This window comes from Silene latifolia, chromosome 10 (assembly GCF_048544455.1).
Source record: "Silene latifolia isolate original U9 population chromosome 10, ASM4854445v1, whole genome shotgun sequence".
NCBI classification, from domain to species: domain Eukaryota; kingdom Viridiplantae; phylum Streptophyta; class Magnoliopsida; order Caryophyllales; family Caryophyllaceae; genus Silene; species Silene latifolia.
The window spans coordinates 94,745,641-94,817,729 of NC_133535.1; the positions used below are offsets into that span (position 1 = coordinate 94,745,641).

At 40.7% G+C, this 72,089-nt stretch overlaps 3 protein-coding genes and 1 non-coding gene across 5 annotated transcripts; 3 read left to right on the forward strand and 1 right to left on the reverse strand.

Moving 5' to 3' along the window:
- Nucleotides 1–16,502: 16,502 nt before the first annotated feature.
- On the forward strand, nucleotides 16,503–17,696 carry LOC141607912 (uncharacterized). Its single transcript, XM_074427261.1, has one exon. It carries the CDS (start codon nucleotides 16,503–16,505, stop codon nucleotides 17,694–17,696), a length of 1,194 nt encoding a protein of 397 aa, XP_074283362.1.
- Nucleotides 17,697–21,862: 4,166 nt separating this feature from the next.
- Nucleotides 21,863–24,090, forward strand: LOC141605760 (large ribosomal subunit protein eL20z-like). 2 transcript variants are annotated; one of them, XM_074424646.1, is made up of 5 exons: nucleotides 21,863–22,146; nucleotides 22,590–22,691; nucleotides 23,195–23,321; nucleotides 23,502–23,619; nucleotides 23,724–24,090. In XM_074424646.1, exons 2-5 carry the CDS (start codon nucleotides 22,682–22,684, stop codon nucleotides 23,775–23,777), a joined length of 309 nt encoding a protein of 102 aa, XP_074280747.1. In that variant the 5' UTR covers nucleotides 21,863–22,146; nucleotides 22,590–22,681; the 3' UTR covers nucleotides 23,778–24,090. The 2 variants fall into 2 exon arrangements, with proteins under 2 accessions (XP_074280747.1, XP_074280748.1); XM_074424647.1 differs by having other exon boundaries at nucleotides 21,865–22,146; nucleotides 22,604–22,691.
- Nucleotides 24,091–24,459: 369 nt separating this feature from the next.
- On the reverse strand, nucleotides 24,460–28,029 carry LOC141605759 (uncharacterized). The gene is made up of 6 exons (XM_074424644.1): nucleotides 27,837–28,029; nucleotides 27,657–27,731; nucleotides 26,775–26,902; nucleotides 25,757–26,240; nucleotides 24,834–24,947; nucleotides 24,460–24,761 (listed from the first exon to the last, which is right to left on the reverse strand). Exons 1-6 carry the CDS (start codon nucleotides 27,921–27,923, stop codon nucleotides 24,705–24,707), a joined length of 945 nt encoding a protein of 314 aa, XP_074280745.1. The 5' UTR covers nucleotides 27,924–28,029; the 3' UTR covers nucleotides 24,460–24,704.
- A 49-nt stretch (nucleotides 28,030–28,078) lies between these two features.
- Nucleotides 28,079–28,150, forward strand: TRNAP-UGG (transfer RNA proline (anticodon UGG)). Its single transcript has one exon. It is a non-coding gene; the product is annotated as a tRNA-Pro (tRNA).
- Nucleotides 28,151–72,089: the final 43,939 nt, after the last annotated feature.

The window sequence follows — 72,089 nt, forward strand, 5'->3', positions numbered from 1 at the left end:
TTTTGACGGAGCATCAAACTTAAGAGGATTCGGAATAGGAGTGTTTCTCATTTCTCCTGAAGGTGAGCATACACCGATTGCTGTCAAACTCGACTTCGAGGTGACAAACAACGCCGCAGAATACGAAGCTTGTCTCATTGGGCTACAAGCGGCGGTAAGCTTAGGTATCAAAAACCTCCGAGTACATGGGGATTCATCACTGATCATCAACCAAGTTACAGGATCCTGGAAAATCCGAAGTGAAAGCCTCGCACCCTATCAGGCTAGGATAGACCAAGTCGCTCAATTCTTTGATCACGTAACATACCTACACCTACCTCGGGAGGAAAATCAATTTGCAGACGCTCTTGCGAAACTTGCATCTCTAATAAATATGCCGGATCACATGATAGAAATGCCTTTGTGTATCGAACGACGGTCAGAGCCGGCTTATGTCCATCAAATCACCGATGAAGAGGAAATCGCACAGGAACCCTGGTTACAAGCAATCCTGAATTTCAAGCTTAATGGTACCTATCCGCCGGATATGGACAAAAGGGGACAACGCGCTATACGCCTATTAGCTTCCCAATACATTCTGATGCAAGGAGAATTATACAAAAGAACACCTCTTGGTGTAGTCCTACGTTGCCTCGATCATTCGCAGGCACGAAAAGTGATGGAAGAAGTCCACGACGGAGAATGCGGTCCCCACATGAGTGGGCCCATGATGGCAAAGAAAATCACACGTTTAGGGTATTATTGGACCACAATGGAATCCGATTGCATCAAATACGTGAGACATTGCCACAATTGCCAAATCTTCGGGAATGTACAACATGTCCCTCCTTCATTGCTATACACGATGACATCTCCTTGGCCATTCTCTGCATTGGGAATCGACATAATCGGGAAAATAACCCCAGCCGGAACAGGAGGTCACTGTTTCATCCTAGTGGCAATTGACTATTTCACCAAGTGGGTAGAAGCGGCTTCCTACACTGGTCTTACGGCTAAAAATGTGGCTAAATTCATACAAAACAACATCATCTGTCGATATGGTTGCCCACATGAGATCATTAGCGATAATGGGTCACATTTCCAAGCCGAAACAGAGCAATTGCTAGCCAAATACAAGATTAAGCATCACCACTCCTCGCCCTATAGACCACAGACTAACGGCGCGGTAGAGGCGGCAAACAAGAATGTTGTCACAATTCTCAAGAAAATGACTGACAACTACAGAGATTGGCCAAGCAAGATACCTTTCGCCCTATGGGGGTACCGTACATCTGTTAGAACGCCCACTGGGGCTACTCCTTTCTATTTGACCTACGGCATGGAAGCCGTACAACCAGTGGAGCTAGAAATACCATCCTTGCGTATTCTACTAAAAAGTCAAATCCCAGAAGCCGATTGGAAGAAGGATAGGTATGAAGAACTCATCCTCCTGGATGAACGTAGGCTACGCGCCTTACATAATGTCCAAACATATCAAGCCCGTATCAAACGAGCTTTCAACAAAAGGGTTAAACCAAGAAACATCAAAGAAGGAGACTTAGTACTCAAATCGGTTAGAGCTCTTTTACCCGTCGACCCACGGGGAAAATTCAAACCCAATTGGGCCGGACCATATCTAATCAAATCCATACTCCCAGGGGGTGCGGTTAGAATCACAGACCTAGATGGGAATGAGTTTTCAAACCCTACAAACCTTGACCAACTGAAACGATACTATGCCTAGAATAGGACCACACACGCGCCTCGCGTAAACCCATGTGTCGCTCTTGTGGCACTAAATAAACGGCCCCTAGCCCAGCTGAAATAAGCTAAATGTCACCATGCCCTTGCATTTTGACAAGTTTGTCATCCTCATATCATCAAATAAACTAAATTCGCACCTTCAGAGTAAGCAAAAGCTCATGCTTATTTTCTATGTTCAGTACAAGCTCTTGCTTCGAACAATTATTCTTTTACATTTACTCGAACTACGCGCAAGGGTTTGATTTCGCTTTTTTAAAGTGAATACGTAGGCAATCCTTCACAGGATTCAACCCATTATATCTAAAATGTAAATAGAAGGACATTTGCATTGCATTTGAAATTCGACAAGAATAATAAAAGAAAATCACAACGGTTTCATAACCATTTAACCTTTTTTATTTTCATTCAATTTCTAATAATAATAATACGACAAATAATAAAAATATACTAGGCTAGGATTCTAAAAATCCCTCCTTTTTTATTACAACAATAATAATAATAGTCAAATAATAAATAAAGACTCGGGCTATTCTTCCATCTTCCCCTTGCCCTTGTCACTCTTGTCATATTTCCCGTCACGACCCCGAGCTGGGCGCTCGTGCACCACTTCAGACCTAATCACCAACGGTCTTTATCGAGGCCTGACTCTTCCATTTTTGCCAACCACCATCTCTGCAACAGGAGTAGTCTTTGATTTCTTTGAAGGATGAATGACCTGAAACCCGGCTTCTTCTTCTCCTTCTGTCAGATGCTTCTCCTTCTCTTTCTCTCCCTCGCGCACCTTGTAATCAATCGGCTCACGTTTCCTCAATCTCTCGCGCTCTTCCGGAGTTGCAGCCTTTCTCCACCTCAGATAGGAATCCGACACCCACAAAGCATTGGCGGAGAAGCTCAAGAACCACATGTTTCTTTGGGCCCATTTGATAGCCCACTCTCTTCGGCTCTCTGTAGTAAGCGCCACAGCAGTCTACGGAACGGCATCAAGCCTAGGGATCGTCTGCTTCAACCCGACTTGCCTCATCAACCTTTCCGGAAAGATGCATACCATGAACTCCAATCCCGGAATGCGCACAGACCTAGTGGGATCCAGAGAAGACACTCCAGTGACAGACTTGAGGTGCCACCATGGTACGACCCACCTAATCAACGGACCATCATCATTCTTCAGCTTGTTCTTCCAATAGTCACAGACCCGGGTGAAGTCCACCATGTACAACCGCGTCCTCATCGCAATCATACGGGAATGATAGAAAAGTGCATGAACTGGGGGCTCGATCAGTCGGAGCCGTTCCATAAGCCAAACCTACAGAAAGCAGGTATTAGACATTAAAAAAAAAACGAAAACAAAAAAAAAAAAAAAAAAAAAAAAAAAAAAAAAAAAAAAAAAAAAAGATGATGTCTTTTACCTGTAGGATGACGGGACTCCCCAGAAATGGCAGATCACGGTTGGATTTCTTATTATCCAAACCCAAGATAATCTCCCCTAAGCACAAGCAAGTCTGGGCTCTGCGCGACTCCATTTGCTCAATAAGACCCAAAAGACGGGGATCACCTCGCAAATCTTCATCAACGTGTCCTTGGAAGACATACACGTGCAAAGAAACAAAAGCCAAATGCCCTCCTCCCGGCAACATGGGAAACAGTAGGGTCGGCCCCGTTAATGAATCGGTCCACAAAGTCCAAAGATTCTCACGCCTTTCGGGGTAACTAAACGATCCACCTCAAGTCTGGTCAGTCCAAGCAAGTCTCTGAATTTGCTCTTATACCCTTGTGAAGTGGAAGGAATGGCAGGCAAATGTTCGGGTCCCACCCACCAATGGCGGCAATTTCTTCAGAAACGGGCAAATATCACCTCCCGGGAACGCGAAAACATGATAATTCGGGTCCCAATAGTCAAGGCAAGCATCCAAGAACGGTGTTACTATCTTAATGAGTTTCAAACTCAATAAAGACCCAAGGTTATAAGCACCCATGTTGTGCTTCTCAATATTCGAGAATTCATTAGTCCATTCCTTCAAACGGATCTCCAAAGTATTCATGATGACTAATTTCTCTTAAAGATTTATTTTTGAGAGTTTTATATGAATAGACGAGGAAGAGACGGAAGAATTATATGATTTAAAGCTTCGTCGACGCTTCTATTTATACTAATTGCTGTTTCCAAAAATCCGCCAGCATAGACCGGCTTGGAGAACAGTAGGCAATACGCTTTGCGCCTATTCCAAGGGACGCACTCATCTTTGCGCGCTCTTCCCCAGGCTCAATTTCTGTGATTTCCGCGTTTGGATCTTTCCTAATTCTATAACGAATAATTTCCTATTCCTACGGGATTTTATTTTGGTAAACACGAGCAGTTTACCATGTTTTAAGTTTCCTATTTTCGCGGGCACGCATTTCGAGGCAACGTCGACGCCTTCGCCATTTTCATCACACTTAATTCTTCTTTTTTATCATTATTTTAATTCATTTATTTTTAGGAAATAAATCTCACTTTCTTTTTGGGAAATAATTTTCTTTTGTTTTCATTTCTACACTTATATATTTCTTTTTTTTCTTTTTTTTTAGGGGGTAACCCTCCCTACCGTCCGGTCATTTCCGGCAAATTTTTTGCTTTTCCTTGTGCTCTTCTGAGTCTCATTTTGCGCTGATTAAAGGCCTTATGTATATAAAATGTATGTTTTGCGTAATTTCCATGTAAATTTCGGCAGCATGACGGCATAAACCGTTGTCTACCAAACCTGTTCAAGAACTAACCTGCAGGTACAAGCAACACAACCCAAAGAAAAAGGCACTCGGCCACCATATATACACCAAACGGAGCAAATGTACAAGCAAACTGGGGGCTTGCGCCCCGAACAAAGATCCAAGCAAACTGGGGGCTTGCGCCCCAAACAAAGTCCAAAAAATGTTCAAACCAGAAGTCCAAAATGTACAAGTCTACAAAACTACACAAAACTACTGCTGGGCGCCCTCCAACTCGGCAACTCTGGCCGCAAGAACGGCATTCTCGACATCTCGAAACTCGAGCTCCCTCAGCAAGCGAGCGGTCTCCTCCCGAGACTGGGCCAACTCTCGCTCCCGCTCGCGGTCACCCTGTAAACAAGAAATTGGCTCATGTCAATCAATTCAAGCAAGATCAAAAATAAAAAAAAAACCAAAAATCAAAAGAAATCAAACGAGGTTCATACCTGACGACCTCGACCACCGACGAGTGCCTCGATGGCAGTAGCTCGCAGCCAGTTGGCCACCCTCCATAGTGCCACGAACCGGGACGGCGCGACCTGCATTTTCAAAGGAAATTCTCAGCAAATTGAACAAGTTCAATCAAATGTGTTCTTACACAAAAGTTATATAAACAAGAGGCTTACCCTCCGAATCGATCTTTGCCGGTCCTCTAGGCCAGCATCCGTCACAGCTACGTCGAAGTCACGCAACTCGGAGATCGTCGTCCTCCCGGTCGCGTCAGTGTACTCGAGGGTCTCGGGGTACTCTGGGGGCTCGATGCCCGCCGCCTCAACCTCCTGCAAGGACAAATAGCTCTCGTTAATCGACGATCTTTCGTCGCAATTCTCGAAATCAAAGTCAACAAAAAAAGCAAAAGATACTCACCACTACCGGCCAGTACGCCAACCTCCCGTAGAGGAACGTCGAGTAGTCCTCGCCAGGGAGAAGAAGGTCGTCGCCGCTGGCACCAGCCAAGTCCGCCTCCCTCTCAGCCTCAGAAGGCTCCCTAAACATCGTCCTGGGAGGATCGACGGGAACCGTCAACGCGTCCCGAGAGCACTGACGAGCCAACCGCTCGCCCAGATACCACACAGGACCCATCGACGTCCACAACAGCAGCCGACTCGAGCTCCTAGGTCGAAGGACCTCAGCGACAAAAGAAGGCGCTCTAGCATACTCCGCCCAAGGTCTGGGCACCCACTGCGACAATATAAAGGCAAAGATCATTCCTATGATCAAGTAAAAGCAAAGTACGAGAAATATAAATGAATACAAATGGGATACTCACGCTGCTCAGCTGAAGAGCGTTCACGTCCCGCCAGCAGACATTGTGAGAAGAACGCTTGCTCTTCGTCCGGCACATGACCCAATCCTTCACCACGGGATAGGCCCTCTCCAACGGCTCCGTCCTCTTGGGCGCAAGACTCGGGAAGTAAGAGTACACCCACGCCTGTAAAATAGAATAATCAATAACGATCTTTCGTGATTTGGTAAAGAAAGGAATTTACTTTGGTCTAGAGGAAGGTTCATACCTCCAACAGTAGTCCAGGTCCGACAGCGCCAGGAGAAGTCCCCTTCTCCATCAACTCCGGACGAACCATGGCCCTCATGAAGCGGATGAGGACCGCAAAACCAGCAGTGACCCAGTCCCAACGCCTTAGGGAACTCAGGTCAGAAAGGAAGGGAAGGAGCTTCGTCGATAGCCTCTCGCCCTTGTCTCCGAGGTAAATCGAAGACAGAAACCACCAAAGCCACAGACGAGCCCTCTCGCTCACCAGAGTCTGAGGAGGAGGAGCTGTCTCCCTCCCATCGATCGTCACCGGCCAGGGGTCTTCCCCGCGCATAGTAGTCTCGGACGTAGGTACTGGGTACCAAACCCGATCGCAACCGCCTTCGGCGACAAGTTCCAGCCGATCAATCTCCTCGCCTCGGCCGAATCCGCCCTCATGGCGCTCCGCCACACCATCTCCTCGGTCCCCACACGGCACCCCGGAAATCATGCCGTAATCCTCCAAAGTGACTCCCACCTCACCAAAAGGTAGGTGAAACGTGGAAGTCGTATCCCAGAATCGATCCAAGAAAGCGCGGACCAGGCTAAGGTTGGCCCGCAACTTCCTCTTCACGATATCCCTCCAGACCTGAACCAGAGGACCGAACGCTCCACGCTCGATCATGGCCCTCTCCTCCGCCGACAGCCGCTCGTAGTGCTCCATCGCTGTCGTGTAACCCGAGAACGACCTGATGTTCCCGGCCTCCTATTATGATTTAAAACAAGGCTATCTTTAGTTTCGAATAAAATTTGAAAGAAGTATCGGACAAAAAGAATGAAAGAGAATAGGTAATGAGTAGTGAATTCTTATTTACCAAGCTCTTCACCGTCCTGTAGGACAGGTGACCCTCTGCAGCCCACACAAGGTGCCTACTCTCCCAGGTCTCAGCCCACGCAGGAGCTCCTCTCAGCTGTCGACCTCCTCGCCCGATGTTGGCCCGTCTCGGGGCCTCCTCCTCCTCGGCAGCCTCCTCCTCGTGAGTCTCGTCTCCAGCAGCCATCACCGCAGCAGTGAAGGCCTGCTCTAAAGCCTCCTCAACAACAGCGGCATCTATCTCCATGGGAGTCCTCCCAGAAGTAGAAGCCTCATCACCTGCAACATTAAAGTAAATTCAGGCCGCGTCACATGACGGCGAGCCTTTGTTAAGGAGTTTTCGAGCCTTCAGGGCCCTGAAATCGCCCCTTTCTGGCTATCCTTGGCCATGTTCCCGCCAACCCAATCACTCATGTGATAAATTGGGTCAAGTCAAGTCCAACTCAAAGCCTAGTTCTGGGTTCGAGTCGAAAATTCGGCAGCATTTCGTTATAACGGCGATTATGCCCTAAAAAGGTGTCCTGAAAAAGTTGTCACAAACCAAAATTCCGAGATGGTAGGAAGTTTACCCATCATCCAAGGATCCCAAATATCAAATCTCATCGCAAATGGGCAATCCTAAGGCTATTTTCGAAGCAATTTACGGTTTAGCTGTAAAACCGTCTCAAAATTCATTCAAAGGCTCAAAACTTGATGAAAATTCGAAGCAAGCACATGGTTATGTTCCTAATATCGCCTACTATCCATTTCTAGTGTCAATTTGGCAAGGCAAATCCGTTTGGGGGAAAAGCCCCAAATTTTCGATCAAAAGGGTCGAAAACCCTAATTTTCGCGGCTCAAGATTTGACAAATGCAGAAGATTAATGCAAGATTAAGACACATACCTCGATTAGTCATGTTTAAAGCAAGCTTTTAAATCCAACCTTGGCGGAAATGGTGAAGATTTGAGAGAGAAATGCAAGAATTATGTTTCGAAATAATGAAACACAATCCTTCTGAGTTCGCGTTTTTACGCAGGAAAGCCAATTTGGGGAAAAGACGCAGCTCTTGCTGCGCCTCTTCCTTTTGTTCCCTCCACACGGATTTTCAAAAATTCGTTATGAGTTCGTTATTTGTGGGCCCATCTTTGGTGCGCCTCTTCTTCGACGCTATTATATTCTTTTGGTCCGTTTCGATGATTTTCTTTCGTTCCGGCCCGCATTTTATCCAGCACAGGAGTATTTTGCAGTATTGCTCAAGATCATTATATCCAGCGCAGTAGTATTTTGCAGTATTGCTCACTCAAGATTTCTCCCATGACGATCAAGATGTTCCTAGTCGTCAGAAATATTCCCCAGCAAGAATTTGTTTGAGACCGACGCAAGCAGATTCAACCTCAAGTTTTGCCAGAAGTTCGCTTGAGACCGACGCAAGCGGATTCCCCAGCAGTTTCTACTGACATCCTGCTGCTTTCGATGTTTCTTGTTTCCCCGCAGAGTTCGACCGAAGTTCCCTGTGACCCCTAATGCCTTCAGACACCAAGTTATCTTCAGACCAAAGAGTTTTGCCGAAGCGTCTTCAGTCCCGTTTCACCCAGGGGTATCTCAGGTATGGTCTCTTCTTATGGCTGGCGAGCTTCCTTACGTAGTCTAATGGACTTTAAACGACCCTCCCCGATAAGTCGACGGACTCTAAAATGTTCCCGACGACAGGTCCTTGGTTCAGACCCCTTGAGCCGCCTCGCGTCGCCATAGTCGTCAGGTTGTAATCTTCGATTGACCTGATGGCTATACTTTGAATTTCGCCTTGTCCAAGCCTCAGTCAAAGTGGGGGCTCTGTAGATACCTCATTTCTGCACCTCCCGCAAACCACCCGGTGATGATTGGGCCGCATGTTTGATACGCGGAACGATTTGTGACAATTCGTAAGATTATCGTCAAGTGATTGCTCAAATATTAATGTCGACCTCTTAGTTGTCATCTACGTCCCGATACGGTCGTTTTGGCAGTAATTAGAGTACATTCGGAGTCCGGGTCAAAAACCGTCTCCATTTCCTGATAACTGTTAAATCCCGAGTCAGAATGTTCTGGAATGTTCCGGATATTTCTATTCCATATTTCATAAACTTTATCTTTTGGCAAATAATATCCCGTAATATTCATATAAAATATTAAGGAAATCGAATTATTTCCGTCCTACCATAACTCAAACGCGGAAATCTTTCTTGACGGAGGAAACCTCATAGGAATAGACGCGGCGGTCTTTGCGCCTCTTTCCAAGAGACGCAGATGGGCTGCCGCGCCTCTTCCCAGGCCCTTCTTTGCATGATTTACGTATCTTTTTCATATCTTTCCGAGATTCACTTCCAAAGAGTCTCCGAAACCCTATTCCTTCGCATGATTAGTATAAATAGGAGCTTTCGCTCCTCATATTTCTCACGCGAGTGTCCGCCCTTCTCTTCTCCCTTTGCATTCTAGACTTCGTTCTTACTAATTGGTGCCTACGTGCTTGGACTTTCGACCACGTAAGCTCGGATCTTTCCGGGTACCAGCCTCTCCGTTGCATGACCGACCAATTTGACCAACTACACTCAATCAACTTTAATTAATCAATCGTTTTCCTCTTACGAGGGCACTCTCTTTGCATTCGCGTCGAGCATTCACTAGTCGATACCTTAGTTCATCTCGTTCCGTCAACATGTAAGTCTGAGGGTGTATAATCCTTATTTATTGTATTTTATTTATCGTATCACCATTGTAAGATTTATGTCGAAAACACCACTAAAACCGATTTCTAAAACCGTGCTTTAAAACTCTGTTTTTGCGGATTTCCAGTAGACAGACGTCGAGAAAAGACGCAGCAACTGCTGCGCCTCTTCGAAGGAGCGCAGTTCCTGCTGCGCCTCTTCGTGAGGCTGCCGCAGTTCCTGCTTCTTTTCTTTTTCCTCGTCCTCTGTATTTCGCCTCTTTTTTTATTTGTTATTCGTTCGTCCGCTAATTCTTTGATATAATCGTCACTGATAATTCACATGTATATTGCATCATATAATTCATCATTCATTAGTATGTCTTAATCATCATAAATCCGACTTAAATCCTAAATAATCCAATATTTACGGGTTTTCGTCATTAAATTCAACCCCGAGTTGTAGAGATTCAATTTGTTCATATTGGGTTTCTAGAATTCGTCATTGATATAATTTTCATCTGCTTATTCACATATTCGTTGTATATCCGTCGTATTTAGCCTAATTGACTTATTTCAATAGAGGACTCATTCATTAACATCGTTCCTTCATGTAATTAATTCGTTTGCATCCGTCTCATTCATGCTTTACTGCTTTTATGACCATCATTCACATGTAATTAACCTATTAATCAATTTCATCCGAGTAAATATTATCAATCAATCATTAAATTTACCAATCGACCTTAACGGTTTGCAGTTCCGGCTTCACAGCCAGAACTCACCCTTGGAACAGACGCAGCGTCTGCTGCGCCTCTTCCAGAGGGCGCAGTCCTGCTGCGCCTGTTCCAGGATGAGTTATGTCCCTGAACTCCGTTTCTGCCTTGACGTAGTTTAATTAGTTTACATATTAACTAACTATTATCCGTAATATCACCTTCTGACTTGTTCGTAATTTATTTCTTTTATTCTTTTATCCTTTTTCTCAAATTATCCGTTTTAAAGGTATTTTCGACATAAATCGCCTATTCCAATGTAATTATTGTAATTTCCATTATTGTAATTTTCAATTATTGTATTTCTTTTATTGCTTGAATGTTCTCACATGTAAATGAGCATTAAATCCTACTTCGACCCAATTGTGTGCTAAATTGATTGTCAACCGACTTAGTCTAATTCTCACATGCTAGGATTAAAACTTGGATGTTGCATTGCATGCATATAACCGACGATATATCAAGTACGAATAACTTCCCTAATCATTAGTAGAGGCCGCTATCGAGGCGGGCGGGATTAGGTGTTCGATCAAAAGAGCTTCCTAATACGTAACCTCACCCCTTACTCCAGATCTCCGTGAGCACCCGTGTTCATTGGCATCCACGAGAGTCATTCTAGACATAGAATGCTAAGGGTAACGATTGCTTAGTGTTCATGTCACTACTTTGTGTCTTGACATGGCACGAGGTATTCGAACGGTTCCAATTTCCCATAAAAATTGGTGGCGACTCCATACAAAAATGCAAACGCTTGTCTTCGTTTCTCACCAAGCGCCCCCGTGGGCGGCCCGCTGTCCACAATACGACACAACATTCCTATGCATCTGTTATTATTATGCCACATTATGAATCATCCATCCTGCAACATCATCATTCATCACATATTATCGCATATGCACTACTTCCTTTTTCTACCACATCATTCATCATTCTCATATACTTTTCCTACAATTCAAGACAACGTTGTAAACCAACTATCATGCTTTCAATCAATAGCTTACGAAATCACATCATCACCATCTTTTCTACACATTCCCCATTCTCCACATACATACATCCACCGATTCATGCCACACATCACCATATAGGTACACAATTTACAAGATAAACACATAGCGATCCCGACTCATATCCCATGGTGACCGGTTCAAAATTGTAGGGCGAGTTCGCGACTTTAGGACGTCTCCCAAGCCTTTGCATTAGCTCTTACAACCTTTACCCCGGGTTCATTTTAATTGACTCCCTATATTCATTAAATTCATTGGTTACGTGTTTCGGATCGTCGCTCGATACCATTTGTAACACCCCCATACTCCAAGTGCCTTACCAGGACCACTCAGGTATAAGGATGCCACCATCTCGGTTACCCGAGGCATGATATTCATAAGACAATAACGAAACAACTTTAAAAGTAAATAAAGTTTAAAGTGATTACATAGCAATTCCAAACTGATAAAAAGAAATACAAGATTCTCAGACGGTCTACTGCTAAAACTATCAAAGCTATAAAACATCATCTGACACAGCAGAAGACTTCTAACTGCCACGTGATGACTCATCCTAGCTATCTCATACGCGTCATATCATACCTGCTCAATAACTGCTCACCACCCCCGAATGGATCACCACAGTTTTTAAAACATTTAAACGGGGTCAGTACTAATCGCACAATTTATATAATCCAACAACACAACAAACAACACAGCTCAAACGGTCACACACACACAATCACACCACTCCCATCAATCTCCGTCACCGACTGTCCACTGGACCAGCCCTGCCAGTGGGGGACCGCAGCCGTTCCCACCTAAGCCCCGCTCATCATACCGAGTGATAACCCTGTCTCATTAATGTGCACATCCCCTTCCGTGGCGGGTTCCACGAAGGGCGAAACTAGGGCGTGAAGCCACTCCCGCAAGTGACTCCAAAGACAAACAATCAGCAATCACAATACAACATCAACAACCGTCTGAATCAATCAACAATATACAATCACAACCGTCTGAATCAATCAACAATCACTAATTACATCACAATCACCACACATTATGTAATTAATACTGAGTAGGGAAACCCTACCTGGAAAGCACAACAGTCAGACGGTATCAACAGCTGTATCAAAAAGCCTCTTCTACAAAACCTCCTTCTATCATACAAACACATAAACACTACCAAATCACAATCTACACAAAACCCCCAAATCCCCATATTAGGGTTTAACCAACTTAAAGGAAAAACAGTAAAAACGGTACATAGATCTTACCCTCGACGCAAGGATCTCAACGGTATAACAAACGATGAAAACCGACCTTCCAAACTCCGGGATTTGCTAACAATACGATTAAAGGGATGAACGTACTTGCTTTCTCTCTTTGACAGTAATTTAGGTTTTGAAAAGTGTTTAGAATGATGACGAAAAAGATTATATACCTTAATCGCATAATTAACAAAACCCGAGAAATAACTCCCCGTAAACCGGCTACTCGATCGAGTAGCTAAGGTACTCGAGCGAGTGCCCCCTTACTCGATCGAGTATCCTAGTTACTCGATCGAGTACCCAACAGGTCAGAAACTAATTTAAAACGCAACTCACCCTTACTCGACAGAGTAAGGCCTACTCGATAGAGTACCCAAAGACTCATAAATACGGAGTATTACAAAGAGTCTCAAGTACATCTTCACTCAAAAGGAGTTGAACATGAGACAGAGGAGGTGGATGGAGCTGATTGGCGATTATGACATGGATATTATCTACCATGAAGGGAAAGCCAATGTTGTTGCAGATGCTTTGAGCAGGAAGAGTGTACATTCCTTGTGTACAACTCTATCTTTGATGAGGATGAGAGATGAGGTGGGGAAGTTTGGGATACATATGATGCAGAGAGGGGATGCTGTGGGAGATTTGACGGTACAACCTGATCTTTATGATGATATTCGAGGTAAACAGGCGTTGGATCCTAAGATGGTTGAGTGGGGAGCTGGAGTAGAGAAAGGGACAGTGTCTCGATTTTCTATTCATACAGATGGTAGTTTGAGGTTCGATGGGAGGTGGTGTGTCCCTAATGATGAGGAGCTGAAAAAGACTATCATGACAGAGGCATATTGTACACCATATTCAGTACATCCAGGTGGTGACAAGCTGTACAAGGACTTGAAGAACACGTTTTGGTGGCCTGGGATGAAGAAAGAAACAGCTGAGTTTGTGGCCCGTTGTTTGACATGCCGGAGAGTTAAAGGGGAACAGCGACGACCACAAGGTAAGATTCAGTCTTTAGAAGTACCTGAGTGGAAGTGGGAATCCATTTCTATGGATTTTATCGTGGGTTTGCCAAAGAGTCAACAGGGTAACAACATGATATGGGTAATAGTGGATCGACTGACCAAGTCAGCTCACTTTGTGCCAATGAAAGATACATGGACTAAAGCACAATTAGCTATGGCTTATCGGAAGAATGTGCTTAAGTTACATGGAGTCCCTAAGGACATAGTATCTGACAGAGATGCGAGGTTTATCTCAAGGTTATGGAAAGAGTTGCAGGAATCTTTGGGAACGACTTTGAAGATGAGTACAGCATTTCATCCTGCGACAGACGGTCAGACTGAGATAACGATCAAAACTCTTGAGGATATGTTACGAGCTTGTGTGATGGACTTTGGTGGTAGCTGGGAACAGAGGTTGGATTTGATAGAGTTTTCTTACAACAACAGCTATCACACTAGTATTGGCATGGCACCGTTTGAGGCTTTGTATGGGAGGAGATGTAGGAGTCCGATTTTTTGGGACGACAGTGCTGAGGCAGTAGTTCTAGGACCAGATATGGTACATGAGATGGTTGAACATATTAAGATGATCAGGGAACGGATGAGAGCAGCTCAGGATAGGCAAAAGAGTTATGCAGATCTACATCGCCGGGATATAGAGTTTGAGGCTGGGGACAAGGTTCTTCTGAAAGTGTCTCCTATGCATGGGGTTATGAGATTTGGGAAGAAAGGCAAGCTGAGTCAGAAGTTCATCGGACCTTATGAGATCTTAGAGCGGGTTGGAGAGGTTGCATATCGTCTGGATTTACCAACTGCGTTAGAGAGAGTGCATAATGTGTTTCATTTATCGCAACTGCGGAAGTATGTGAGTGACCCATCACATGTGTTAGCGGCAGAGAGCTTAGAGCTAGATGAGTCTTTATCATATCTTGAGGTACCTAAGCAGATTCTTGACCGGAAGGTTAGGAAGACTAGGAGTGGTGAGACAGTTTTGCTTAAGATCCTTTGGTCTAAACACGAGACTGAGGAAGATACATGGGAGGCAGAGGAGGCCATGAGAGAGCGTTACCCTTTCCTTTTTGATCAGGTATGTATGGTTACGGGGATGTAACCTTGTTTCTTTTAGGGGGGTAGGAGATGATCGCAAAGAGTTTTTAAAAGTTTTTATACCCTTTTTATGTTGTGTCCGTATGGTTGTTGTCGTTGAGTCGGGTTGAGTTTGGGTTAGTAACATGTTTTATACTGAGTTATGTTTTGGTTGTGGAGTTGGGAGTGTTGTAGTATGTATTTGTTTTGTTGTGGTTTGAACTTCGGGGATGAAGTTCTTTTTAAGGAGGGAAGACTGTAATACTACGGTTTTATGAGTCTCTGGGTACTCTATCGAGTAGGCCTTACTCTGTCGAGTAAGGGTGTGTTGCGTCTTATAAATAGTTTCTGACCTGTTGGGTACTCGATCGAGTAAGGGGGCACTCGATCGAGTACCTCAGCTACTCGATCGAGTAGACGGTTTACGGGGGTTGATTTGTCGGGTTTTTTTAATAATGCGATTAAGTATATAATAACTCCCGTCACTTTTCTTTAAACACTTTTAAAACCTAACTACTTTCAAAAAGAGAAATCAAACTACGTTCTTCGCATCAATCGCATTGTTGGCAAATCCCGAAGCTTGGAAGGTCGGATTTTACCTTTCTTTATACCGTTGTAATCCTTGCGTCGAGGGTAAGATCTATGTACCGTTTTTATAGCATTTCGTTAAAGTTGGTTAAACCCTAATATTGGGAATTGGGGGTTTTGTTGTATTTTGTGATTGGTAGTGATTATATGTTTTTATGTTAGGAGGAGGATTCGTAGAGGAAGCGTTTTGATATCAGCTGTGAGATCGTTTGATTGTGTTGTGCTTTCCAGGTAGGGTTTCCCTACTCAGTATTAGTCCCATGATGTGTTGATTGGCGTTTGTGATTGTTGAATATTATCATACTCGTATTGTGAGGGTTATTGGCTTTGATTGTTGGTTGTAGCTGTGATTGACTGTATCTGTCTGTGTTCTTCGGGGTGCATCCCTGGCTGAGTGGAGTCACTTGCGGGAGTGGCTTCACGCCCATGATTCGCCTTCTGTGGAACCCGCCACAGAAGGGATGTGCACATTAATGGATTTGGGTTTATCGCTCGATGGAGATGAGCGGGGCTTAGGTGGGAACGGCTGCGGTCCCCCACTGGCGGCGAGGAGTGACCTGTTGCGATGGGCACTCTGGCAGGGCTACACACTTTAGTGTGTAGTCAGGATTGTGGAGTTGGATTTGGAGTTCGGAGAATATCTGTGATGATTGAGCTGTTTGTTTTACTATGTTGTTGGTTTATATAAATTGTGTGATTAGTACTGACCCCATTTAATGTTTTAAAAATTGTGGTGATCCATTCGGAGATGGTGAGCAGTTATTGAGCAGGTATGAGTCGAGTTACTGGGATAGCTGGGATGTGCCACCGTCTGATGATAAAAGTCTTCCGCTGTAGCTTAGTAGTTTAATTAATATTTCAGTTAGTTGCTAGACAGTTGGTTTGAGAACTTGTATTCGTATTTTGGTTTTGGTTTTGGTTTTGGATTGTAACCTTTCGCTAAAGTATTACTATTTAAATGTTGTTTCGTTATTGTCTATTTGATTATCATTGCCTCGGGTAACCGAGATGGTAGCATCCTTATACCTGAGTGGTCCTGGTAAGGCACTTGGAGTATGGGGGTGTTACAGTGACTCACAGACTTAACTCTCTTTTGTCACATTTTTGGTGGGCAGGATGTAAATCTGGAAAAACAATCCACTGGTGTAGTCAAAAATTCCTTAGTCTCCCGAAATGCGAAGGTGGTCTGGGTATAAGGAACATTGAATGCTTGAATCACGCCATGCTAGCTAAACATGGATGGAGGATTGCCTCAGGGCATGACTTTTATTTTAGCCGTGTCTTCAGGAAACTGTTAATGGGAAAAGCCACCCTAGGTGATGAAGGATCTATTAGGAAAAATTCGGGCTTTTCTTGGGGATCAAGAAGTATATTACATGGTCTAAATCTAATTCAAAAACATATGGGATGGAAACCTGGATGTTCGTCAAAGTTAAATGTGCGGACTAGTAAATGGGTGGAAGGGGAGTACGCGAAGGCTGGTAATGATAATCTATCAATTGACATGGTTAACATTAGAAACCTTAATGCGAGGGATCTTTTTATTGAAGGGGAGGTGGAAGATAGGGGAGGCTGGAATGAGGACATGGTACGAGGATTATTCTCGGAGGAGACTGCAAGTAAAATCCTGGCAATGCCAGTTAATTTGTCACGACGGGAGGATTTTATCTTTTGGCCGCACAGTAGCACGGGAGAGTATAATGTGAAAAGTGGATATGGAATTGTTTTCACAAATTTTATGGAGTTTCATGGTTCGGAAAAGGATAGATCAAGAGTAGGGTGCGAGGAAAAGAATTTTTGCAGAAGTAAATTATGGAAGTTACCGGGACCGGCGACGTGGAAATTATTGATTTGGAGGATCATTACAAATACGCTCCCGGTGGGAATTAATTTTGAAAAGAGAAATATCCCGGATGAGACAGGTTGTAAATTATGTGATAATGAAGGGATGGTGACTGAGACAATGAAACACCTCTTTAGGGAATGTGAGATTTCAAAGAGATTTTGGGCCTGTAATGATCTAGGTATTCGAGTTACACATGATCGACTTATAGATATTAGGAAATGGATATTTCATTGGGTTAATTACATGAGTAAACTTGAGGATGCAAATGTTCTGTTGTTAAGATTTATGGCTACATTGTGGTGCTTATGGTGTGTAAGGAATAAAATTCTCTTCAAAAAGGAAAAATTCCACCCATCTACACTCTTAAGCACATGGGTCCTAGAGGTTGGTAAGGCGGATGAAGCATTGGTTGAATTTAATAAGGATAGAGAGATAAGAAGTAGGAATATGTCTGAAATGGAGGATGAAAGGCGGAGGTGGCTAAGGGAGAGTAAACCTTTTTATGCAGTTGGTTCAAACTACAACTGTGAGTGTATTAGAGTAATGGTTGATGCAGGATGGAAGACGCGGGAGAAGGCAAGCATAGGATGGGTAGCATACACGGAAACGGGTCAAAAAATTATTGAGAAGTGTATGGCAATTTAGGCGGTGTCAGCCCTTCAAGCGGAAGCTTTAGGACTACGTGCAGCAATCCTATGGGCTAAGGAGGCGAGATGGTGGCATGTGGAAATCTCATCTGACTATCTACCTCTTGTTGCTTTTTTTTGCAAGAATTGAGAAAGCCCATCATCTGACTAGAGAGATCCTTGATGACATCCTAGCTATTAGCAGTTCTTTCCATTGTATTTCTTTTAGTTATGTTCCAAGGTCGGCTAATAATGTTGCGCATAGCCTTGCTTGTAAGGCTATGCCTCGATAGTTAGGACTTTTTACCTTTACAACTGTCAAAAAAAAAACTTTCAACTTGAATCACCTTCATGGGAACTCTAGAACTCTAGATATGTCAGTTTGAAGTTGACCGTTATACAGACGATCACCTTTCCAACTCATTGCACATTTTTGAGCTCTACTATTAGTTTCTTCATTGTTAGCTCATAACATCTTCCCTATTAAGCTCTTCTCTTCTCTTATTACCCCTTGTCTCTTTGCACATACACATTTCGTTCCTACGGCTTATATCCTACAAAATAGGAAAACAAGGCGGGAGAAACGATACTTCAGAAAACACAATGCATTTGACAATATTAAGCACAAACGACAACATAAAATGCATTGCAACGGGTATATAAAATACACTTATCAGCGCTCGAGGGACGTAACCATCTAGTTAAGGCGTAAATGTGGGGACAATTAGCTAGTCAGAAGAGTATCCTATAACAAGGATGATCAATTTATAGCAGGACAATAACCTGAAACCATGTCAGGATAATAAGTATCCAATAACCTGAAATTTGCTCAATTTGGTAATGCTTTATCAGGTAAACCAATAACGTAAACAATTAGTCTTGCTGAAGACGGGTCGGAGCAAGTGACGGATAATGCCACTCACAAAACGGATAGGGGGGACAAGGTGGGGGCACCCCCATGTGCTTCCCTCTCTCCTCTATTTGGGTCATTTGTGAGGGAAAATGGTATCCGTCACTCCAAAGTGACGGATACGTGCCGTCACAAATGAGATTTTGTGTAACGTAAAATCTACTCAATCTCTTATACTTTAACAAGACCATTTATAAAAAAAATTGAACAAGGAGAAGAGTGTTGATTGTGGCTCTGAAAAGGAATTATAAAATCTATATATCTATATAAAAGAGAGTTTTTTCGAGCGATTCTAGGCTGTCCACATCATCACAAATTAATTTAGGAAAGTTTTATAAATAATATTTTTGATGTAAAAAATAAAGTGGTAAATCTTTTAGTTACTATAATAATATGTATTTCCTATTTTATAGTCAAGCGATGTTTCTAATTTTTATATAAAAACTTTTACATTTTATTTGGCAAAATAATGTCGGTAAAAAAATTATGAAAATAATATAATTAGATTCGTGGTAAGAAATGCTATCATTAGAGTATAGATTTCATATAATTTGCACATATTTAAGATGATGTACTTCTTAATATGTTATATGTTCTACAGTGAACTATAAATATTAGAATTCTCTCACATCGAAAGATTAACATAAGGTGAGCTGATCATATGATTATAAATAGAAGACATTTTGGAACTCAGATATCAACCCAAAATCTTTTGAGTCTCTCAAGTATTGTCTTATAGAGTTTTTAAGAGTTAAGAGTTTGTATCATTATCTCCATAATATGATATAAAAGATAATGTGGAGGATGTCTTTATTACGGAATTACTTTTTCACATACGAACTTTACGTTTTCACATACATTTTTTCATTAATTTTCCGTCTAATACCCTTCATACCTAAAATCTAATCAAATTAATTCTTACACAATCTTTCTCCTAAAACTTAATTTAATAAACCTAATTTAATTCCTCCAAGGATTTGCACAACGAATTCTAATTTTCCAATTAATGGATATACATAAAACAAGAATAGTAGAATGATTCCACAAAATGATACGGAATATTGAGTTTAATGAATTCTTTCCACGACATTCTTTGACAATCACATTACCATGTGACTAAAGTGTACTTTGAGTATGTTTAGCAAGTCAAAATGCTGATCTTTTGAAGTGAGAATCTTTTAGATTGTTCTTAGTTATAAAAAGTCAATTATCATTGATGTAAAGGGTGTAAGCCTGGATTTTTAATTTTTCATTGATGTAAATGGTGTAAGCCATTCCTTAAGCCATTTCTTAAACCTGTCTATATAAAAACTAAAAGACTCATTCTCATCCTGTGGAAACCTGATGATAAGTAGCATGAGAACGGTCTCAAGGAAATAAAAGTTCCCTGAGACAAAAGACAAACTAAGCAAAAACAAACAGAAAATAGTAGCCTCCCCGGCAACGACGCCCATTAGTATGTTATATGTCCCACATTGAACGTATAAATAATAGAACTGTACCATATCGAAAGATTAGCAAAAGGTGGGGTGAACCTATGATTATAAATAGAAGGCATCCTTTGAACTTGGATATCAAACCAAAATCTTTTAAGTCTCTCAAATATTATCTTAGAGAGTTCTTAAGAGTTTATATCATTGTCTCCATAATTTGATATTAAAAATAATGTGGATAATGTTTTAATTATTATAACACATATTTCCTATATTATACTCAAGTGATAGCTTATAATTTTTATTTAAAAGCTTTTACCTTTCATTTGACCAAAAAGTATCTTTAAAAAAACTACGAAAATGATATCATAAGATTCGATTCGTGGTAAAAATAATGTTATCATTAAAGTATAGATTTCTTGTCAGTTGCACATATTTATACATTATATATAATCTAAGTTCCATGATGACTCCTATTATAATCATAGAATCACCTCACCTTGTGTTAATCTTTCGATGCGGGAAAATTTTATTATTTATATGTAATATATTCATCACACTAGATTATGTTTCAATGTAGGACATATAACATAATAAGAAGTACACAATCTTTTATATTAAAAAAATTATATGAAATTTATACTTTAATGATAGCATTTGATACCACAAATCAAATTATATTATTTTCATAATTTGTTTAACGATATGTTTTTACCAAATGAAATGTTGGTTTTTATATAAAAATTAGAAACATCACTTAAACATAATATAATATAATAAATTATAATAATTAAAAGATTCTACACTTTAGTTTTTGCATCCAAAAATATTATTTATAATAGTTTCCTAAATTAATTTTTAGGAAACTCCACCTTGATAATCATCTGATGTGGGAGAATTCAACTACTCCCTCCCAGTCAAAATAAACTTCCCTATTTCCTTTTCCGTCTATTCACAATAACCTCCCTATTTCCTTTTTTGGTAAGTGTTTGTGTGGTCCAAATTTAATTGTATGGTGGGGTAGTGTATTTGTGTGGTTGAAATTTAATTATATGGTGGGGTAGTGTGTTTCCTTAATATTTGTGCCAAAATGAAATGGGAGGTTTATTGTGAATGGGAGGGAGTATTTATTTGTAGTATATTCATCACACCTACATTATTTTTTAATATGGGACAAATAATATACTTAGAAAAAAAACATCATATCATACATATAAGTATAGAAAAATCATAAGAACATAGCATAGTATTTTCTATTTTCTAATTTCTAATTATTAATCGGGTAGGATGTCGAACTGGGTGCGAAAAAAATAGTGTATTTCTGACAATGTTATTTGTTCCATATTGAAAAATAATGTAGGTGTTGTTAATATATAATGTATAAATAGTCGAATTGTCCCACATCGGAAAATTACTATAATGTGGGGTGAACCTATGATTATAAATAGGAGTTATCTTTGGAACTTAAATACCAACCAAATTTTTTTTGAGTCTCTTAAGTATTGTCTTATTTGAGATCTCTTATTAGAGTTTTTATTAACATCTCTTTAATAGCAAAATTTATTTATTATTTATTTTTCTCGCATAATCAATAAACGGTAGACGTGTATGTATTTATCATTTATTTTCTTTGAAAGAGATATTTGAATCATATGTAAACAAATAATTAGACGTAAAACATTAATGTTTTATAATATTTTTTTCATTATAATCAAGTTAATTAACCCGTTAACGGGCTTTCAACCTAATATTGACATTAAACGATAATATGATCACACTTTTAATTATAAAATATTAATATTTTTCATCTTTTAAGTCACTGTATAAGGGAGCCTTGGTGTCATAGACTTGAAAGAAACTTGAAAGTGGTTGTGAAAAGGAATTAAGGAAAGCAAAAAGAGAAGGAATCAAGAAAGGAGAAGAGTGTTAATTGTTTGGCTTGCAAAAATGTCAAAGTCGTAATCAGTCCAGCTTCTGGGGTGTTACTTAATGCGCATTTATGATTTCATTTCCTTCCCTCCCTTAGATTTGATTTCCTCCCAAGTCCCAAATTCATTTTCTCTTCTTACCAACCCCATTTCATCAAACTCATCTCTACACCATTTCTTCACTCTTCACTTGTTAAGGTAACTTAACTCCCCTTTTATTTCGCCTCTTTATTGTTTGATTTTTTGAATAATAAGTGAATGAGTGAATCGTACAAAACGGATCCAAATCGCAAAATTGCCTAGTTTTAAAAAGAAAAGTATTTGTGATGATAAGTTGTTAGTGGGTTTTTTGTCTGTAGAGTGTAGACTTCCGTTTTCTTGTTAAATCTTGGAAATTTGGCAAATTTTGACAATGTTCTTTGATACTTGAAATATGTTGGACCGTTAGTCATGAGTTCCCTTTATAAAGTAGTAGGTTTTACCCTTTTCATTTTGTTAGATTTGGTATGAATGACATGCGAATACATAAGGAGTACTGAATTCCTTTGAATATGGTCTTCTTTTTCTCCAATAATTTATACTCCGTAGAATATTTTAATAATTGAATACAATGGAATCATTGTTTACTGATTGATATTCAGAGTGCTCAAAACAGGATCCTCCCTGAAGAAATCAGTGTCAAATAAACATCTACATATTTTGAGGCCACCTGCTCCATACTCCATCCTATAACATGTTTAAAGGTAACCTTCTATAATTTGAGATATATTAAGTGACATACTCAGGAATGTATTGCCACTACTAGCCTATACTAGTGCCATGTAGAATCATTTTCCGTTGTCATAATATCATTAAATTCATCTCTGATTTGTGAAATGTTGTATGCATCTAAATTTTGTTTTTATTAGGAGGATTTGTATGGAAGGTATTTGAAACTGTATGGGAAGGGAAAACAGTATTTCTAACCTCTCGGTCTTTGTATGGAAGGTATTTGAAAAATTCAAGCCAATGTTCGAACACTAGTACTGTGTTCAGTGTGTTGAGATTTTTAGGCTATACTAAAGGACCAACAACAATATTCTCTCTCTAAAACTAGCTTCATCTCTAATTCATGTGACGCTGTGCTGTATACATCTAAATTTTTATTCATTGTTTTGTTCATGCTAAATAAACTATATGGGCGTGAAAAAGCGCTCATCAAATTTCAGTTTAGTTCTTTAAGAGGTGATTTTGTGGAACTTGCCAGGCCAGGGAAAGGATGTTACAGGTTATGGGAAAGACAAATACACCATTATCAAAGATCTAGAGGACTACCAACCAGGAATCTACGACAAGCCTCTTCCTTGCTTTGGTTGTGGTTTAGGGTGGTTTTCGTAAGTGTTGCTATTCTTCACTTGTTCTTTGCTACTACGGAGTACATTTCAATGATTAAAGCCTGTTCGACTTTGTTTTTTCTTCAATAGAGAAGTCAAAAAGATAAAGCCAGTGTCTTAATCAATAAAATAGAGGCATTATCAATTTGCTCAATGTTTTCATAATTCCGATCTCTACAGTTTTCTTGTAGGTTTTCTATGTCCTGTTATGTGGTATTATGCTGCATTCCTATATATGGGAAGTTATTACCGTAAAGATCCTAGAGAACGGGCTGGTCTTGCTGCTTCTGCAATTGCAGTGAGTTTTAACTCTCGTGTTCTCTTCTCAAGATTTTGCATTCTCTTATATTTTGGCTCTGAAAGTAATGTTTGTGGAACCTTATCGACTGTTGCTTGTTGCAGGCTTTGGGGTGCTCTGTTGTCATTCTAATAATAGTGTTCATTCGGCTATTCTAGTTTTGGACTTTGCTCATCAAGATTCAAGGCTGCGGTACATACTACACACATTTACCCCGGAAAAAACTTGAACAAAAGACGTGATGAAGAGAGCATAGATACATACATTTGTGTAGGGAAATAACAGATGCACGAAAATATTGTTGTACAGATTGTACATATCATACTCTTTTAGTACGTATTATGCATATTCATTCGTTGTGCAGAATCAGATTTCTCTGTTTATAAAGAGCGAATCAAATGCACTTGTGTACTCGTAGTTCCAAAAAGACGAGGAATGTTTTAATAAAATAGTTGAAGATGGGAGAACCTATTTTTGTCTCATACAAGGTAACTTGTAATCCTTCCAAGTTACCAAATTACCAGCACACAGCTCCCTGTCCCAACCTGGCTAGCAGGTGTAGTGTATTCCTCACTATTGTTTGTTCACAGAGCTTGCATTCTTTAAAAAAAAAAAAAAAAAAAAAATTATTCTGTTTGGTGACTTCATTCTTGATAGAAGATGTGCAAGTGTGTAATGGGTATGCATCGTGACCATGCTCCTACACCTGACTGTTCCACCACACGTTACTGTATCTATGAAACCTCCATATCCCCATTCGATGAAGTTTCGATGCTATTTAACATCCAAACTTTAATGAGTGCAAAACATACCTCCAATAATTGCTTAAACACAAGCTAATTTGTACGCAATTCAATGTGATTTGTATAAAATTCGGTCAAGGATTAAAATTTTAAGCCAAACCACATATTTGTCCATACACGATACTAATAACTTAAAAATTTGCTCTAACACTGTAATGTTTCATTCCGACTACAAAAAATGTTACGACTTGGAGACCTCTTCCGGTTGATTGCTGGAAAATTTAGAGCCAAACACAACCCATCCTTGTCAATTTTAACATGCGTCGGCATTTGTGACGACGATTAAGCTGCCAGCCTGACATACTTCCCATCAACTCTAAATTTTGAGCTTGAATTGACCTGCAGTTCACAATGGTTAGATTATTGACAATGGCAGGGTAGATTATATGATGCATGATTCTACAATGTTACCTTACGCTCCAGGACAGTACTCAAGTCCATATCATCGACAGCACTACCAGACTCTTGAAGACTATTAAAAACCAATTTCCATAGTTTCTTCATTTTCAGAGCTCCATCTGGTGCCTGTTTCATTACAAAGCACAAATTAGTTTAAAATCAGTTCAGTTACATAGTTACATGTATAATGAGCCACATTATCTTATTCACATATTTACAGGTTTAATATAGCGACATGCGGCGGAAAAAAAAAAAGAGCAACAGGAAACTCAGGGTCTCATATTTTTTGTTGTTGTTCATTCTCACTAAGGTACCTAAATCAGTCTATTTCCACCAGGACACCCACAAGATTCCCAAATTTGGCATAATTGTGCGAAATGACAGTGTCTCTAAAAATCCCGCCTACGCACAAGGAAGGGAAGGTCAATGTACACACGACACCAATACTCTTTGTTGCAAGCAAGGGGAGGTTGTTTCCGATGAACATAATGAGAGTTAGGAAAAAGTACTGCATGAACGAAGTGGTACTTCATACGGAAAGACACACAATCAGCTTACTTCATTCCATCGTATTCCAAAGTGAAGTGAAAGTGAGACTTCTCATTTCCAATGAAAATACACACAACTCCCTACAACAACATACCCCAATGCCTCAAGGGCTCCCACAAATTGCGGGGTAAAGGACGGTCGGATGTACACAGCCTTAATCCTATGTAAGCAACACAAAGAGCCTTACCCCTATGTTAACAACACGGAGAGTGTTTCCGAATGACACGGGATGAAAAATGCACTTAGAGTTGTAACAAATGACTGTCCAACCCCTCCGTTTTAGACAATGGGTGAGCAGTAATTTCTACTCTTTCTAGTAATAGCATTGTGAATTTGTGAGCAAATTTCTGATTTCTAGTAGAAGAGAAAGTCATTTAGATACTTACTGTTTTCAACACAGACGTAATCAGCTTCTTCCACTTTATTTTTTCTTTAGCATTTTCTTTTTCAGCCTTGCTCCCTTCAATGTTTACAGCTGGTTCAGGCTTTGCCTTCTTCAATTTCTTCAGCTTTTCCTGGACACCTGCTTGAGCAGATATCCCTTCTCCTTGTCCATTTAAGCACTTATTGGTCGACCCATCATCATCAGTATCACTCTTTCTCTTTTTCTTCGCAGAAAGATTTCCATTTTGTGCTGAAGAGTTATCTTTCCCCAAGGCTCCATCAGAAGTAATATTCTCCTTGTCTGCAATGATTTTGTCATCCAGGGCTTCAGTTTTGGCATTATCTTGAGTAGAAACATCACTCTTAGGAACTGCTTCTTGAGGTGGTGGTTGTTTTGCAGTATGAGCTCGGACCTTTGCCCTGTGCTTTTTCCCATCGCCGTGTAAAAGCAAAGCCTGCTGGCTAGTGGCTTTGGTGTTGCAAAGACTGTAGGAAAAAAAGATGCAAATGTAATTGAACCAGTATCCTTAAACAAACTAAAGTTGATTCATTAACCATAATGAAAGTGACAGATGCATACACGTAATCATGAATTCATTAGAAGAAGGGCACGTTTAACATCATTATCACTGAAAATAAAATGTAATGAGGTTTTGTTAATTAGAATTAGGAACTACCGAAAAGACAAATTTCATCTACGCAGTAATAATTGATGAAGGAAAGACGCTAATCTCAACACCACTAGCAAAGTAACACTATTGTGTAAAAACACTACAAAAATACCCATCAGATCAAACAAAAGTCAAATAGGAATGAGTCAATGAGATACTGACAACACTGAGATTGGAGACAAAGCCTATAAAGTCATAACTATGTTCATCAGCTCATAATAGATTAATAGGCACAAGCACATGTATTCATAGCTCCGCCATTATTTGTCTAAATAGGGTCTTTTGATCAAGATTGGGCCATGGAGCAAATAAGTAAAAGTGCGTATCAAAGTGAATTCTGACAACATACCTACAAAACCATGGAGGGCGAATTGATAATCCCACATTTATATCAACATCTGGTTTTGGCTTCTCCTGTTTAGGCTTTGTAGTTGTGCCATTAGCAACCGTTCCTTGGCCCTTTGGACCATATTTCTCCTGATGAGACAATAATGACAACTAGATTCAATAATGTAGTAGTTCACTGACAAGGCAACCAGCCACTAGTTCCCATCATGTTATTCATATAATCACTTCTTTTATGATAAACTAAACGTAATTTCGAACTGAAGCTGCCTAAAATAAGGATGCCATGCAAGATTCGCCCGAGTTCATTTTGCGCAACATCTTATCTTAGTTCAAAAAAGTGCACATCAAGTGCGCCTAAGCTGAGGCACTAACCAAAACGCTTTGGTGCATTTTAGGTGCGCCTTATGAATAAGGGTCACCCTATGCTGCTCAAACTCGGCTGCAAGTGTCGGACAAGCGACCAAAGTGAAGTGTGAGAGTAACATGGGGTTCACTTACCTAAGCTCGCTAGTACACACTTTCAGTATCTTTTTCCTCTAGATATTTAACTATGCTGTTTTCCCCACAACTCCCAACTTTTATTCCCGTACATGGCAGCAACTTTAAACTCGTACAGAGGGCATTGTTGGCCAAAATTTTTATTCGGAAAACACAAATTTGTTACTGAAAGTAGGGCGAATTGCGTCCAAAAGGAGCGTGCCTGGCACCTTTGCGCCTCTTGAAACTAAGCATCTTATCCACACACTCCTCTTACATGGTGATCAAACAATGTTGACGGAAACAAGACATATCATATGGAGTTCCATGGACAAATGAAGAGCATTTTCAAACAAAACCACCAAAAAGGAAGAGAGAGAGAGAGAGAAAGAAGGAAGGAACATACAGCTTCAGAAATGCACTGAGTGTGGGATTGTACGGTGTGTTTGTCGAAAGTAACTCCGCAATCTATGCATGACAACTATTCCAACCCAATAATAATAATAATAATTAAAATCAAAAAACCAAGATAAATATTCAACAAATCCAAACATTTAAAAGGAAAAAAGAAGAAAGGAAACCACACCTTGTAGGCGGAGCATTGGCGGAAGTGATTTGGGAGTTTGGGTTTCTTAAGTTCTTCCCCGCATGACTCACACTGAAACCACACCATTTTCTCGTTGTATCAACAGAGAGAGACAAGATGAACAATTGACAATGCTGATTTGGGTTTCACCTTCTTTTTAATATTTTAGGGTTTAAGACTGCCTGGTTTCACTGGTTCTTGCCTATTAATTATTAAGTTTATATTTGATTAAAAGTCAACCTGGGCGTTTGGTCTAGTGGTATGATTCTCGCTTTGGGTGCGAGAGGTCCCGAGTTCGATTCTCGGAACGCCCCCTTTTTCCAATTTACCCTTTCCATTTTTTTACGTCCTTGCTTATTATTCATGTACATTTTTACTCTTACACGGGCTTTTTGCCATAATTTTTTCATTCATTGCCCCTCTTCCAAAAAAAAAAAAAAAACCAACACCTCTTTTCTCTCTATCAAAATTAGCCAAATTCTCACCAAATTATACAAATAAAAATCTTACTTCTCATATTAATCAAGTAATAATTCAAATTTCCTTAATTAAGCATCAAATTTGTTATTCAATTAAGTAGGTGTAAATAAAATTAGGGTTGAGGAAATTATTAGGGTTTATTAAAATTAGGTTGGGGTGGCGACTGGTGAGGGAGGGATGGAGGGCGGAGGTCCGACGTGGGCAGTGGAGGGGGTAGTTGATCGTGCGGCAGAAGCGAGAGCGAGGTGGTCGGCGCCAGAGGTGGGGTAGAGCGAAGCTGTTGAGCGGCGACCATTTCGACGAAGGTAGGTCGCATACCTTGTCCTCCTACGTGAAACAACATCTTCAAACTCTTCTTTTGTGTTTTCTCCGGCAAGTTACTCTACCATGTCGTCTCTAGTTGAAGAGTGCGAGTAGGAGAGGCGGTGGGGACGGTGGCGTTGATGGTGAGTGGATGGTGGTTGAGAGGTTGAGGGAGGGAATTGAAATGGGAACACAATTGAAAAAAATAAATGCTGAAATGGAAGGGGCGAAGTAGTAAATTGTGTCCTTCATTGAGTAAAACATGTACATGAATGAGCATAACTGCAGTGTAATCAACAAGGGCTAAGCAGATTTGAAATTAAACAGACACTTAACAAATTTCAGAAATATCAAAGAATGCAACAAACTTTGGAATTTTGGTAAAAAATCGCAAATGGCCTCCTAAATTCATAAAATTTTATGACAGCTTAGTTCAATGAGTAAACTAACTCTGTGCAAATTTTCAGAATTTTTCAGGCACTCTAATTATGTTTAATAATTTGCTGAACTTTGACTGACAGACACAATTCTGATAGAATTGTTCAAATTGAATCTGGGACTATTTTTCTGTGATAATTTGGACAAATAAAAGGGATATAATTATCAGAATAACTTCCAAGCAAGCACAGGAAATTAATCTAATAATTTAAAAGCCTAAGATTGAAATAATCAAGCAAGTACAGACTAAAACAACCTCAGACAAACAATGTGACTCAGAACAGACCAAGCAAGCACATGCTTGTCTAAAACACACCAGCAGGTACTTAATCAGTATCTAAGCAACCAGAAGACACTATCAAGCCTGACGCAAAATTAATAAGATTTGAAATTTTGAGAGTAATTATCAGGTTTTTCATTCAATCAAGTCTGCCTTAATGCAGTGGGGATAGAGGTCCTTATATAGGCCTCTTCCTTGAGATTTCAGTACAATGAATCTTAGAGAATTCCATCTAAGGGTCAGGATTTCCTTTAGGAATTAGGATACAAACAAGGAATGAAAAATATATATTACAAATGGCTACAATGATGCAAAAACAAACTGAATTGAAAGAAAAGCAAAAGGACGGCAGTGACAGGGACAAGTTCTTGGCTTGGCATGTGAAGAAGTTTGAGCTTTGTTCCAGGTTTGACTTGTGGCTCTAGGTGTTATCTAATTTTGGTGGAAGCAAGGCCAAAAGGTTTCAATGCAATTTCCCAAATGTCTGGCCAAAAATGCCAAAAAACTTTATGTAGAATTGTCACATGTTGCCACTTGGTTTCATCTTGAATTTTCTAAGATGTACTGGTGGACTATCCTGACTTCTTAGGACTAAATTGACCCTAGTTGAACAGTGACTCAGCTGGCCGGGGTGGCAACTAGTAGCTAGCTTGGAGTTGGTGTCATAGGCCTGACAGGAAAGGACTGATAAGAGCCATGGTCTACTTGTTGCTACTGTGGCCTGCTTCTGAATCATTAATGGCCTGATCACTGGCTCCTACTATAACCTCCCCTGGTTGAAAAGGGCTTGCCCTCAAGCCTGTACCCCCATCTTCCTTAGAATCTTCATAGTAAGGATTTAGGTCTCCCACATTGAAAGTCCCATGTACTCCATAGTCACATAGTTGGCCAACTTTGTAGGCATTTGGACCAATTCTCTCAACAATTTCAAAAGGGCCCAGCTCTTGGCATTAGTTTGTTCCTCTTCTTTGCTGGAAACCTCTCCTTTCTCAGATAAAGCTAGACCAAATCCCCAGGCTCAAATTCTTTCTTCTTTTTAAGGACCTTGGACTATTTCCTGTAATTCTCATTTGCCCTCTCAATCTGCTTCTCCACTGACTTATGTAGCTTTAGCAGTTGTTCAGCTCTTTTCTTGGCATCTATGTTCAGCTCTTCCTTTGGTACAAAGGATAAATCCAAGGGCATAAGTGGATTGGCCCCACATACCACTTCAAAGGGACTGTGACCCATGGCAGTAGAAGGTGCTCTGTTGAATGCAAATTCAGCTGCAACTAGCTTTAGATCCCAGTCTTTCAATGTTTTGCTGACTAGAGACCTTAGTATCCTTCCCAAAGTGTTGTTGGTGACCTCAGTTCGGCCATCTGTTTGAGGGTGGTGGGAGGTATTGAACAAGAGCTTTGTTTTTAGGAGATTCCATAGGATTTTCCAGAAGTAACTCATGAACTTTGTGTCCCTGTTTGAGACAATTTTCTTTGGTACCCCATGAAGTCTCACAATTTCTTTTAAATAAAGTTCAGCAATACTGGCAGCATCCTCAGTTTTCTTGCAGGCCACAAAGTGAGCCATCTTGCTGAACCTGTCAACAACCACCATGATGTAATCCTTCCCCCTTTATATCCTGGGTAAGGCAATAATGAAATTCATGCTCACATTTTCCCATGGCTTGACTGGCACTGACAGTGGAATATATGACCCAGTCTGAAAAGAACTCTTGGCTTGTTGGTACACTGAGCATCTCTTGAGGATGATCTGAACATCTTACATCATTTTGGGCCAATGAAACTGGTCTTGAAGTATGTCCAGTGTTTTTTGGACCCCAAAATGACTTCCTAAACGTCCTGAGTGAACTTCTTTTATCAACAGATCCCTGTAAGAACCCCTAGGCACACACAGCTTGTTGCCTTGGAATAGGAACCCTTCCTACAATAGTGTAACACCCCAATTATTCGGCCAAGATAATTGAAGCATTACCATCTCGGTTTCCCGAGGTAGTGTTTCAAAACTTCAATCAAAGAACAATTTATTAATGTAATGTTTAATGAATTACATAAATGTAAACAAATAAATAAAGTATAACTCATAACAACTATACTCTTATAGCCAACTATACTCGTCTCGTGACTCATCAATCTCGTCCCGTCTCCCGCGTGATATCCAAACAACCTGTACTTAACCTGATCCCCATATGATTGGAAATTTCATATGGATCGACATAGGCCACCCCAGAAATAGGTGACAATTACACAGACACAACAAACGTCAGTTTCAATAAATATAGTGTGACACGACTCGAGTGTGTGAATATGCAACAAGACTACAACATGAATGAACCCCTATCAAACAACCACCACCGCGGTACCGGGACACGCCCAGACATACCGACAACTACACTGGTACCGGGACACCCCCAGACATACCGATAACCATAAACAGGTACTGGGACACGCCCAGACGTACCGAGTCCGGAAGCCAACCGGATCCCCTGCCAGACGTCGTGTCTCAACTACACGAGTCCCTCCGTGACTCAAGCCATTAATGTGCACATCCCTCTTGGAGTGAGAAGCTCCAAGAGGCGACTCAAGCGTAAGACAGTCTCCCAACCATCTTACGTGTCCAAAATAACAACAACAAATCCTCCAACGTATACAATCACAACATACAACAACCGTCACAATATGAAATGTATGACAAACAATATACACCATGACATGCCAAACATGCCATGGATGCCAGTTCCTCAAATATCCCGACTCGTCGAGCCGTCAAAACCAATAACATGCAATACGACTCACTCAATGTAAATGAATGATAAAAGACTCGTTTTATAAATAAATACAACAATGAAACTGAGTAGGATAAACCTGTAACATTCCGTTCGGTGGTTGATCTTGGTTGGTGGATTGTCTTGATATTGGATTTTCTACTGGATAATATGTTAGTGAGACGGAGCTAGCGGTATTTGTGGGTGGTATTCGGTAGTGTATGGAGTTAATGCCGAGAGGTTATAGTGTGGTGGATACGATATCGTGAGCCATGTTGTGGAGGTAGGCATAGTTGGTGGAGTTGGTGTTAAGAGTTCATGTTTTATAGGCTGGGGTTTGAACTTCGAGGACGAAGTTCGTTTTAAAGAGGGAAGACTGCAATACTACGGTTTTATGTGTTGTTGGGTATTCTATCGAGCAGGGCTTACTCCGTCGAGTAAGTGAGTGTTGCGTGCGAAATAGTGTACTGCTGATGCTTACTCGATCGAGTAGGAGGAACTCGATCGAGTAAGTTGGTTTTAAGGGTTGTTTTTGACGGGTTTTAATAGCAACGTAAGAAAGATATATAAACTTAATCTGTCAGTTTCTTTTCATTTTTACACTTTTCTAAACTTCACAAAGATTAAACAAAGTTACGCTGCTTCTCTCTCTCTCTCTCTCTCTCTCTCTCTCTCTCTCTCTCATTGCTATCAAATCCTAAGGGCTAGAGTCGTCGGATCGTTGTGTTCTTTACGCCATTGAGACTGTCGTATTGTGGGTAAGATCCTAGTATAGTTTTTATGTTGTTTCATTGATTTTGGTTGAAACCCTAATTGGGTAAATTGGGGGTTTTGGGAGTATTGTGTTTATTAGATGGTGATTGTATGATTGTATGTTTGATAGGAGGTGATTTCGTTGAAGAACGATTTTGATTAGCTGATTGTGACGATCTTGATGATTGTTTTTCCAGGTAGGGTTTCCCTACTCGAATATTGAAACATAATTGTTGGTGATGGTTGTGTTTATTGTTGATCTATAACATGTTTGTTTTGTGTTGGCGTTGTTGTTGTTGTTGTTGTTGTTGTTGTTGTTGTTGTTGTTGTTGTTGTTGTTGTTGTTGTTGTTGTTGTTGTTGTTGTTGTTGTTGTTGTTGTTGTTGTTGTTGTTGTTGTTGTTGTTGTTGTTGTTGTTGTTGTTGTTGTTGTTGTTGTTGTTGTTGTTGTTGTTGTTGTTGTTGTTGTTGTTGTTGTTGTTGTTGTTGTTGTTGTTGTTGTTGTTGTTGTTGTTGTTGTTGTTGTTGTTGTTGTTGTTGTTGTTGTTGTTTGTAGATACCGCATTTATGCACCTTCCGCAAACCACCCGGTGATGATTGGGCCGCATGTTTGGTACACGGAACGATTTGTGACAGTTCGTAAGTTTATCGTCAAGTGATCGCTCAAACACTTATGTCTACCTCTTAATTGTTATCTACGTGCCGATACGGTCGTTTTGGCAGTAATTAGAGTACATTTGGAGTCCGGGCCAAAAACCGTCTTCATTTTCTAATAACCGAGTCAGAATGTTCTGGAATGTTCCGGATATTTCTATTTCATATTTTCCAATCTTTTGATCTTTGGTAAAATATCTCTCGTAATATTCACACAAAATATTAAGGAAACGAGATTATTCCGCTATTCCATAATAGAAACGCGGAAATCTTTCTTCCGCAGGAGGAAACCACTGAGGAAAAGACGCAGCAAGTGCTGCGCCTCTTCCAAGGGACGCAGTGCCTGCTACGCCTCTTCCTCAGTCCTTTTCTGCGTAGTTTTCATATCTTTTCGAGATTCACTTCCAAAGTTTCTCCGAAAACCCTAATTTCCGTCGTGTGATTAGTATAAATAGAGACCTTCGGTCTCACATATTTCTCACGCGAGTGTCCGCCCTTCTCTTCTCCCTTTGCATTCTAGACCACGTTCTTACTTTTTGGCGCCTACGTGCTTGAACTTTCGACCACGTAAGCTCAGATCTTTCTGAGTACCAGCCTCGTTTTGTATGACCGACCAATTTGACCAACTCCACATCAATCAACATTAATCAATATTATTCGTTTTTCTCCTAGAGGGCACTTTCGTCGTACATTCGAGTCGAGCATCACTAAACATTAACTTAGTTCATCTCGTTTCGTCAAACATGTAAGTCTGAGGGTGTAAATCCTTCTTTTGTTTATTGTTCTTTATTATCGTAATTAATATTGTAAGATTTATGTCGAAAGTATTCTTAAAACTGATTAGTAAAACCTTATTTTAAAACCCTTTTTACGAATTAACAGGATACAAACGTCGAGAAAGGACGCAACAACTGTTGCGCCTCTTCGTGAGGCTGCCGCAGTTCCTGCTTCCTTTCTTCTTCCTTTGTCTTTTGTTCGTCCTTTTGTTTTTCGCTTTGTTATCAATTGTTCATTGTTTCGTTAACATAACAATTTGAATATGATAATTTTGACCTGTAATTCATTAATCATCATTAATTAATTCATCTTTCAAAATCGCGGCTTAAATCCCTTATAATCCATATTTGCGGGTTTTCGTCATTAAATTAATTCGGGTTTTAGAGATTCGATTTACCCATATTGAATCTCTGGAATTCAACTTTGATAAATTTTCATCTGTTGTTTACCGTCACCATCATTAATTCATCATTAATAACTTGTTTAACCCAATTAATTTGTTTGATTTGTTTAATTCTTTAATTAGTCTCATCTTGTAAATAATTCGTTCTAATTGTTTCATTCATGTTTTATCGTTTTCATGACTTCATTCACATGTAAATAATATGTTAATCACTTTCATCCGAGTCAAATACCATTAATCGACCATTAAATTCACTAATGAACATTAACGAGATGCGGTTCCGGCTTCACAGCCATAACTCAACCCAGGAACAGACGCAGCGACTGCTGCGCCTCTTCTAAGGGACGCAGCTCTGCTGCGCCTGTTCCCGGTTGATTTCTGTCTCTGAACTTCCGTTTCTGCTTTGACCTAGTTTATTGATTTCATGTTTAGTTAACTATTAATCGTATTATCATCCATAATCTGTTCGTTTATTCATTTATTCTTTCTTTTCTAAAACCATCCGTTTTAAATGTATTTTCGACATAAATCAATAAATCCGATGTAATTATTGTAATTTTCCTTTATTGTATTTTTATTGTATTTCTTTTATCGTATTGCTTGTATGCCTTCATATGTAATCAATTTAAATTTCTACCTTGACATTTATTGTATGTTAAATTACGTGTTAACCGATTTAGTATTAATTCACATGCTAGAATTAATTTATTGGATGTTGCATTGCATGCATATAATCGACAATATATCGAGTATAGACAATTTCCCTAATCATTAGTAGGGGCCGCTATCGAGGCGGGCGGGATTAGGTGTTCGATCAAAAGAGCTTCCTAATACGTACCCTCACCCCTTACTCCAGATCTCTGTGAACATCCGTGTTCATTGGCATCCACGAGAGTCATTATAGACATAGAATGCTAAGGGTAACGAGTGCTTAGTGTTCATGTCATTACTTTGTATCTTGACATGACACGAGGTATTCGAACGGTTACCAATTTTCCACAATAAATTGGTGGCGACTCCACAAATGCAAAACAAACAAAGAGGAAAAGCTTGCTTCGCTTTTCGCCCCTGTGGGCCCGCGTCCACATTGTTGTAGATACCTCATTTCTACAGCTCCCGCCAAACACCCAGTGATGATTGGGCCGCATGTTTAGCATAAGTCGCGATTTTATGACGTTTTGTAAATCGGTTAATAAAAGGTAACTCGTACACTTGTGTCTATCCCTTGGTTGTCATCTAGGTGTCATTACGGTTGTTTAGGCAGTAATTAGAGTATATTTGGAGTCCGGGTCAAAAACAGTCTTCATTTCCTAAAACCATCAAATCCCGAGTCAAAAAGCAATGTGCTTGTCTACCTAAGGTTAGGATGTCATAAAATGTTGTGAGTATATCTCATTGTAAGTCCCATGTCACTTCTTTGGGTTAAGCTTGAAGTTTACATTACAAAATGTGCATTTCATTTAGCTAAAATGACAACCCGACATTTAGGCCCGTTTTACGAGGTGATAACAACTTTTTTGGGTCTGTCCTATATCACAGAAAGTTTTAGATCTTTCTTTTAGCTTTCCAACGCCACCGAAATCACCTTAATCCGAGTCTTTTAGAGAAAGTTATGTCTAAAATACGACAGGTTGTCAAACGCGTTTTCTTGCGCAGAAGAAAACTACCCAAGAAAGGACGCAGCAACTGCTGCACCTCTTCTAAGGGTCGCAGCACCTGCTGCGCCTTTTCTCAAGGCTTTCTTTTTGTCCAAGTTTCCGTGTTTCAACCTAAGTCGGTTGTTTCCGGATCTTTCTTTCCTATTCCTTTCCAAATTCTACCCTTACCATAATTCCTTCGTGTGATTAGTATAAATAGAGGCCTTCGCCTCACATATTTTTCACGCGAGTGTCCGCCCTTCTCTTCTCCCTTTGCATTCTAAGACAACGCTCTTGCCTTTCGACGCCTACATGCTTGATCAATTGACCACGTAAGCTCAGATCATTATGGGTACCAGTCACGTTTTCATGACCGACCATTTTGACTACTACACAATCAATTAATCAATAAATTCCTTTTTCAAGGGCACTTTCATATTTGCATAGATCGAGTCGAGTTACCACCAAAAAACCGTTTTAGTTAAATCTCGCGACGCTAACATATAAGTCTGAGGGTGTAAATCCCATTTTTTTATTGTACTTTTTATTTTGTGTCAATTAATGTAGATTTATATCAAGAGCACATTCGAAAACCGATTTAAAATCCATCTTTTAAAACCGTATTTACAAAACAACGGAGGTCAGACGTCGAGAAGAAACGCAGCAGCAGCTGCACCTCTTCGAAGGATCGCAGCATCTGCTGCGCCTCTTCCTGAGGCTGCTTGCTGCTCCTGCTATTCTTCTTCTTCCTCGACTTCCTGCAATTTTTTCTTATTTCTCTTATTCTTTCGTTCCTTTTGCAATTTTCAATGTATAAATCGTATTTTAACTAATCTTTTTAAATTACAATTCTTAATTCATCCTTAATCCCGAGTAATTCAACACTTGCGGGTTTTCGTCGTTTTAATTCAAAACGATTTTTCTGGGTTTCGACTTGTTCGTGTCGAGGTTCTAAAAATCCTAATTTGATACATGAGTTTTCTTACTTGTCCAGTTTTGTTAATCTGACCTAAAGTTCGTTCTTTTTCTAATTCCGAAACGAGTTCATCATTAGTTATGTAAACCATTGTAAATTCTCATTCTTTCATCCGTTTATGACCTGCCCAGATGCATGTAATCAATTAAAGCACTTCAATTCGAGTCTAAAATTGATAATCCATCCTAAATACACCAATGAACGATAACGATGTTGCGATTCTGACTTCACAGCCAGAGCCCAACTCAAGAACAGACGCAGGAAGTGTTGCGCCTCTTCCAGACGACGCAGCAGATGCTGCGCCTGTTCTGGGTTGGCTTCTGTCCCTGAACTCTTTCCCGCTTTGACGTAGCTTCTAATTACGGTTTTAAATAAACTATTATTCGTATTATCACCTCTAATCTGACATATTTTCATATTTTAATTCCAATTTTGTTTTCCTTTTATTTTCTTCTTCGAAATACCGTTTTGAGCGTGCTTTTGACGTAGATCAAATAAACCTTTGTAACTCTTGTAATATTTAATTATTGTAATTCGTTTATCGTAATTATTATTATGTATGATTTAATTGTATGATTTTCACATGTAATTAATCTAACATCTATTTCGACCCAATTGTTTGCTAAAACACGTGTTCACCGACATAGCAGTCTAATTTCACATGCTAGGATTAATCAATGTTTGTTGCATTGCATGCATTACATCGACGACATATCAAATATGAATAATTTCCCTAATCATTAGTAGAGGCCGCTATCGAGGCGGGCGGGATTAAGTGTTCGTGTGGACATAGCCACATACACGCCAAGCCAATCTGTGGACGTATAGCGGTCTTTTGAAAGCCACGCTCCGCGGCATAAAAATGCTTTCGATCAGATCGGTCGGTTTCATCTCGGCAAGGGTCTCGAAAAGATGCAAGAGATGTTCGGAGTCGCCATAAAGCATTTGTAGGATGCTTGGAACCCGTTCGAATCCACTTTATACCTAGGTCAACCAAGGCAAAAAGCGGTGTTTGACATAGGTACTAAAGATAAGGAATCGTCCCTCTTTAGCATCCTATCTCTAGAATGACTCTCGTACGCCCTGGATAAGGTCGTCCACTATCCAAAGTTTCTGAGTAAGAGGTGAAGGTATGTATTGGGAAGCCTTTAATCAGACACCCAATCCCGCCCGCGGTAGCGGCCTCTACTGATCGATCTTGGTTGGTTAAATGCAAAACTTGATAAAAGGGTTTAAATGCATGAATGTGCATCCAAAAGTTTGAACTTAACATGTGAGCTTTCTATGTCGGTTGTTTAATCCAAGTATCAAGTATTTGATGTCGAATTGGATTTAATGTTGATTTGCATGAAAGACGGAAATTAAACATCCATTTACCGAGTTAGGTTTATGATGCATAATGTGATCCATTTGTCTTAGTAAGGCATTTTAAAATGGGCGGATTTTTCATCTGATCCGTCCTGTATTCGGGTTAACCGAAGTCGGGATCTTCCTAGACAAGTGCTGGAAGGAAACAGGGTCTACATCAGGCAGACTATATAGGCGCGAGCCATCAGGCGACGCAAACAAGCCTGTCCTGCTTTGAAAATTAGAAAATAGGTGGCCTGTTTAGGCGCGGGTCAACAGACGATTGGAGAACGTCTTCCGACCATTGAAAAGGTTTGTAAAATGGTTTGAAAAGAGAGTGTTTGAACCCGTTTTGATTTGAAAAGGTCGTTTAGACCGCTTTTGTGTTGATGTGAAGAACGAGACTTGAAAAATCGTCATTGTTTTGACAATATTCGAGGTCGGGTTCGGTTTTGCAAGCTTGACATGAATAGTTTTGAAAATGATTATGAACTAATTGTTTTAAGTTCATTTGTTTGTAATTAGTCAATATTCATCATCGTACTCGGGTTGAAATCCGACATGGTATGTAGAACCAAGGATTGTGTTGTATTTATGACTAATACATTTGTTTTGAAAGTGTAAAGAAATGAAATAAAAGGTTTTAAAATACCTTTTAAAATGTAAAGAAATAAAATAAAAGGTTTTAAAATACCTTTTAAAATGTAATTAACCAAATATTATCACCGGAACACGGATTAGATCGTCATGGTATTAGGAACCAAGGGTGAAAAATGTTTTATGGTTAAAGGTTTATCATAAAAATGATTTGAAATATTTGAAATGGTAAAAACCGATTACAAATGTAAAATGATAATAAAGGGAAGAAGAGACCAAACACGGCTGGATTAAGGCCTGAGAGGGGCTTTAGGCGCGAGCCATGCTGCTATACAAGCAGCCCCTGTCTCGGCCAAAAATCCGGTTTTGGCTCATTTATCCCATATTTGGACCATGTTATGCATGTTTTAGCATGTTATAGTCATGAAACAAATGAAAAACATGATAGAAGAGGATTTTTACACCCTCATACTTACATGCTAGGCTTGAGACGAGAAATCGACGAAAGTGTATCAACTTGTTTGGTCGGAAAACTCGGTTTGAAAAATCGTGTTAGCAATGTAAAATAGTGTTTTAAGTTTAGTGATGGTGTAGTTGGTCGAGATGGTCGGTCAAGTGATTTAATGCACGATGACGGTACCAAACGATGTGTAAGGCTTGTGTTTTCGATCGGTAGGTCGGAAACACGTGTCGGTTTGTGACTTGAGAAGTCGAGTCTAGAGTTTTAAGGGAGAAATGAGGGGGCGGACACTCGCGTAACTCTCAAATGGTGGCATTTGAGGGGTATTTATAGAGAAATGGGTGGTTGTGTGCGTTTTGAGCGACATGGCCGAATGGGCTGCTCGAAGAGGCGAGAGCCATTTCGCGGGTCTTCGAGGTGTCTTGTCACTATCACGCTGATGTGACTCATAATTGCGCACATTTAGTCCCCTAATTGAACCTATTTTACATACTAATATAGTATTTTATGGCCATTTTATCCGTCAAATCCTTCCTATTTGGTTTTCCTATTACATTGTATATGTTTTGTAGGAAAGAAGATAATGAGGCGGAATTCCCCCTCTCTCGTGCATATTTGGAAGCTTTTTGATGATATTGGATGGACTAGTATGAAGAGGAGGCAAGAAGGGTGACCAATGATGTAGGAATAGAGAGTATATAGAAGGGTCATAGGCTTAAAAGCAAGGATGACGAGAAGGAAGCCATTGCAAGAAGAAATTGCTCGGAACCCAAATCAAGAGTTGAGTAAGGATGACGAGAAGGAAGCCATTGGAAGATGAAATTGCTCGGAACCCAAATCAAGAGTTGAGTTTTTGGCTCTAAAAGTATGCTAGATGAAACGGCGTCGAAAAATCAAGTGGTCTAGGCTTTTGAATCACTCAAATAGGAGCCCAAATGAGGAAATGACGTCCGTTTTACAATCCGAGCTCAAATAAACAAGCTGTCCCGGGATCCGCGCGTCCCGAGACCAATCCGCTCGTCCCAAGATACTGCGCCATTTTCAGAATAGTCTGTTTGTGGATCCGCGCATCCCGAGCTCAGGATGAGCATCCCAGTCCTAGGATATGCGCATCTCCTTCGAGAGGAGCATTTCCATACTCAACACTTAGCAATGTTATTTACTAATCTACCCTTGCTTAACCTAATGATGTACCACTATATATACTCCATTTGTAATAATCAAAGGATGAAGTTCCCTTAGATTAAATCAATCCTTTCTTAGATTAGATTAAGCTTTCATTAGGAGTAGATTAGAATAGATTACTCTTTAATCTTTCCACAATTCACATATTAATCTTTCCTTAATTATTGTTCAACTTTATTATTGAGTAATTCAAGTTTATTATTGGGTAATTGAAGATTATTGGGTTATTATTGGAGAATTGACAACTCTTCATCAATCAATCAAGTTCTCTTCTTTTATTCTTTGCTTTATTATTTGGAATCATCTTCATAGGTATAATCTCTTTTACTCTTACTTTAATTATTATTAATCTTTCTTACTTGTTCATCATGTTTGGCCTTGTTAGTATGATTGACAACCTTATTAACATGTTAAACTTGATCATGAGTGAGTAGTTTCTTTAGCTAGGATTAATGGGTAATTAAGGGAAATCAACATGGGGAATGATTCATGCTTAATCTAATATGTTTTCATAATTTATTTGCTTGCTTGTTGTGATTTCAACTTATGCACATGTTATGTTTGATGAAATGCGAGCCTATGAATCCTTGCATTTTTTACCCATCACTTATCTTTACAATGAGACTTGTAAGACATAAACCAACTCGAGTCTCATTAGACCATGCATATAGTTGAATAGGAAGGACTAAGTTGACTTGTAGGTCTTGTACAATGTAATCGATTCAGCTCCGGGACCCAAACCTTCTTAGGGATTGTAAGATATACACTCACTCGATCCCATCACAACAATAATTGCTTGCTTATACATGTTTGTATGATCAACTCCCATGAATCCCTTATGAACCTATGATATCCTAGCATTTTTAGTCATTTATTTACATCCTTCCTTTAATTGCTTATTTTACTCCATTGCTTTCATTAGACTAGAATCTTCAACCCATTACAATTGTGACAACCCCAAGCACAACCATAATTAGATTGAACAATTTATGTACCCACCGTCCCATGGATCGACCTCGACTTAACCACTAACTAGTTGCTTTGTTGAGAATATAAATGTGTTTGATTGGGAGACTCGACGACAATCTCACCCATCAAAATGGCGCCGTTGCCGGGGACGGTGTTGTGTATTTGAATCGTTCTTTTGTCTAGTTTTAGTTGTGCTTCTTTTTCTTGAGTTTTATTATACTTGTTCTATTTCACATGATCAACATGTCTACATTCACTTTTTGGCAACATGAAAATGAGTCTTTTGATAAGTACATTGCTAGATTTGAAGATTATATGACTCATGCTTGGAAGAATCATGGTTTTACTCTTTCAAATTATGAAGCATGTTGTGTTGTTTATAATGGCATGAACCTTGAAACCCGCAACTTGGCATTTCACTTGAGTGGTGGTAGGATATGTGAGATGAGTTGTGAGGAATTTTGGGAATTTGTCGAGTTCATGACCATCCATTGTCTTAAGCAAATTGTACATGACATATTTGAGAGTGCCAAGGAAGGTATGGAAGCGATAAAAACCATACTTCAAAAATTCATTGAGGAAAACTATGATGAAAATGAGATTTGTGAGAATGAGACACCTTCCTATAACCTTTAGCCAACCTACTATGCCCACAAATTTGCCCCTCCTTGAAAAGATGGAGTGCTAGATGAAGAGAGTGATGATGAGGAGGAGTACATTCTTGATTTTGAAACCAATTCTTGGATACCGTCACCTTACTCTTCTTGTGTACCAATAAACCCAACTTCCATGGAACTTGATGATTATGGGCAAAGTGAGAGTGATGAGAGCTTGAGTGAAAACTCGCCCTTTGAGGATGACATATTAGAGGGAGACAATTGTGTTGAACTTGGTGAGCCTTGTTATGACAACCCCTTTGATAATGGTCTTTGTTGGGATGAAGAATATGAGATATTGAGAACATTTGGGAACCCCAAATAGACACCCTTGAAATCGCCTTAGATGATAATGAGAGTACTTGCATTGAATATGGTGATTTTGACTATTTGGAGGAAGAGTTGAGTGAATTGCCAACCAACTACCCATTTCATGTTCCTACCATCCATCACATCTCCTATAATTTTTGTCATAACATTCTTGACATGCTTGTTCGGTCTATTACTTGGGCATTTTTCAATTTCATAATCTTGTGTTGCTATCCATGCTTCTTCATGTCCCACTCCCAAGAATTTGACCGACTTCTACGTGCTTTGAGTGCTAGTGATAATTTTCTATGAAATTGTTAATTGACAATCTTTGGTTTGATGGAGTTCCTCAATAACCATTAATTTGTATATATGCAATTTTGCATTCATTTAATAAATTGCATGAGAGATGAAAGAGAGGGATCTCATATTTTATTTGAGCTTTTTGAAGGAAATTAATGAAAATGAGAAGATAGCAAATGTAAAGAAATGAAGAAAATGGAGAATTTGGGCTTGTGCATATCCTACTTATCATTATAAAGGTGTTGGGTCTAAAATTTCAATCTGTGCATCCCGACAGCAACTCGCGCGAGTTGGAGACCAAGGAAAGAAAGAATTCTTCCTGTAAGACAATCCGGGCAGATTCCTGTGAAACCGAGCGTCCCCGGAAGGAATCCGCTCGAGCTGAGCTTGATCCGCGCGTCCTGTTACGGGTTGGCAAATTCAGGATGCACTGTGTGAGAATCCGAGCGTCCCATGTTGAATCCGAGCGTCCGTGCATCAACTCGAGTGGATCAGACTTGTCTCGAGCGGATTAATGCTAAAATCTCACCTTTTCTCATTTGGCTCATGACATGGCTATGTATGCATCCTATCTACCATCTTCATCTCCTACAAGGATTGTAAGAACCCTTTCTTTCTTTATCTCTCAAAGTATACTTGCATTAATGTAGTTACCTCATGATTAAACCCCTTTCTTCCTACATTAGCAATAGTGTTTAAAATCGGTTTGGGGACGTTAAACCATGAAGCGACATACATATATCATATAGTTTAGGCTTGCATTTGTATTATATTGCATTTAAATTAGTTAGTTCATATAGTATAGTTTGCATTGTAATATATTTCATATGATTCATGTAGTTAGTTGCATATAGACTAGAATTCATACATAGTCACTAATGACCAAACCTATTCCTTTCTACACTAGAAATAGTGCTTAAATCGGTTTGGGGAGGTTTGATCATAAGTGACCATATTTTAATAGAAAACATGCATCATCTAGTGTAGTTTAGATTGCATTCATTTGTTATATATGTCATATAGAATTGCATTTAGTTAGAGCATGCATTCATTCATATCATTGCATTTATTTCCATAAATTCAAAAATCCAAAAACATGTATTCCTTTTTCATTCCTACTCCTACATGTACATTGAGGACAATGTCCAAAATAAAGTGGGGGATGGGAATTTATATTCCAAAATGCATAAAAATTGAAAATTTGTGAAAAATACAAAAACACGTCTTTTTATTTCACAAAATCAAAAAACATAAAAATTTGAAAAATTGAAAAACACAAAAACATGTTCATTTCCTTTATAGTGTAGTATTGTATATATTGTATATACTTGTTTGTTTGTTTGTCCTTTTCACATTGATCGACTACGCCACATCCGAGACATGAGGATATTGAAGACCACATGGTATGATCTTTCCAATCTTCTTTTTTCCTCTTTATGTTAATGACTATGTGGCTTTATTTTGATTGATGCGGTATAAACAATGTGATTATAGGATTGCATTTGCATAATAGTTGGTAGAAGCATATGCACTAGGATGTATAAATGTTAGTTGCATCATGGCATGTAGTTGCATGTTAGAAAAAATTTTGTGAAAGCATCTATTTGGGAAGCTTGACAAGTGTATATAAGGCCCTTGTAGATATTTTTTCTTCTTAAGACTTTGCTTGTTAGAATACTTGTAAAACACCCTAGAATGTGTCATGCTAGTATCCTTTGACCCATGGATTAAGGCCTAGTCAAGAGTACCTTGTGGTGTGATAACTCCTTGGCTACCGTTTATTCCAAGGTGACCCTTGAAACCATGCAACCATCATCCATATTCTACCACATTTTATCATCAAAGGGAATGGGCACAAAAATTGTTCAAATTTGAGTTCAAGCATTGAAATGAAAGTAAAAAAGTTTGCAAATGCATCAAAAGAAAAGAGGAGTAAAAAAAATGAAAACTTCTATGCCTCAAATATAAGCACCCTCACTACAAATGGAGTAGCTTTGAAAATGTTCAAAAGAAAATGCAAAAAGTTGAAAGTTGTAAAGTATTGAAATGCCAAACATTAAAAGAAATGGCAAAAAGAAAGTGTTCTCAAATGTCAAATGCCACAAGAAATTGGGGGGGAAAACAACAACAAAAGCAAACTCCCATATGAAACTCAAATACTATTGATCCCTTTTCCATCGTATCCACTTTTGTGCATGGTAGAGAGGGTACGACCCTTCTTCTTGTCTAGGCAAGAAGGGGAATTCCACGATCCTCCAGTGTTTCTTACACCATAGGGAGTCTACTCTTGACGAAAGCATTTAACAATTGAGGATAAAGGTACCCTAGCTTGACACAACTTGGAGGTGATTTATTGGTATCCTTCTAGGCTTAGTAGTTTGAAGAAACCGTATCTATGATGGAATGTGTACCCTTAGATTGCTTCCCTTTTAGATAATTTCCGCCACTTAGATGAGGAAAGTGGCTATTCATTTTTGTAGATGCATCCATTACTTGTTTTGTGTGCTTTAATGCTTGGATGTATCGCCATTTTGGCAAGCCCCACCTTGCCTTGCAAGAAGGCATCCTACCTCATGGTTGTCTTGTTGTGAGTTGAAGGGCAGAGTGAGACCCGCTAATTGTCTCACATCGGTTATATTAGTAGGATAGTTTAAATAAAGGTCTAGTTTTAGTCACCTCTTTACTCGGGACGAGTAAAAGTTCAGTTTGGGGATATTTGACGTGACTCATAATTGCGCACATTTAGTCCCCTAATTGAACCTATTTTGCATACTAATATAGCATTTTTCGGCCATTTTATCCGTCAAATTCTTCCTATTTGGTTTTCCTATTACATTGTATATGTTTTGTAGGAAAGAAGATAATGAGGCGGAATTGCCCCTCTCTCGTGCATATTTGGAAGCTTTTTGATGATATTGGATGGACTAGTATGAAGAGGAGGCAATAATGATGACCAATGATGTAGGAATAGAGAGTATATAGAAGGGTCATAGGCTTAAAAGCAAGGATGACGAGAAGGAAGCCATTGCAAGAAGAAATTGCTCGGAACCCAAACCAAGAGTTGATTTGTTGGCTCTGAAAGTATACTAGATGAAACGGCGTCGAAAACTCAAGTGGTCTAGGCTTTTGAATCACTCCAATAGGAGTCCGGATGAGGAAATGACGTCCGTTTCACAATCCGAGCTCAAATAGACAAGCTGTCCCGGGATCCGCGCGTCCCGAGACCAATCCGCTCGTCCCAAGCTGCTGCGCCATTTTCAGAATATTCTGTTTGTGGATCCGCACATCCCGAGCTCAGGATGAGCATCCCAGTCCTAGGATATGCGCATCTCCTTCGAGAGGAGCAATTCCCTACTCAACACTTAGCAATGTTATTTACTAATCTACCCTTGCTTAACCTAATGATGTACCACTATATATACTCCATTTGTAATAATCAAAGGATGAAGTTCCCTTAGATTAAATCAATCATTTCTTAGATTAGATTAAGCTTTCATTAGGAGTAGATTAGAATAGATTACTCTTTAATCTTTCCACAAATCACACATTAATCTTTTCTTAATTATTGTTCAACTTTATTATTGAGTAATTCAAGTTTATTATTGGGTAATTGAAGATTATTGGGTTATTATTGGAGAATTGACAACTCTTCATCAATCAATCAAGTTCTCTTCTTTTATTCTTTGCTTTATTATTTGGAATCATCTTCATAGGTATAATCTCTTTTACTCTTGCTTTAATTATTGTTAATCTTTCTTACTTGTTCATCATGTTTGGCCTTGTTAGTATGATTGACAACCTTATTAACATGTTAAACTTGATCATGAGTGAGTAGTTTCTTTAGCTAGGATTAATGGGTAATTAAGGGAAATCAACATGGGGAATGATTCATGCTTAATCTAATATGTTTTCATAATTTATTTGCTTGCTTGTTGTGATTTCAACTTATGCACATGTTATGTTTGATGAAATACGAGCCTATGAATCCTTGCATTTTTTACCCATCACTTATCTTTTGAATGAGACTTGTAAGACATAAACCAACTCGAGTCTCATTAGACCATGCATATAGTTGAATAGGAAGGACTAAGCCGACTTGTAGGTGTTGTACAATGTAATCGATTCAGCTCTGGGACCCAAACCTTCTTAGGGATTGTAAGATATACACTAACTCGATCCCATCACAACAATAATTGCTTGCTTATAATTGAGTACATGTTTGTATGATCAACTCCCATGAATCCCTTATGAACCTATGATATCCTAGCATTTTTAGTCATTTATTTACATCCTTCCTTTAATTGCTTATTTTATTCCATTGCTTTCATTAGACTAGAATCTTCAACCCATTACAATTGTGACAACCCCAAGCACAACCATAATTCGATTGAATAATTTATGTACCCACCGTCCCATGGATCGACCTCGACTTAACCACTAACTAGTTGCTTTGTTGAGAATATAAATGTGTTTGATTGGGAGACCCGACGACAATCTCACCCATCACACGCAATTGTAATCATGATTTATTCTATCCTATGTTTTGGGATGAACATGATTTATACTTGACCATGAAGTATTCCGGGAATACTTAACATGAAAGTCTTGAAAAGTTTGTTTTTTGTGTTTGACTCGTTGTTGGAGTCAAGATTTGAATTTTTGAGTCGGTTTTTGGTCTGGTGTCGGTTTTGACTCTAATTAGTGTCATTGTGACCCCGTCGTCATGCATTAAACACTCCAGATACTTTTTGAAAAGTTTTAAAATGTTTTATTTTCGAAATCGTTTTAAGTTTTCCGACGTATAGTTATACAAAAACTGTCGATCAAACGCTGCGATTCCTAAGCATGTTGTAGTCTGATAATCATCGGGTGTTTATTGGAGACTTGACATATACTGGGTATCTACAGAGCCCCCACTTTGACTGAGGCTTAGACAGGGAGAAAGTCAAAGTATAGCCCCCCAGGTCAATCGAAGATTACAATCTGGAGACCGAAGTGACATCAAGGCGGCTTGAAAGGATTCGGGCCAAGGACCTGCCGTCGGGAAGGGCGACGCCAAAGCGACTTCAAGGAACTGTCGTCGGGAACAGTTTAGAGTCTGTCGACTGTCCGTGCGGGTCGTTTAAAGTCCGTTAGACTACGTACGAAGGCTCACTAGCCATAAGAAGGAGTCATACCTGAGGCATCTTCGAAATATGTCCTTGAGCTGTTTCTTGTTTGCAGACAAAGGCTCGCCAGCCGTGTTACGGATAAGAAGTGGCTCGCCAGCCGCGTGCAGATACGAAGGGGCTCGCTAGCCGCGCTTTGGATATGAACGGGCTCGCCAGCCGCGTGCGGATATGAAGGGGCTCGCCAGCCGCGCTACGGATATGAAGGGGCTCGCCAGCCGCGTTGCGGATATGAAGGGGCTCGCCAGCCGCGCCGCGTATATAAAGGGGCTCGCCAGCCGCGTTGATTGTGTTGCGTACTGAGGCTCGCCAGCCATGTTGAATGTGCGTTGTGAGGCTCGCTATCCATGTTGAATGTGCGTTGTGAGGCTCGCCAACCATATTGAATGTGCGTTGTGAGGCTCGCTAGCCATATTGAATGTGCGGTTTGAGGATCGCCAGCCATATTGAATGTACATTATGAGGCTCCCCAGCCATGTTGAATGTGCGTTATGAGGCTTGCCGGCCATGTTGCATGTGCGTTGTGAGGCTCGCCAACCATGTTGGATGTGATTGACACTGGGAAATAGCCGCGTTGGATAGGTCTATTCCGAGAAGTTGTTTGAATTAGCGGGCTCCGTGAGGAAGCCTACTGATATCCTACTGGGGGAATCTCGGTGTTTATATTGGATGTTTGTGGCGCCGGAAAGGGGTAGGCTTGTGAGCATGGCTCCCGTGGTCGGTGGTGATTTTGAATCTCGAAGGGAGATAGGCTCTGTTCTTTCTGGCTTATTTTCACCTACTTGATTCACTTCACTCTATTCGATTCGATTCAGTTCACTCGATTCGATTCGATTCACTCCATTAAGTTCGATTCACTCCATTCGATTCGATTCAAATTCCACTCATCTCCCATTCGATTGATTCGATTCGATTCGACTCCATTAAATTCAGCTCATTTCAGTTTTACTCATCTTAAATTTAATAGTTATTATTAATTTTGTTATCAATAATACTATTTTTTTAATATTATTATTCTTTATTCTTTATTATTATTATTATTATTATTATTATTATTATTATTATTATTATTATTATTATTATTATTATTATTATTATTATTATTATTATTATTATTATTATTATTATTATTATTATTATTATTATTATTATTATTATTATTATTATTATTATTATTATTATTATTATTATTATTATTATTATTATTATTATTATTATTATTATTATTATTATTATTATTATTATTATTATTATTATTATTATTATTATTATTATTATTATTATTATTATTATTATTATTATTATTATTATTATTATTATTATTATTATTATTATTATTATTATTATTATTATTATTATTATTATTATTATTATTATTATTATTATTATTATTATTATTATTATTATTATTATTATTATTATTATTATTATTATTATTATTATTATTATTATTATTATTATTATTATTATTATTATTATTATTATTATTATAACATTGTTAATATAGCGTTAACAATAATTTATTTATTTATTTATTATTATTATTATTATTATTATTATTATTATTATTGGTATTATTATTATTATTAAAATGAATAAGAATGTTATTAATGTTAATATTATTGTTGTTGTTTTTGTTATTATAATTATTATTGGTATTATCATTGTTGTTGTTAAAATGAATAATAATGTTATTAATGTTAATATTATTATTGTTGTTTTTGATGTTATTATAATTATTATTGGTATTATTACTAAAATTAGTAACATTTATTATAAATATTATTGATGGGGCACGCCCAAGTTCCCAACCGACTTGACTCACTAGCCAATACGGGGCCATACAAGTCAACATACTTGCCAACATGGTTACAGATTCACTTACAATTGGTACCCTACAAATCACGAATCGTTAAAAACGACTTCTATCAAGTTGATTATTGAAAATACACATAACACATTTTAAGCAAATCCCGAATCGGTAAGGCGTATTCATAGCGAATCTGGTAACCATGCTTGCCAAGCCATCATTTGAGGTACACATAAAAACCTATAAATACCTCATTATTCACCAATCAATGGTAAAATACTTCTCACCAATAACTTCATCTCTCTAGAAGTAAGACTGCTCGAGCTACTATGAGAGGGCATAGAGACCTTAGTTTCAAGCACGGTCCCGAATATCCACCAATACCGTAAGACATTAGAGAAGGACCTCTTGCGAACCCTCTGAGGCCCTATTTGTTACGCGTGCAAGATTCATCCGAAGAGAACAAGCATAGGCTCGAGGTGCCATCTGAGATGAGCGCGTTGACCCGACCCGGATTCGAGCAATGCTTACTTGAGTGTTTTTAGTCTAAACAATTATTTTTACTAATAATGATATTAAGAATATTATTAGTAAAAAATTACTATTTTTTAATTATTATAATTTATGATTATTCATATATAATATAATTATTTTTTTTCTATAAATATTAATATTAGTATTATACTTTGAATATTAATATTATTATAGTTGTTAATAACAATAATATTAAATACTATTATTATTAATATGATTATTTCAGTTTAGTTCAGCTCAATTCAGCTTTATTCAGTTCAGTTCAGCTCAGCTCAACTCTATTCAGTTCAGTTCAGCTCCATTCAGTTCAGTTCAGTTCAGTTCAGCTCCATTCAGTTCAGTTCAGCTCAGCTTCATTCAGTTCAGTTCAGCTCTAAAAAGCCAGAAAGAACAGGGCCATAGTGGTTTTTATTGCCGTTTGTTTTATAGAAAAAAGATAGATGTGTAATCCGTCGTGTGGGGGGGGGGGGTTGACTTTAATTTCGCCTTCCAATGTTTTGAGATTTCTGAAAATAGCAGATTCGAATTTCGCTATTTCGTTTTCGTATTTGAATGAGGACGGTTTTTAATGCCGTCGTTTGAAATTTGTGAAAACAACAGATTTGAATTTCGCTATTTTTTTTTTTTTTTTTTTTTGAAAAAGATGACGGTTTTTAATGCCGTCATTGAAATTTTGTGAAAATAGCGAATTGGAATCTCGCTATTTTGTTTTTTTTTTTGAAAAAGATGACGGTTTTTAATGTAGTCGTTGAAATTTGTGGACATGCGAATTTGAATTTCGCCATTTGTTTTTTGAAAAAGGATAACGGTTTTTAATGCCGTCGTTGAAATTTTGTGAAAATAGCGAATGGGAATTTCGCTATTTTGTTTTTTTGAAAAAGATGACGGTTTTTAATGCCGTCGTTGAAATTTGTGGAAATATCAAATTTGAATTTCGCCATTTGTTTTTTGAAAAAGGATGATGGTTTTTATTGTCGTCGTTGAAATAATTGAAATTTGTGTGGGAAATTGGGCCAAAGCCTAAAATTTCACTGAATGAAGCAAGAAGTGCCTCATTGAGGCGTGAGTTGTTTTGCGAGGGAAGAAGGCTTCCCTGTTTTTTTGTAAAAAAGACGCGAGAATCAGAACTATCCCATTCTTACTTCGTCTTCTTCGACAAAAAACATAAAAACCCGATAAATCGCCATTTTTGATCTCGCTCCTTGCTTGACTTTGTGCCATTGTTATCATGTCATCTCAAGGTATGTAAATCCTCTTGAATCCATTTAAATTTGTTTGTCTTTTTGTTGATTGAATTAGGGCGAAACCCTAGCCTTTCGAAAATCGATTTGGACGTTTTTTATTAGCCCATTTTTGAGTGAAATTGATGATTGCATTAGGTTAGAAACCTATTTAGGAGTATAGGGGTGCTTTTAATTTGCATTTTGGTCCCCGTTTCCGCTCCCTATGCTCGAAAAAGGTGAATGAGAGGAGAAGACTGTCTTATTTCACAATGCCATGTTTGTTTGCTTGAGTTGTGTGCCCCACTAGGTTGTATTGTAGTCGGGGAAGACCGTGTTTGCCATATTGAACCTTCGTTGGGTGTTGTGGGCAAAATTTTGAGTTTTTGCCTTTTGCGACGGTCTTATGTCTGATGAAATAAGCGTATGTTTGAGCTCAAATTGAGTCAGTTTGTCTGAAATGGACCTTAAGGTAGTTTAGGTCACTTTGAGACGTGATTAAATCACGTTGTTTTGTTCTGGTCGTTTTTTGAATTTTTGACCTGTTTGTACCCGGATTGGCGTAATATTGCCTTTTTGAGCTGTGAAAAGAATACCCAACTGCGTCGGGAATTTTTGCTGTTGTTTTGCGGGCGCTGTGTGGGCCTTGAGTTGTTGGGTGGGTTTTGAAAATTTTTGCTGCTGTTTTGACTCGTCTTTTGCTTGAAAAGAAGGGCGAGTCGTTTTTGTGCGTTTTTTGTAAAGTGTTTTGTTGTGTTTTTTTGGTTGGGTTTGGGCGGGTTTGTCCTTGTTTTGCAGGTGTTTTTTTTTTTTTTTGGATTTGTGCATTATGTGCCGTCGTAATGCCAAAATTTTGGCTGACGTTTTTGTTTTGTCCTGATTGCAGGGGAGTGTTCTGGGCCCACTGGGTCCGTTGCTGAGACCTTAGAGGTCTTATTTGGGACCGGGCCGGTTAGTACTCCGGGGAGTGCACCTGAGGTGGTGGTAGATGACGCTTCCGAGGAGGAGGAGCCCACCGAGGAGGTCGTTAGGGGTGAGGGAGCCACAGAGGTTCGTGAGGAGCCCGTTGTTGGGGCTGTTGGTGCTGAGGGAGTCGCTAGGGTTCGGGAGGAGCCTGTTATTGAGGCTACTGGTGCTGGGAGGGCTCATACAGGGTCTGAGGCCGGTACCTCTGGGAGGAGGGTTAGTACCGTTAGGAGGAGGGGTCCTCGGCCCACTAGACGGGTCCTTCAGAACGTCGTTAGGGTCGTTGAGAGGCCTCCTCCCCGTCGTGTGGAGTCTCGCGGGCTGAAGAGACGGAGAGCGGAGACGGAAGCGGATGACGCTTACGTCGCGGGCTGGGATGCCAGACGGGTTACAGCTACGCGGGGGTTGAACCTGCCGGCGGCGCCTACCTAGGCTAAGGGTTTTGACGGTAGCCAGCTGTTGCTGCGGCTAGACACTCACCTCTCCTATCGTGCACACGAGGGCTTGGTAAGTTTACTGCTTTGTCGAGCTTTTGTTGGTTTTGCTGTTTCAGACCTGAATAGGTATTCTAACGTTGTTTGTTTCCCAATTTCAGGAGATTGCTACCATAAGGACTTTCTCAGGCTTCTCGACTTGTTTGGGTGTCTACGACGTTTTCCGGGCCGGTACGAGGGCGTTGATAGAGAGGTCGGATATGGGGCCGTTGGTGGGTGCTTGGCGTGATATTCACAGGGCTTCGATTAGGTCGAACCTGTGTCTGATCCGCGCCATGTTGGACCGTTACTGGGACACAATGTAGTCGTTTCACATGGAGTTTGGGGAGGTCGGTGTCACCTTAGAGGACTTTGCCATGATATCGGGCCTCCCCTGTGGCGAGATGCCTATTGAGTTCCTGGAGACGTCGCAGAGAGTGTCTTCCGCCGTGGTTACAGGTTTGATCGGCAGTGTTTTGCCCGCACGGTTACATCACTCCTTACTTGATCGTGAACTCGTTGTAAGGGATCACTTCAGGGGGAGAGTGGTGGGTTTTGTTCCGGCGCCGTTGGCGAGTCCGGAGGCTAAGGCTGAGCCTGACGCGCAAGAGGCGATGATGTGGTTGTGGTACTTCTTGGGTACCACGTACTTTGGTGACAAGGGTGAGCGCTTGTCGACCAAGGTACTTCCTCTGCTTGCTGACCTGTACGCTTTGGGTCAGTTTGACTGGGTGACGCCGACTTTGGCAAGTTTTACCCGGTACTTGCACGCTGCGGTTCGTCCGGAGGTGATGGGGATGGGAGTTCTCCCTCTTTGGTTGGTCCCGGCCTTATCTTGGAGGTACGAGCGTTTTTGTTTTTTGATTTTGATCTTAATTTGTGGTTTGATTTTGATTTTGATTTGTGGTTTGATTTTTGGATTGGTTTTTGAGTTTTGGCAATTTTAAAAAAAAAATTGGCTAATTTGTGATTGCTGTGTTTCGTCATAGGCTTGGTTGTACGCTTACATTGTTACCCCGCGCCCAGGGACGATTGGTGGCGTTCCTTCGACTTACCCCGCTGTGAGGGCTTACGAGGACTATAGACGTCGGGTGAACGCCCTCCGAGTTGGTGACGTAAGCTGTTGCTTCCTACCTCTTTTGTTTTGTAGAAATGTATAGAGATAGGATGACTAGGTAGCCTAGAAAGCTCCCAGTTAGTTGATTAGCTTTACCTTGAGTGCAGTTTGTCGGGTGGCCTTGGGAGCACTACACAGGCGTACCGCCGGCTGTCAGGGAGCGTCTGCGACCTCGCAGTTCCCAATATTTGTAACTTGAGACGACGATCGAGCTTGTTTGGTACCTGGGCAAGAGTCTAGCCCGTCAATGTTTTAGTGAGACTTTTGTGGTACCGGTCGATCCGCCTAGGGTGTTGTTCCAGGAGTCGACACCCGATGAGGTTGAGGAGCACCTTCACGGCCGCGGAGGTGAGGAGCTGTTGTTACGGGAGGCCGACTACGACACCTTCCGTTTGTCGATGCTTGCCTGGTATCCGATTGAGGTATGTTTTCCTCTGTTCTTTGTTCTCATTACCTCCCTTTGATAGAAGGGTTTGTTACCTTCGATGCGGGTCTATATTATAGGGTGTCGATGCGTTAATGAGGACCCAACCCCCAGTTTTCCCGACACAGACCACCTTTCAGGGGCCGGGTGGTGAGGAGCTATAGCTGCACCTGCCAGAGCCTGCGGCCGCTGAGGTGACCGACGCTGGCATGGAGTGGAGGTTGACTGTTCTGAGGGTGAGTTTCTGATCTGAATACTCCTCCTCGTTTATGTTTTGCCTTGCATTTTTGTTGTATTGAAGGACCTTTCTGGATGTAGGTGTCGACGCTAGTCATCAGGCTTTGTGGCGGATGGCTAACCGGTGGAGGGCGCTTGCTGGTGACCTGGCTGCGAGGGAGTCTCGGCTTGCGTAAGTGCCTTTTGTTGGTTATTTTTGTGTGTTTTTGTGTTGCATTTCACGTTTAGATCTCAATGACCTGTATTGTGTTTTGCAGGGTACTGTGGATCCAGCGGAGCTTGCTTGGGTCCGTGCTGAGTTGGACGCAGCGAGGTCGACGATCAAGGCACAGGGGATGGGGATCATCAGTCGGGACCAGGAGTTGAGGCATCACGAGGACGGTTTGCGGAGATTGCCTCTCTCAGAGCTGAGCTAGCTGCGGCGGAGGAACTTCGCGTCACGATGGAGTACGAGACGTTGGGGAGTTATCCGGAGAGGGGGCCCGAGCTGGAGGTGGTGTCTGCCTTGGCCGCGACTCCTCGTGAGACCGAGACTGGCCCACCGGGAGGCGTTGAGTAGTTATAGTTGTTTGTCCGTGTTTTGGACTTTTGTTTGTACATATTTACATTTTGCGTGAGGCGGTTTGTATATATGTGTTTTTGGATTGTGGTTTATTTGTGCTCGGCTTTTTTGCGTTGTATTTCGGAGAAGCACGGTCAGCGGCTGATTCCCCTTTGCTTTGCATTTGTTCCTGTATCGTTTGTGTAGAAAATAGGCAACAGGTAGCACATACGCATAAGCGTAAACACGCAAAAGCATTTGATGAAAACAAAAAATAACCAGGATGACTCGAAGTTAAAATTGAAATTTTAAATTGAAATTTTGAAAATTTTGCGACAGGTCGACACGTTTGGATTTTTCAAAAAGAAAATGATTTGAAATTTCGAGCAATTAACTCGTGTTTGAGTTAAATTGCATCGAGTTTTGCTGAAATTGATTTGTAACTCGAAAAAACTAAAACTAAAACTGTCACGGATGAATTTTAAAAGAGATTTTTGCGAGTGTATTTGATCTGATTTTTGTGAGATCAAGACTCCGATTTGTGAGCGCTTGAATTTGAAGAAAGATTGACGTCGTATTATCAATTTTCGATTTTGTGGAAATGCGAAAAAACGAAAAAATTTCGGAATTTTCGACTGACATAGAAACGATCCGTCGCGGATCGGGGCGACTAGCCCTTCCCCCCTAAAAAAAGAATAGAAAAACCCGTATGTTTAAAGCTGCGTCATGGAAACCGTGTTGGATTTCGTAAAACGCGAAAACAAGGAAATGTGAGTGTGAGAAAACACAAAAATTCCTGGATGGGCCTGAAGAGGCGTGAGTCCTGTGGCGGGAGGTTTTAGGTGTCAGGAAGAAACACAACTTGAAAGGGACAAATCAAGGTGCAAGTCCTGAGAGCCATCCCAAAGAGGCGCGATGCCACGGACGATGGAAGGGAGCTTCCCCTTTTTTCGGAAAAAAGTGTTGATTGTTTTTTATAAATCGGGACGTTTGTGCTTCATTGTTTCATCATCCGAAACACGAAAAACATCTCCACCAAAACCTTTCTTCTTCTTCTACAAAATTATTCATGGATGCTTTCGAAAATAGGTTGCGACATTGGTGTCTGGATTTGTCACCTCCCGAGAAGTATCAACCCGACGTAATGGGAGTTGTTCAATTGTTGGTGCTTCGCCAAGTTAAGGTGCAATCCTCATTCCTTGAAGCATGCTCTCGGTTTTGGGATTCGAAACATCATGTTTTCGTTTTCTCGAAAGGCGAAATTTGTCCTCTTACCGAAGAAGTAAGCGCCATTGGTGGATGGCCGGGTTGTACTCCGGTGCTTTCCCCGACTCGTTTATGTTAAAAAGAGAAGTTTCGTTCGATGTTGGGCTTGTCAACAAGTCAAGTCAACTTTCTCCTTGTTCCCCATGGTGTGGATATGTTGGCTCTTATCAACATTTTCTCAAACCGGTTGGATGTCAATGTTTCAGAGGTGGCTAGGAGAAGGGCTCTTGCCTTTTGCCTAGTGCATGCATACCTCCTTGTCGATGCCTTGAAGAAGGAGGGGTCCAAATGTTGTGGTAGTATGACCCTTGTGCATGTAGTTGAGCAAATGGAGCACGGTAGGGATCCATCATGGTTGGTGCTTGGCGAGATCATCCAATCTTTGGACAAGAAGGACTCTTGTGGAGAAGCTCCCTCGTTCGGATCTCCAAGGATCCTCCAGGTGTGGCTATTGGAGAGGCTAAGGTATGTATAGCCTTTGGTTAATTATTCTTCTTACTCCTTCCGTCACCTTACTATGAGGAAAAAGTTATACTCGGATGGCTTTGCATCCACCGAGGCCTATTGGACCTCGAGATTGGTGGAGGAGGGCGGTCCTCATATCCGTTGGGTGGTGCCATGGTGGCACTTGAGGTCCTTCACGGGGTTGCCCGCTTCGGTTGCTAGTTCTTGTTCTTTGATGGTGGTGGGTTTGAAGGTTGCTTCCTTCACCTATCCCGAAAGGCTTATGAGGCAAATGGGGCGTCAACAAAAGGTGCCCGCTCAAGATACTCTCGTCCAAGAGAGTGTTTTCCGAAACTCCGAGCTTGTGGAGGTCTTTGAAAGGTGGTGGGCCACTCGACCGATTTGGGAGGTGCCAAACCCCGTTGCCACGACATGGGTTACTCCTGCTTATGTTAAGTGGTCAAGAGCTCAAACCTTAGAGGAAAGATCCAAATCTCGTAAGGACGAGGTCGCTGACTTAAAGTATAGAGAGGTCGGCAAAGCCAACCGTGCCTCCTTTGACGACTTTGTTGATGGAGCTAGCCCAGACGTAATGAGGCCACCAAAGAGGAGAAGCTCGGGTCGCAAAGAGGTAGTGGGCCGTGTTTGGGATCGTCTTGGACCGAGTATGGGGTCATGCAAGAGACCGGAGGCCGTCGCCGTTGTAGATCCATTGAGGATCCGTTCCGAAGAGGAAGTTCATGCTAGGCGGGCCAACAAGAAGAACAAAGGGAAGATGTACCCCGGGGGAAAAGGCAAGGGTAGAAGGGAAGAATGAAGACCTTCATTATCCGTTTTATTATTATATTGTATTAGTGTTGTGAGTATTTTTATGTTGTACTAGCTATGTATTGTGTGTCTTGTGCTAGTTTTACTATGTGAGATGTCTTAGTCGACATCCTAGCTTCGACAAGTCGTAGACTTGCCTAGCTTTATTTGTTGTCAAATTTGTAATCCTTCTCATTATTAATTAAATAAGAGGATTTCTTGTGTTAAAAGAAATTGTGAACGCTTGTTTTTTCCATCCATTTTGTAAAGGCAATTCGGTTTGAATTATCCTAAACATTGCACTTGGGGAATGAGATTTTTTAGGGAAGGGAGAAAGGCTCTTTTTTGTATTTTTTTGTGGGAAAGGGAATGCCTTTTCCTTTTCCTTTGTTTTTTTTTGAAGTTGATATGGGTGATTTTTTTGTTTGGATGGTTGTATCCTTCTTGCGTAAGAAAGGACTGCCTACGTATCCACCTGAAAAGTTGAAATCAAACCATGCTCGTAGTTCTAAAAGTTTTGTTAATTTATTTGAGTTTTGTGGTTGTATCCTTCTTGTATAAGAAAGGACTGCCGACGTATCCACCTGAAAAGGTGAAATCAAACCATGATCGTAGTTCAAGTGTTTTTGTTTGAGTGCAAATGAATGTTGCCTTTGACAGATCAAAGGACATTTGAAACAGGTCAAGGTGCCGCAACTTAGACTCGATAAAACATGCAATTTCAAATCAGAACGCGTTGAGGAACTTAACTTGAAAGGGATATGGTGGTCGCTAGTTGGAAAACTAGGGTAAGGTTTGTTGGTTAATTAGGTCCCAAGGGTAGTATTTCTTGAGTTGGTCTAGGTTGGTCGGGTTTTTAAAATCTTCCCCGGCTAGGTCACTTAGTCTCACTGCGCCCCCTGAAAGTATCTTCTTGAGCAGGTATGGCCCGACCCAATTGGGTTTGAATTCCCCCCTCGGATCGATAGGTGGTGGTGCTCGAACCGACTTGAAGACCAAGTCGCCTTCTTTGATGTTCCTGGGTTTGACCTTTTTGTTGAATGCCCATTGTATACGTCGTTGGTATAACTGGACGTTGTGCAAGGCGTTGAGTCGCCGTTCGTCTAGAAGCGTAAGTTGTTCGAACCTTCGACGGGTCCATTCTGGCTCAAGAACTTGACTCTCCAGTAGGATGCGTAGAGATGGGACCTCCAACTCTACCGGTTGAACCGCGTCTATGTCGTATGCTAGGTAGAAGGGTGTGGCTCCTATTGGCGTTCGAACGGAGGTTCGGTATCCCCAGAGTGCGAATGGGAGTTTGTTGGCATTCGGTATCCCCAGAGTTTTGTTTGATGCCTCTACCGCTCCATTGGTTTGGGGACGATAAGGGGATGATCGATGTCGCTTGATTTTCTATTTGTCCAGCAAGGCTTGTGTTTCCGCCCGGAAGTGAGAGCCTTGGTCGCTGATGATTTCATGGGGTACCCTATATTTGTAGATGATGTTGTTCTGGATGAATTTGGCCACTTGTTTGGCGGTCAAGACTGCATAGGATGTGCTTCCACCCATTTGGTGAAGTAGTCGATGGCGACGAGGACGAAGCAATGTCCTTTGGTGCCTATCGGATTGACCTTTCCGATGATGTCGATGCCCCAGATCGAGAAGGGCCAGGGTGATGTCATGGTGTATGAAAGGGATGGTGGTATGTGTTGTATGTTGGCAAAGATTTTGCAATTGTGGCAATGTTTGACGTAGTTTCTGCAATCGGCTTCCATGGTGGTCCAGTAGTAGCCTAATCGCATGATTTTTTGGGTCAGCATCATTGCGCTCATGTGTGGGCCGCATTCCCCGTCGTGGACCTCTCCCATGACTTTTTTTGCTTTGTGATGGTCAATGCAAAGGAGAAGAATCTCTTGGGGTGTTCTTTTGTATAGTTGTTCTTGGTTTAGCACGAATTGTGATGCAAGTAAACGGATGACTCTTTGTCCTCTTGTATCAGAGTTTGGAGGTAATTTGTTTTTGGATTTGTAGCTGAGGATGGCTTGGTACCAAGGTTCGACATGGTTTTCCTCGTCGTTGTTGATGGCGCAGATGTGAGATGGCTCGCTCCTTCTCTCGACACATAAGGGCATCGATGTCATGTCGTCAGGTATGTGACGAGCGCGACAAGTTTTGCCAGGGCATCAACAAATAGATTCTCCTCTCGGGGCAAGTGGAAGTAGTCGAATTGGTCGAAGAATTCGGCCTCTTGATTGATTTTTGCTCGGTAGGGTGCTAAGCTGTCGCTACAGATTTTCCATTATCCGGACTTCTGATTGATGATGAGTGAGGAATCGCTGTGGACTCTCAGTCTCTGGATGCCAAGTGGTATGGCTGCCTATAGGCCGATGAGGCATGCTTCATATTCGGCGGCATTGTTGATGACGGCGAAGTCCAGCTTGACTGAGATCGGAACATGTTCCCCTTCTGGTGATACTAGAAGGATTCCTACCCCGAAGCTAAGCCTCTCAGTTTTGACGCACCATCGAAGTATAGGTCCCATGCGTCGGTGTTGGCACAAAGGATGTCTTCATCAGGGAGTGACCATGTGTCGGTCATTGGATCCTCGTTGACAGGATTTTCTGCCAGGAAATCAGCGACTGCTCTTCCCTTTATAACCTTGAGGGGTATGAATTTGAGGTCAAATTCAGATAGCATGAGTGTCCATCTAGACCGCTGTTTTGGGTGGATTTTGCGCAAAGCGAAATCAGGTCAGGGTAGAGTTATGCAAGGTTAACTAGCTCTAAATGGTCTATTAGTCAGGTCGTCAGGGTCAAATGTAAAGCTGTAAATATAATAACAATAACAATAACGAGACAAAGAATTTTGTACATGGAAAACCCTTGAATGGGAAAAAACCACGGGCACCAAGCTAGAAGAGGATTTCACAATGTAATTTGGGAGAATTATTATATGATAATAACAATGTTTATATTTCTCTATATATTGCGTATGTAAGTGTATGCTTCTTCTTGTGTAAGAACGAGATAAGTCCAATGTATTCAAAGTGTTCCTTATATAAGCTCCAATCTTGAACGGCTGCCTGATATGGTATTGAATGCTGATTATTCTCCATTATTGCCTGTAATAATGGCTAATAATCCTCCCTTAATTACTGCATTTACTACGAGATCTTCTCATTAAATGCTGCGTATATAATCCTTTTATAATACGCGTTTATGGTCTAATATCGTCCTGATATTTTGACCGTTGACCTCTCCATGGCCTGGCGCCTATCTTCTTGTGCCCTGATAGCCTGACACCCTGACGGCCTGGCAGTCAGGTTTAGATGAGATACTGATCAGGAAGGTATGCGGATTTCCAGGCCTAACAATTGCCCCTTATCTCCTTATTTTCAGTGTGCCAGGACGAAAAAATGAGGAGATAACTTTATTTTTAGGAAGATTACCCAACGGTTAAGTTATGCTCGATCGGTTTCTGAATTCGGCTACTTTATCTGCAGTTTATGACGTGTGTAAGATTTACTGCAACTTCCTTAATGATTATCCACTTCCTTTGCGGTTGAAACCCTAATCTTCTCCACTATAAATACCTGCGTGCTTCATTAAGTTGAACTCACGAAAGCAATTCTTCTTATTTCTCTCTCAATAATCTTTCTCTTCAGTTCTCTTAATTCCCAACTTTTTCAATCTTCGATCAATTCTTCATAATATTTCAAATAATGGCTGCAAAAAAGAAGTCTACCAAGGCAGCGGTTCCTGCAACCCCTCCTCCTCAGAATCCCGAGGAAACTTCTTCTGAAAATCTGCCTACTTCTTCTGCTGCTCCATCTTCCACGATCGATGTTTGAGTGATTCTCCATTGGAGATGATCTCAATATTCCATGGTGATTTTCAATTCAAGCCTAGGAAGGCTTTAAATGAGGATCAGTCTCCTGCAAACCGTTTGAAGCCTGAGTTTGAGAAGATTTTGAAGGATAAGGGGATCATCCCTGCTGATGCTGAAGTCTGGATCCCTGAGAATTCTCCCATCAGGGCCGACTGGGCTTGTCCTGGTTGGTTCTGTATTCATGACTGGGTTTTCAGGGCAGGTTGTAAGCTTCCTTTTTCTCCTCTTATAGTTGAAGTTATTAAGGAGATCGGTGTTCCATCTTATCAGTTGATGCCTATGGTGTGGAAGGTTGTGTGTTCCATTGAGAATCTCTGTAAAAAACACAATATTTCTTTTTCTCTTGACGGTTTGAAGGCTTGTTATGCCGTTAAAACAAATAGTCCTGGCCGTATAAGTTTTAAGGCCAGGGCTTCTACTACTCCTCTTTTGAGCAACCTGGACAGCGGCCATGACAAGGGCTGGGCTGCTGGATACATGTTTGTCAGGACCAATTCTGTGGGTCCTGACCTGGCATATTTAAATCACGAGGCTTGCGTTGCTGGTGAGTCTTTTAGTTTTTCTCTTTGCCCTGCATGTTTTACTTGTTAGTGAAAAATAAAATGAAATTTATAATAAGTCATACCTCTCACGTGTGCAGTTGATGATTAGGTTACTGAAACTGAGTATCCCACTCCCAATATTTTTGCTTTCCTTGCTATTCCTCCTTTGGAGAGGTCTTGGCCTCTCTGTTGTGAGGTTGGTCACCTTCCTCGCTGTTTGAAGGCTGACGGTGCTGCTAGGGCGGCTAAACCTTCTGGGGCTGTTAATGCCACTACCTCAGGCACTAAGTCTATCTTAGTCTTTCTTTTCTTTTTACTTTGGCTTCCTGATATTGTTTGGTTTATATTGCTAATATAGTATTTCATTTTTGTAGCCACCAGGTCATCTACTCGCCTTGCCAGGTTTGGTATGGCTGACCTTTCAGCCAGGCTGGCTAAGATCAAGAAGGAAGGTTCCCAGGGAAGCGGGGATGCTGAGCCTGTTATTGATTTGACTGGACAGTCTGATGCTGCCAAGGTCACTGCTGCGCCTGCTGCCCCTGCTGAAACAAGTTCAACAGCCCAAAAAAGGAAAATTGAAGATGTTGACATTTCTGCCCTGGTCAGGGAGGTGAGAGCCAGGGTGGATAATATGGAGGCTGCTAGGGTGAAGATCAGGGACTATGCTTCTTCTAGATCAGATGTCATGCTCGCGTTTGACCCTGTTGAGACTGCTACTCAGGCAGTTGCCTCGGTGGATCATTCAGTCAGCCTCTTGGCAGGTGCCTTGGCTGCTGTAAGGGAGGTAGGCTGGAACAATTTTTATGTGTGTTTTGTTTGAGCAGTTTTTATTATTGTGGTATATTACTCATACTTTTCTCTCTGTTTTTAGTCAGGGTGCTGCGACCTGTCTCCATAATGCCTATCAGGCTACTTCTTTGGTAGCCAGGATTGATCTGGTGAGATCAGATTATGATAGGCTGAAGTCTGAGCTGGATTTTGCACGAGGTGACCTGGCTGCTAAAGCTGCTGACTTGGTGAGGATGCAAGCTGAGAGAGATGCTGCTAAGGCTGAGGCAGATTCAAGCAAGCGGCTGTTGCAGGAGGCCTTAGACAGAAATAAGGAGCTCACCCAAGAGAGGGATGACTTGGAGTTCAAGCTAGATGATGCTTCCCTCTACTTCTATATCAAGGGAAGGGTTGCTGCTATGTCAGAGCCTGTTGAGGCTAGGGCGAAGTGGAACCCTGAAGCTGAGATGGCTTTTGCTGCTTCAAAGTATCCTGACCTGCATAATATGGAAAATGAACAGGAGGTCGACTCTCCAGGGGAGTAGGATGTTGACGCTGATCCGGCTAAGAGTAGGGAGCAGGATGTTGATGCCGGTGCTGTTTCTAAGGAGAAGCAGTAATTTACTTTTCTATTTGGTATTTTGGCCCATCTAGGGGGGATGTCCCTGGACAAACAATATTCTTCTTTTTCTTTTTTGGGTCAGGGAGACTATCCCTGGCCTTTATGAATATTTTGGTGCCTTTGCCCCAGGGGGTAAGGGTTTTTATTAATATAGGCATGGTGGTCTTCTTTTGGCTGATTTTGCTTTTGACTTTGCTTGGATTTGTGAGTTTCATCCTGTTGGGCCTGTCAAACATTTTGTTTGAATAACCTGCACGTCATTTTCGTTTTATTTTGTTATTCATGAGTAATTCAACCAAGTATAGTTTTTTGCTATAATGGTTGAAGGGGTGGGAAAACCGGCCTGTCAGGAGGGCTTATGTCCCCTACCTAGCTGGAGGGCTTGGTATTCGGCCTGTCAAGAGGGCATTTTAGGCTAAGTGTTTGGGAGAGAACACTCTTACACCTGTCTTGCTGCGTCCAGCCGGTTGTAATCCGTGGCAGTAAACCTAGTCAGGTCAGACAATTATTTCATGCCTGATTGGTCCTGACATTTACTGTATCTGGTGGTGGTTACCAACTCGCCAGGCACAGTCAAGTGCAGAATTTTTGTTTCAGAAATATATAGTAGAGTAGCCCTCAATCCTGAATATTTATGCATATAATCTTTTATCATGTATAATTGTTCAGGATTCAAGAAGTAAATAAATAGGTTAGTTGAACTGATATAAATTACAGACAAGGCATGTAAAACATGTAGTTCATCAAGTAGCACGTCACGTTGAGTAGTGATTGAATTTATACCTGATTGTAGCCTGATCTGATCTTTACATATGGAATAATTTTAAATGAGTTACATTCCAGGATCTTGGGATCATTTCCCCTTCTAGGGTTTGGAGCCTGTATGCTCCTTGTCCAACAATTGAATCGATTAAGTAAGGGCCTTCCCATGTGGGAGCCAGTTTGCCTGCTGATTTTTCTTTTTTATTTGGAAATACCTTGCGTAGGACAAGGTCTCCTTCTTTAAAGATTTTGATCCTGACGTTTTTATTGTAAGTCCCGGCGACTGCTTGTTGATATGATGCCATCCTGATCTTGGGAGCGTCTCTTAATTCTTCTGTTAGGACCAGGTTGTCTTGCATTAGGTCTTTGTTTGCTTCAACATTGTTCAGGCTGTACCTTGATGTTGGCACCTGTACTTCTGCAGGAATGACAGCTTCACAGCCATACACCAGGGAGTAAGGTGTTTGGCCTGTTGCAGTTTTTGGAGTTGTCCTGTATGCCCATAGTACTAATGGAAGTTCGTCAGCCCATCTGCCTCGTCTTCTTTTTAGCTTCTTTTTTAGGCAGCTTATGATTACCTTATTGCTTGATTCAGCCTGGCCATTGGCTTTTGGATATCCAGGGGTTGATGTTACCAGGTTGATATTCCATTCTTGGCAAAATGCTTGGGTCCTTTTCCCCACAAATTGAGTTCCATTATCACATACTATTTCGATGGGACTCCTATCTTGCAAATGATGTTTGTCCCGATGAAGGATATTACTTCCTTTTCTCACATTACTTGCAAGAAAGAGTCACCTCAATCCATTTTGAGAAGTAATCAGTCATAGCCAACATGAATACTTTTTGTCCTGGAGCTACGGGCAGTTTTCCCACAATATCCATGCCCCACTTTATGAATGGCCAGGGTGCGGAAATTGAATGGAGGAGTTCAGATGGCTGATGTATGATTGGAGCATGAATTTGGCAGGCTTCGCATTTTGAAGAGTATTTCCAGGCAGTCAGCCCTCAGTGTAGGCCAGTAGTAGCCTGTCCTGAGAACTTTGCTTGCCAGGCTCTTTCCTCCTTTGTGGTTACCACAGTGTCCATCGTGTATTTCTTGAAGTACTAGTTTGGCTTCGTCAGGCTCCAAGCATCTCAGGTAGGGTCCAGCCTGCGATCTCTTGAACAGAGTGTTATTGATGATAGCATAAGTTGAAGCTCTAATTTTAAAAGCCCTTGCCTCATGTCTACCCTGAGGCAGTATTCCTCGGAGAAACCAATAATAATAGGGTTTAGTCCAAGAATTATTGTCCTGATTGACAGGACTGACTTGTTAAGGTCTGCTGATGGCTGGCTCTAATAAGTGCACAATTGGTATTTTGTCGAAAACAGTGGGGGTAAAATTTGAGCCTAGGGTCGCTGCAGCATCACCTGGTGTTCGGTCTCTTGATATTTGATCTATGTCAAATAAAGCAAATTTAGCGGTAAGGTTTTTTGCATATTCTAAATACGAAATCAGGAGTAAATCAGGTTTTTTGCATATTCTAAATACGAAATCAGGAGCAAATTTAGCCGTATAAATTCCCTTTATTTGATTAGCAATTAGGAGTAAATCAGTTTTTACCTTTAGGTTTTGAACACCGAGGTCTAGACATACCTTTAAGCCTGCTATCAGGGCTTCCTATTCTGCTTCGTTGTTCGTGGCTTTGAACTCACAGCTTACAGCCTGTGCTATCATATCTCCCTGGGGCAATTTAATTACTAGTCCTAACCCTGTCCCCCTGGCATTGGATGCCCAATCTATGAATAGGGTCCATTCTTGGTCTGGGGTTTTATTTTCTAGTTGGTTGACCTCTTTTATCAGGTCTAGTTCCAGGTTAGGGCTAAAGTCACCACAAAACGATAGGGCTGCGATTTGATCGCGCCCTGGGTTCAAAGGAGATGTTGTATGTGCTAATCTGTACTGACCATTTGGCCATCCTGCTTGAAAGTTCAGGCTTACGTAGGACAGATTTTATGGGTAAATTGGTCCTGACTATAATGGGGTGACTTTCAAAATAAGGTCGTAATTTAGTACATGACATAATTAAAGCTAAGACATATTTTTCAAGTAGTCCATACCTCAACTCACCATCTAGCAGGCTTTTACTTACATAGTAGACTGGATGTTACTGACCGTCCTGTTCTTTCACTAGGACTGCGCTGACTGCTTTGTCAGTGACAGATAGGTATACTGACAATGGCTCTCCCTTCTCCGGCTTAGCCAGTAAGGGTGGAGATGATAAGTAGGATTTTAGATCCTGAAAAGCTGTCTCATGTTCATCCGTCCATTGGAACTGTTTATTCTTCCCGAGGAGGTTATAAAATGTTTTGCATCTCTCAGAGGATCTCGATATGAAACGGTTTAGGGCAGCTACTCGGCCTGTCAATTTCTGGATATCCTTGACAGACTTAGATGACTGTAGTTCCAGGATAGCCTTTATCTGTTCAGGCTTGGCTTCTATGCCTCTTTTTGTGACCATATATCCAAGGAATTTGCCTGTAGAGACTCCAAAGTGGCATTTTGCAGGGTTTAGCTTCATGTTGTATTTTTCCAATATCTCAAATGCTATTTCTAGATGTTTCACATGATCTTCTGCATTTTTGGATTTCACCACCATGTCGTGTATGTATACTTCCATGATGTCACCTATTTGGTCTTTAAACATCATGTTGACCAGGCGTTGGTACGTTGCCCCTACATTCTTCAGGCCGAAAGGCATGGCAGTGTAACAGTATATGCCTCGGTCTATAATGAATGCATTACTCTCCTGGTCAGCAGGGTGTATCTTTATTTGATTGAATCCACTGGAAGCATCCATGAATGTCAGCATCTCATGGCCTGCTGTGGCGTCTACTATGGCATCAATATGAGGCAGGGGGAACGGATCTTTAGGACATGCTTTGTTCAGGTCAGTGTAGTCTACACAGACTCTCCACTTTCCATTCTTTTTCTGCACAACAACTACGTTAGCCAACCACTCAGGGTACATTACTTCCCTGATAATCCCCATATCCAAGAGTTTTTCTACTTCCTCGTTAATAATGGTATTTCTTTCAGCTGCAAATATCCGCCTTTTCTGCTGTACAGGCTTAAAAGATGGGTCAACATTGAGCTTATGTGTAATTATATCAGCGCTAATTCCAGTCATATCAAAATGTGACCAAGCAAACCAAGATGATTTATTTTTAAGGAACTTCACCAGTTCAGGCCTAACCCTATCTGGTGCGTCAGAACCTGCCTTGGAAGGCTTCAAGGCTGCTGTGTAGCATTCCTGGGCTATCTTGTGATCCCCTTTGATTGTGGTTATGCCCCAGTCTGTTGGTATCTTGATGCACTGGTGATAGGTTGACGGTACGCCTTGACATTATGAATCCAGGGCCTGCCCAAGATAGCGTTGTAGGATGACAGGCAGTCAAGGACTCCAAATTTCTCATAAGATGAGATTCCTTCCACGTAGGTTGGGAGGTGGATTTCTCCTAGGGTGCTCCTGGTTTCGCCACTGAATCCTACTAGGACGCTGGATTTCTTGATGATTTGGCCTCGCTGATCTTCATGGCTTTCAGTACGTCAAGCATGATTAGGTTCACTGAGCTGCCTCCGTCTACTAGGATCCTTCTTACTGTGGCGGTTCCAATCTGCATAGAAATTACCAGGCCATCATGATGAACATCAGGGATGCCCACCAGGTCGCAATCATTGAAAGTGATTGTTGGGACATGATCCGGCTTGCAAGGTGACACAGTCCTTGGCGTCCTGGCTATCTTCTTTGCTACTGAACTTGTCAGGCCGCAAATCTCTGAACCGCCTGATATGAATTTTACTTCATAGATTGGTGGTGGTGGAGGGAGACTACGATCCTGCTTATGCTCCTGATTCTCTTTATCCTGGTTTGCGTTCCTGCCTTTTGTCTTGATCAGGTCTTTCAAGTATCCAGATTTTAGCAGGTAGGCCACTTCCTTCCTCAGGGTGAAACAATCATCCGTGGTGTGTCCAATATCCATGTGAAATTCGCACCATTTAGAATTTTCTCTTTTGCGATTTGGATTTTCTGACTTCCTGGGCCATCTGACAGCTGATCCCATGTTGTCAAGTCTCTGGATCATTCCTGTAATATCAACACTGAAGTTATGTTCAGAAATAGGTGGATAAACTTTAACCTTACCTTGATACTCATGAGCCAGGTTAACTTCTGACTGATCTGGCCTGGAATATGGAGTAGGTCTATAGTTGTTTCCTTTGTTGCTCTTCCTACTGCTCCTTTCATGATCCTTTGGTCTCTTTGGGTGATCCAAGTTTGTAGCTTTTATCTTCTTCTAGCCTGATGAAAGCAAGAGTCTTGGCCTGAACATCTTCGAAGGTGTGGCAGGGATACTTAGTGAGCTCGCTGTGTAAGTCACTGTATGGTAGTAACCCCTGTCTGAATGCCTCCACTGCTGTTCTAACGTCACACCTGGGTATGGATACTTTCTCCTTGTTGAATCTTGCAAGAAATGTCCTGAGAGTTTCATCAGGCTTCTGTGTAACTCGATAAAGGTCATTGGATCGTTTCTCCAACTCCCTGCTACTTGCAAACTGCTGGTTGAAACTATTGATCAGGTTGGCAAAGGAATGGATGCTCCCAGTTGGCAGGTTGATTTACCATTGCAGAGCAGGGCCAGTCAAGGTCGTTCCAAATCCCTTGCACATGCAAGCTTGTCTAAATTCGCTGGGAATAGATGCAGCCAACATTTTCTGCTTGTAAAGAGCCACGTGATTTTGTGGATCCGTGGTTCCATCATAGACCCTCATGGATAGAACTGTGAACTTCTTTGGTAGGTTTACTTTTGCTATTTCGTCTATGAAAGGCGAATCAGCATAGCTGTCAGGGGCAGCTTCTTCCATGCTGGCAGGTACTCCAGGTATCTTATCGAATTTTTCATTGAGTTTCTTAATCTCCTGAACCACTGCCATCATGATGGCTACTGCGGATTCATCAGGCTTCTCCTTATCATCTTTTAGTTCATCATCACCATCAACATTGATGGATTTAGGAATACTTGGGCTCCCAAAACTGGAAAAATCAATATTTTTAATGATTGATGCAAATGGGGTTCCTGGTTGGAATCTAGAGCTTGCCCCTTGGGTTTTTTCTAATTTTTGCTTTAGAGCTGACTCAGATTCTTTTAATTGCAGGATTTCTGCTTCAGTTTGGGCTACTTTTTCTTTCAGGCTTTCCAACTCGGCGATTTGTTGGAGAGCTGCATTCAATTGTTCTTCAACGGTGGGTTAAGCCATTTTTGTAGGATTTTTGAATTTTTGTAGGATAATAAAAAAGGATTTAAAGAGCTAGATGCCCCACGGTGGGCGCCAATTATTTTGGGTGGATTTTGCGCAAGGCGAAATCAGGTCAGGGTAGAGTTATGCAAGGTTAAGTAGCTCTAAATGGTCTATTAGTCTGGTCGTCAGGGTTAAATGTAAAGCTGTAAATATAATAACAATAACAATAACGAGACAAAGAATTTTGTACGTGGAAAACCCTTGAATGGGAAAAAACCACGGGCACCAAGCCAGGAGAGGATTTCACTATGTAATTTGGGAGAATGATTATATGATAATAACAATGTTTATATCTCTCTATGTATTGCGTATGTAAGTGTATGCTTCTTCTTGTGTAAGAACGAGACGAGTCCAATGTCTTCAAAGTGTTCCTTATATAAGATCCAATCTTGAACGGCTGCCTGATATGGTATTGAATGCTGATTATTCTCCATTATTGCCTGTAATAATGGCTAAATATTCCTCCCTTAATTACTGCATTTACTGCGAGATCTTCTCATTCAATGATGCGTATATAATCCTTTTATAATACGCGTTTATGGTCTAATATCGTCCTGATATTTTGACCGTTGACCTCTCCATGGCCTGGCGCCTATCTTCTTGTGCCTTGATAGCCTGACACCCTGACGGCCTGGCAGTCAGGTTTAGATGAGATACTGATCAGGAAGGTCTGCGGATTTCAAGGCCTAACAACCGCCTTCCGTTTAGTACAGGTTTTTCGAAGATGTGTTTGACCGGATCCATCTTGGAGTAGATGTGAACCGTGTAGATGAGCATGTAGTGCCGCAACTTCTTTGTTGACCATACTAGGGCAAGGCATGTCTTTTCCAGTTGGGTGTTCCTTATCTCATACTCGATGAACTTCTTGCTGATTGATGTGACCATAATTAGCGCATATTTAGCCCCCGAATTAGCCTTGTTCCCATGCTTTTTAGTGCATATTTGGGTCATTTCTTATCTTTAGTTCTTTGTTTTGCATATTCTTTAAGATTTTGATCCCTTGATAGGAAAGGAGTAAGAATTTTGCATTTTCATGGCAAAACGAGACTAAATTGATCAAATCCAATGACCAAGCATCAAGGAGAGACAACATTAGAAGGCCTTTGTACATATTATTGTAGATGAGCAATGTTGAGAAAGGATCCTTGAGTCCCCAAGGAAATCCCCAAGGAATTTATGAAGAAAAGGGAAGAAAAGAAGAAGAAATCTTGCTGAAGAACAATCCGTGCGGATTGACTACAATCCGGCCGTCCTCCACCTGCACAATCCGTGCGGTTTCATCCCAAGACGCTCGGGTTAGCACTGCCACAATCCGCCCGGATTCCTCCAAAGCCGCTCGTGTTCCACCGCCAGAATCCGCCCGTCACGACACTAATCCGCTCGGATTCCTCTACAGCGCAATTTCGTCTTCTCCAAGCTACAAAGAAAGAAGCCCTTCCTTCGAAAAATACCGGCTCCTCCCTGCTCAATCTAAAAAGTGTAATCACTAGTTTAGCCCTTAGTTAACTCTAATGCATCCCCCTAATCTCCACTATAAATACCCCATTAGTCTAATTAGAAGAGCATGTTCTTCTTATCAATTCTTAGAGTAGTTAATACCAATCAAATCTCTCTTTAATTTTGTAATCAACAATTAATCAAGTTCTAATACAAGTTTTATTTCCTTAATCTCTCTTTTGTTCATCCTTTATTTTGGGTAATTGAAGATTATTTGGGTTATTATTGGGAGATTGACAACCTCTCAATCAAGCATCAAGTACTTCTTTTATCTTTGCTTTATTATTGGAATCATTAGTAGGTATAATTCTCTTAATCCCTTTTTAATTATTGTTAATTACTTTCATTTATTCATCATGTTTCATTTTGTTGGTATGATTGACAACCTTGCTAGCATGATCAACATGATAATGAGTGAGTAGTCCCTTAGCTAGGGTTAATGGGTGATTAGGGGAAACCAACATGGGGAATGATTCATGCTTAAATTAATATGATTTCATGTTTTATTTGCTTGCTTGTTTTGATCTCAACTCATGCACATGTTATATTTGATGAAATGC

Bases quoted from the DNA above. Each gene is read 5' to 3' on its own strand.
- LOC141607912 (XM_074427261.1), top strand. From the start codon at position 16,503: ATGGGAAAAGCCACCCTAGGTGATGAAGGATCTATTAGGAAAAATTCG.
- LOC141605760 (XM_074424646.1), top strand. The intron at 23,322-23,501 runs GTAAGTGTTGCT...CGATCTCTACAG, and splicing joins TGTGGTTTAGGGTGGTTTTC to TTTTCTTGTAGGTTTTCTAT. The intron at 23,620-23,723 runs GTGAGTTTTAAC...TGCTTGTTGCAG, and splicing joins TTGCTGCTTCTGCAATTGCA to GCTTTGGGGTGCTCTGTTGT.
- LOC141605759 (XM_074424644.1), bottom strand. From the start codon at position 27,923: ATGGTGTGGTTTCAGTGTGAGTCATGCGGGGAAGAACTTAAGAAACCC. The intron at 27,732-27,836 runs GTGTGGTTTCCT...GGGTTGGAATAG, and splicing joins GCCAATGCTCCGCCTACAAG to TTGTCATGCATAGATTGCGG. The intron at 26,241-26,774 runs GTATGTTGTCAG...TTTTTCCTACAG, and splicing joins CGCCCTCCATGGTTTTGTAG to TCTTTGCAACACCAAAGCCA.